This window comes from Miniopterus natalensis, chromosome 1 (genome assembly GCF_054644295.1).
Source record: "Miniopterus natalensis isolate mMinNat1 chromosome 1, mMinNat1.hap1, whole genome shotgun sequence".
Lineage (NCBI taxonomy): Eukaryota > Metazoa > Chordata > Mammalia > Chiroptera > Miniopteridae > Miniopterus > Miniopterus natalensis.
In genome coordinates, this window is record NC_142081.1 from 138374423 (window position 1) to 138446511 (window position 72089).

A 72089-nucleotide genomic window follows, 5' to 3' on the forward strand; every position below is an offset into this window, starting at 1 on the left:
TCTGACAGCATCAAATCAGATCAAGTCCATCCATTTTGCACCACCTGAAAGAACTTTATAAACAACGAGCCCCCTTTATAGATTAGTGTAACTGCCTAACACCCTGATTCCAACAGTAGGTTATAGTGCAGCACCGTGGTGTAATTTCAGGGTCAAAGTAAAACGACTCCATTGCGGTATGTCTCCTTAGTCCTTCCTATAAACACTCCTTTTATAAGAAGCTGAGCCTCTTGCAAAAAGGCAAGGATGCAATAAGCTTTTAGACTTCATCTTGGTTTTTCCATAATGCAAGAATGTAACTGGAAATGGGTTTTCAGTAAAATGTGACCAACGGTATTTCTGAGTTCCAATGAGCAGCTCTGAAACAGACCTCACCCAGGGCGAGACCTGGGACAGGAACGCAGGCTTGTTCCCCGCGTGGCAAGTGGCACGAGCATCAGTTCACGGGAGTTTCCAGCCCGTGCTCAGCAGCTGGTGCCCTGGGGCTGCCAGGTGCAAATGTCCTAGGCAGATAGCAGGCAAGTGTGCAAACAAGGACCACTGTGAGCGGAAACAGCCCCACGTTTCCTGTGCATCTGTCATGGAGATCTTAAAATCAAATATTTACACACAAGTAAAATCTGTGGGGTGTGTCAAATATTTCCATATTTACTTAGATCACGTTTCTTTAATGTTTTAAATAAAATTATCAGTTTAAAAAAATAAAGTCAAAGTGACACACAGTACATTGGGTGGTAGCAGCAGTACATATTCGCAGACCTACCCCCGACCTTCCCCTTGATAGGGTAGAAATAAGTTCACCCCAAGTTTACTCACAACCCCTGGATCTCCCCCTCACTCATAGGCCTAATGCTCAAATCCACTCTCAACATTAGGTTATTCTATTTACACAGCAGTTGTTATCTGTCCAGATAGTTTATTTAAAACACTGACAAAATTCTTCTGACCTTGGAGGGGAAAAAAGTCCTGAAAAAATTCTTTAGTGGGGAAAGACTAAGGAAAGGAGGAATGCGTCCTTTGGCACCTCTTTAACAAGCTCATCTGTAAAGTCCCAGGTGGAGGGCTTGTCACCGTGTATGAAGAGCCAGGAGAAGGTAACTTTCTCAGGATGAGTAAAAAACCAGGCAAAGGGCAACACTTTCTTCACCTTTCTAATCATTTACACAAAATTTGGTCCACTTCTTCATTCACCAGTCAGTTCTCCTAAAATAAACAAAACAAAACTATACCTTTGGTTACAGCGCCACCTCTTTTGGTCTAAGAGCCGATGCCTTTGTCTCGCTCCTCAGGTAGACTTCTCGTTGTCCTCCCCGGTCTTCTGGACCCGGGAATACTTCTTGCAGGATGACTTAAAGCAGCCGGGCGGCCAGGACAGTGGCCAGGAGAAGCAGCAAGGGACGGAGCCTTGTACGTTTTTCTCAAAAAAATAAAAGATGGGGAACCACCAGGCACGAGACAAGAAATTAGTCTGTGAAGAGACCTTCAGGTTCTGTAAAAGGCGGGGGAAAGTAAAATGAGACATATTTTTCATGACTTGCATCCTGATTTTTCCCCCCCATTAATTAAACTGTCACTTGCTTTGTAACTCAGCAGGGAGGCGGCAAATTCCGGATCACAGGCCTCTTCCCTGACTCTGATGCAACCTGGTCCCACTGCCTCCCGGTCCCCTCCTTCCCTCTGTGGCTTATGCCAGCCTGCCTGGCTGCCTGCACTTCTAGTGACAGTGGAGACTTGGGAATGCATGTGGCAGTCACCCAAGAGAAGCCACTTTCAGGAAGTAGGAGCGGTCAGATCTGTGGGTCAGGGAAGAGGAAGGGTGGAAGGAGAGCTCACGAGGTTGAGCATAAGAGGAAAGTTGAAAATTTTGTTTCCGTGGTGTCAGCAGACAACTAAATGGAAGATGGACATAGGAGACTACAAAACAGGAAACTGAGCTACGGGACAAATCCACAGAAAGGGCATTTATTAGTGGACACTATGGAACGAGAACTGGACTTAGATCCTTTGGGAAGGACACGTTCCAATCTCTCCCAAATTTTTCAAACACTATATGCATCAGACAATACGGCGGGACTACCCCAAGATAAGTAACTCGTGGCACACAGACTATGTCACCCAGGACACACCAAGGCTAGGAAAGCACAGGGAAGCGGGGTGGGGGGGATGCCATCTCGGGACCGGAGGCAGGGAGTAGTTTGGGAAGGCTTCCCAGAAGAGGTGGCATTTGAGCCAGCTCTTTCAGGATGGGTGGGAGAAGAAGAAAAGTTCACCTGGAAACAGGATGAAATAAGAATAAGGGAAGCCAGAGAGCACAGCATCACCAAAACATGTGCTAAATCCAGTTATTCATAAGGGACTTAGTTTGCCTTTCAAAAATAGTTGCCATCTTGTTCTCAAAACTAGGCCCTCTGAAGGCAGGGAGTCTCTCAACTAGCTGCACCACAGTACTCTACAGCGAAGGCCTTTACATTTTAATTTAGTATATGCACTGCTTTAATTCTCGTATAAACTAGTCAGATTAGTACAGCACCTGCTCTATAATCACACACCATTTTTATCCTTAAATGTCACATTTGTGACATTATTTTAAGAAGCAATAATGGATATAAGTTTAAGAAGTGAACTGACCTAACCACATACTTGGGCAGCAACAGCAGTTATTCCCGTTAAGCTACCAGAACCCGCACTGTATGAAAAGGGCCCCACTGCATTTAAAGACATTATCCAAGGATAATTTCGTTGCACTCACCTTTTCGTTGGCCATAGAGTGGTACCACCAAAACAGCCGCGTGGTGATGTAATAGGCCACGATGACGTCGACAGTGTAGTGCTCGTGAGCTACGAGGATGCAGATGATCCCAGCGGCGCTCAGCAGCCAGCAGACTAAGTGATACCACCAGAAGTGACGGGGTGAATCTGCACAGGAGAAAAGCTGGGGAGTTAATAAGATTCCCAGGGAGGGACTTAATGATTGGTCTATGCTAATGGCCTTAATTAGAATAATCTAAGGTCAACAAGTCTCCAGAAGGAGAAAATAACCCAAAATGAGCAGCTGTTAATAGGCTAGGAATTGCTCAGGTAGGAAGAAGGGGGTACCACTGGTAGCAGGTCTACCAGTCATTCCCTGGGGAAGCTGGTAATACTGGAAACTCCAGGCCTTGCCCAACTGCTAAGCTGTTTAATAAGGAAGCAAACAGAATTGTATCTTACTAGGTTGGCTGGATTGACTCACATAAGGGATCCCACTGGAAAGAAACAGTAGGGGGGCCAAAGGAAAAGGTAGCTGTCAATGAACATGGGGGTAAATATGAGAAAGCAGGAGTAATAATTTCAGGTCTTATAGAAGCTTAAATTTCTCCACAGGGAGGAAAATGCATGTGGCTAGCAATCTTATACTGTGACTGCCAACAGCAGCTATAAAGCACGCCCTAGGCAAAGCTCAGGAGTCTTGCCCATTCACTGCTGGATTTCAGCCTTCTTATGAGGCCCCTAGAAGTTCTCTCCACCGTGGTGAGTCAGAGGAGAGCAGTCCCCAGGTTAGACAATGACCGCACCCCACTGCCTTCCCACTGTGCTAATGACACATACATGGAGCACAGCCCATTTCTATTAACTTCTCTTTTTTTCTTTAATAACTTTATCTATTTTAAAACTTTGTTAGCTCACAAAGTTAATAATCTAATAAACTGAAATTTATTTGATATTTCTGTTTACACTTATAGTGACATTTACTTTCAAGTGTGGAAGACTGGTTGAAATGCCGAAGGCTCCGTTTCCACAACTTCAGACAAAATACCAAATCAGGTATCATTCAAATAAAAATATTTTTTTTTTTTGGTAAAATGGCTGTTGCTCTTTTGGTCTTAAGTATTTGCATGTGAAAGTATGATTTTCTAATTCTGAATGTGCAACTCAGTACTTCTCATTTGGTCTATCCTGCCTCTAAGTCCTGGCAGATAACTCACATGGTCTGAGAGTTTTAAAGCTGGGAGAGGCCTTGCTCTTATAGCGGGGAGGCAGGCAGGGGGCAGAGCCAGTCCCCATAACTCTTCTGGTTTGTTTAATCTTTAACATTCTGAGCCCAACACTGAGAAATCTGGAGATGTCGCTAAACACACACTCCCCAGAACCACAGCCCTCAGCCCTCCCTAGAATCTCACACCTGCTTCCTTTGCTTATTACGTCCTGGCACTCACCTTGAAAGTTCAAAATGGCTGAGTCAACCAGAACTACTTTGTAGCCGTTTATCCAAAAGAGGCAAAGCCAAAGTGGTCAACGAGTAAGGAGGTGGCCCGGTGGTCATTTCACTTCCCATGGAAGTGACAATGAGGTTTTAAGGTAGCTGGGAACCCCGGCCCTGCTCTTCCCTAAAACACAGTCTCGGTCACGCTGCCACCGTCAGACCAACTGCTTACTAAATGAGAACGCTGGCTGACCCAAAGAACGGATTTAATGTAAACTACCGTGAAACAGAAACGGCTAGATGGCGATCCCCTCTGCTCTCCACGGTACCCAGAGAGGTAACATCAAACTAAAAGCTGATGACACAAATATTAATAACTCCACTGTCTGTGTGGGATCCCAGTCCAGTTGTCACTAGGAATAGAGACAATGGACTTTGTGTGGTAGCAAGGGGGAAAAACAAATGTTTTCTTGACTGGCAGGACATATGGTACTAGGAGCTAGGCTGATTTTTCCAGGCTGATTTTATAGGGAACCTGGGCCCCAATGATAATATCTGCACAGCTATGTGAAGCCCTCTGCTGTTTACCTCAAAATGGTCCCGGTCCCAAGTTTTCATCTGCTTTCATGACTAAACTCAAATCCACTCATGACAACGGGGCAAACAAGGAGAGAGTCCAAACTGATCAAAAGGCAGGAAAGCAAAAATATATATAAACGACTCGTCTAATTCTAGGAGCAGACTCTTCAAGGAAACCACTGGAACCACCGCTTGCTCAGAAGAGTAACAATGGTGTAATTTGGAAAGTGATTGTTTCCTAATTGCATAGGAAATGGGCATAAACGTGGAGCAGCCTGTTTATGTGGAGAACTGGCTTAAAGGTTGAGTTGTATTAAGGTAACAGATTTGCCATTTTACTTCCCATCAAAGACTGGAAAAAGCAGAATGTAATTCTTTCTTTGCTGTATGTAAACTTACACAATTTTAAAAACCTCAAGCCAGCCCTGGCTGCGTAGCTCAGCTGGTTAGAGCGTCGTCCCCATATGCCAAAGTTGCAGGTTTGATTCCCAGTCAAGGCACATACAAGAATCAACCAATGAATGCAACAATAAGTGGAACAACAGCCCTAGCAAGGTCTGCTCAGTGGTTAGACCATCAGCCTACAGACTAAAGGGTCCCAGGTTCGATTCTGGTCAAGGGTAGGTACCTTGGTTTCAGGCTCCATGCCCGGCCCTGTTCAGGGCACATGCAGGAGGCAACCAATCGATGTCTCTCTCTCTCTCTCTCTCTCTCTCCTCCTTCCACTCTCTCTCAAAAGCAATGGAAAAAATATCCTCAGGTGAGGATTAAAAAAAAATAAAATAAAAATAAGTGGAACAATAAATCAATGTTTCTCTCCCCCCCCCCCCCCCCCCCCCCTCAAAAACAAACGAACAGAAACCTCAAGCCAAAATCAGATCTTGGGAAGAAAATGTCTCCACATACTGCACAGCCTTCATTAAGGTATAAAAATTATCATAAGTTGCCCTGCTATTGTTCTGAGGTAAAAGAAAAACCAATAATGAACAATATACCCAGACTATTCCTTAGTAATTCTATAAAATCAGACAACTTGGGCTCCCAAAAATTCTAAACAGAGCTAAGAAATTAACAGTGTAGTCTCTGGAGTCAGCCTGCTCGAGTTTGAATGCATCCCCCATCCTCCAATCACTAACTGCAGACCACAGGTACGTCACTCACTTTATGCTTAAGTTTCCTCTTAGAAAAATGAGGAAAAACAGTGCTTCCTTATGGGGTGTTTGCAGGATTGAGTTAATCTACAGCAAGATGTGAGAAGAGTGACTGGCACAGAGAACTGTTATGTCTACCTGCTGCTGTTAACATCTTGCGCTCTTCAGTTATTTCATAAAACTTGCTCTTGGTTCCTGGGAGTGTTTTCTCTTCATTTCTTTATGGTTTTCAATCCACAGTGGCTTCACTCTTAACATGCAACTCCTCCCTACCCTCATCCTCATGTTCCAGAAGCTTTTTCTGATCCTCAGATTAGAGAGAAGATCTTTTAATTCAAATGCCCCTCTCGCCTGAAAAATGATTGATCTTACATACAGACAGATGGACGTTTTCCCGGCAAAAGCTAGGGGCACATACAACACAAGGCACTCCACCTGCCTCCCAGAACCAATAGCTAAGTATTAGAAATGTAGTGACTAAAATGTAAGGAAGAGACTATCTTCTGCTATTGGTGTGGGGGCAGCCCTGGGCGCCTCCCACCCAGGGAACACAGTGACAGGTGCAGAAGGCCATCCACCTTACAGTCAAGTGTGACGAAGGCCACACACTTAACCCGCTACTCTCCCTGCTCTGAGTTCACATGTAGCATTTACAAAGGAAAGAATTCAGAAGCTACACAATTAACAACAACAACAAAGCCATCTACTGCAGAGAATCTCAACAGTGTCATATTGCCCATAACGCAGAACTTAAACCTAACACTCTAGGCAACCTATGGGGCAAGAGTTCACTTCTGATTGGAAGATAAACCCTGATGTCCACGCTGCCGTTAAATGAAGCCACACCTGTCTGGATTAACGACAGGCCAAGACCTGGGGGAACAGGAAGGAGGGCAGAGGCGTAGGCTGCCCTCTGCTGGTCTCTGCAGAGGACCTCCTCCTCTACAATATGGTAAGTGAAGAGAACTGAGAGAAACTTCTGAAAAACACGGGCATGGGGTGTCTTGGAAGTAGAGATGAAGGTGTCACTGACCAGAGCTTTGTAAAAATGAAGGGAAGCATCACGATTTCACAAGGATTTTGAGATAATGGGCCTGAATATACAATGCCTCAGAAATCTACAAGAATGGGATCACTAGGCAGGGAAAACCAAATACAGCCCACAGTAAACAAGACACCATTCCAGCCAGTGAAGCTGCTGAGATGCACAAGCATTTGTACAACGGGGGTTAAGTGTTTAAATTAGGAAAGACACTTCATTCTGGCCTCCACATTGCTTCTTACAAAGAAAAAGACCGGGATTGGCAAAATTTTCCATGAAGATGCCTATTAAACCACAGAAGTCAGCTGGAAGTGATGAAGTTAGAGTAAGGCAGGACAAGGAAATGTTTTAAAAAGGGAAAAACAGTAAATTATTTGGAATGATGAAAGTTTCATACACAATGGAAGTTTCCCTCAAAAGTAATTTACGTTTGGCCTTAGCACTGGTTCTTTTTGCAATAAACAATTATTCTCCTTGGTTCCATCATTAAAAAGTTTTTCTTACCTTGAGAAGTACTAACCAAGGAGGGAGACCTTTTGGAGGCATGCTAAATGTTAGAGAGAGGCCAGGGCCACGTTTTAATAAGCCTTCCGTGTTTAAATCACATATGACGCTGAAGTGATTGAAAACTATCTCTATCTATCTATCTATCTATCTATCTATCTATCTATCTATCTATCTATCTATCAATTTCTCTTTCTCTCTCTCTCTCTCACCCACACACACAGAGCTATCAATTCCCATAGAATAAGGGCTCCCATTGGTTTAAGGGCCTGGGGATCCCTCCACTAATCAGTCCGTCAAGCGGACGAGTTACTTACATTCTTTGATGAACAAGTAAGTAAGCGTCAGCACAACCGTGTGGCCGCTGAAGAGGAAGTCTCCGCACAAGATGTGCGATCCAGTTATGGACAATCCTCCACCGGAAATCAACCGCAGGATCCGCTTCACTTTTGCCTGAGAGTCTCCGTTGAGCTGAATGACACAAGAAGATCAGGGAAAAGATTTACAAGCTGATAAAATCGTGTTTCAGCCTAATTTGTGTGATACTTAGAAAGGTCACCAGGTTGTGATTTTTAACTTAAAAAGTCAAAAAGAATCCCAGGAGGAAGCTCCCCAAACTGGGTTTTATTCATGGTATTGGCCAGTTTTAGTGACACGTTTTAAATTATTCAATGCATTACTAAAAATATGTTTTGGTGATACTGTGTCCTTGGGCAAAGCTTTTAAAAATATTCATAACCAATGACCTCACCACAACTACGTACTACAAAAGATCAAAGCTACTTTCCTCCTTGTGGGGGGGAGTCAGGGTTTCGATGGCTAATATCTGATTCTGCACAGCACCTTACTAACATGGCACAGTGTACTCGTACCTGGTGTTAAGCACTCGGCCTGAGCATGCACACAGCTCTGTTAACATTCGGTCAAACACAGATTAAAAAGGGAAGCTGCGACACGTTAAAGACTTTAAATAGGTTTGAAAAGAATGAGTAGCTCTGATCAGGAAACACACTGCCCAAAGACATAACCTGTGTTCAATGGCAGGGGGTCAGGGAAAAGCTCCCTTAGACAAGGCTGCAGGAGCCACTAGAAGCCACCATGATGACATGGGAAACAACGATGGGCTGGGCAGGAGACTGAGGCAATAGTCAGGTTCATATCCCATTAAAATGAAGCCTCCAAGAAGGAGGAGTGGGCTGAGTTGGTCAATGTGGTGGGTGCGGAAAACTGGAATACTGACATGTTGGGAGGCCGGATGGAGCATTTAAGACTCATCTCAAATAAACTGATTATGCTGAGAAAATTAAAGGCTGAGACTCAGACTGAGTAACAGAACACATGAGAAGAGAATTCTAGATAGAGCATTAATGACTCTTACTGGGGGCCAGGGGACAGCTGAATGACATGTGGCCCTTCATACTCAACACTGACCCTCTGGGCAGCTGCCCGCATAGCACGGCCAGCTCACCATGACAGGGGTTCCGCTGTTTACCGGTAAAGACAGGGATGCACGGTGCTGAAGGAGGGTCAGACAAGCTTAGGCGGACGGAGAGAAATTAAGGCAGCCTCCAAAGCACGTGGAAATCCATCCAGTCCAGTACAATAAGGAACTGGGGCAGGAGTCCTTGCCTAAAACATCCACAACGGGGTACCTAAACCTTCCTGATTAATACCAGTCTTATGGATCTGGAAAGCTTTCTGGGGTTCAGGTGACCCTTGTGAAAAGCAAACATACCACCACTGATTAGCAGCTGAGAACAGGCTCTCCAACAGAAAAAGACGTAAACCAGGATTACAGGGCAGGCTGAGAAACGGGAGGTTTTGAAGAAACTTAACCTTTTTCAAAAGCTTGCTTAGGGCAAGCCCAGATAACAAAAACCAAGAGAACTTGTGTATTTTTTAATCAAGAGTTGACAGTCCTTCAAGCAAACAGGCCAAATCATAGGTGGCCTGCCCTGAAGAGACAGGCTCTAGGAGGCAGTAGAGGGTCTGCACCCGAGGAAGGTCAGGACGGCTGACAGCTGCAGGACTGTTTCAGGTGCCGCTCGGGGAAGACGCGCTGCCAACCACATGCAGCGAGGGGCTGTGCCCCGTGTGAGGACGGGATCCAGCCAAGTGCTCCACCAGATGAACCACAGCCCTTCAGGAATCCGCCACGCGGTTGGTACAAACAACTGTCAACACTGAGATCAAATAGGAAGGTACATGCGCTCTGACCAACCACTGTGTTCCCAGTTTAAAAGGACTCCTTATTCTTTATTTCCAAACCATAATATTTTTTTTTACCCACTCACTCATCCCAACTCAATACTCTCATTTTCTAAGGGCAGAAACACATAGGGCCACCAGTCCCTTTCCTTGGAGCTAGAGGGATCCAAAGGCATCACACAAACTAGGAGCTAAAATAAGCCAGACACTTTCTCTTCTCCCCTCTTTCTTTTAGCCGTGCTGGTGAATGGGGTCTCTGAGAGCATCTGCTTCAATATACAGAACAGAGAAAGGATTCTCTCTTTTTGCTCGGTCTTCTCTCAATTCTTAATCCCTCTATCTTGTCACTGCTGCCCTAAGATGTCAGATCATGCCCAGTGTAAATGCTAAATAGAAGTTCAAAAAAAAAAAAGAAGGAGGGAGGATGGGTACAAAGAATACAGGGAAATAGCCATGAGGGCATAGAGTTGGGAATAATGGATTGTTTTCTAGTTCTATTCTAGTTCACTGGAACCCCCTATCACACACCACTTAAGACCCCAGTTCGTATTTATTTCCTCATTTTCAAACACCATTCTATGCCATTACTGGATACAGAACTGAAGATGCAGAGAGCTAAGAGGAGATGCTAAGAGAAGCACCAGTCATAATAGCCAAAGCAGACAGGGCTCAGTGTTCTTAAGGGCTCCTCAAACTGACCATCACACACCAATCTCCACAAAAATAAATAAGGCTCAAGAAAGCCCAACCTGACTCCTGCCAAACCAGAAACCTTACTGCCCACACTGTCCCTTCAATTAAGAGGAGGAGTCTTGGGATCTATGGCCAGGGGGTCAGGGAAACTTTCTCAGGGACTGTATCTATGCCAGCCCGACATTCTTGTATATGGCCAAGTGGGTTTAAAAAGCTATATAATTTCATGTGCAATTTATTTAAACATACCTTTCAGAACACAGATTTGGTGACTGCAAACAAAAGCTTGGGTTGATGGGGCCCTGGCAGGGTAGCTTGGTTGGTTAAAGCATTGTCCCCATATGCCAAGGTTGCGGGTTCAATCCCTGGTCAGGGCACATACAAGAATCAACCAATGAATTTGTATAAGCAAGTGGAACAACAAATGGATGTTTTTCTCTCTCTTCCTCTCTCTCTAAAATCAATAAAAAAAATGAAAAAGAAAAGCTTGCGTTAGTGGTCTCAAGCAAATCCAAAGCAGAGGACTTAAGGGAAGCCAGTGGGTAGATAAGGGACACAGAAGCTAGAAGACTGTGAAAGCCACGGATTTCACCAGGGACCTACGGCATTTATGGCTCCTGTGGGGACCACATCCAGTGAGGAGCAAGCTGTGCTGGGCATCCGTGACTAGATCTGACATCCTCCTATAGCGAGTGGTTTCAGTATACACGGTTCTGTCTGCTTATAGCCACGAAGGGTGTTCTATAGAGGCAGCAACAAAGGGGACAGCCAGATGATCTAACAGCCTCATAACCACAAAATGTAAGGAGCACACGAAGCCAGCAGCCGAACCACATTCGGAATGCAATCCTGACTCCTAACACACTGATCACTTCCCTCGAACAAAGTGACTGTGTTTGCTTCACTGAGTCACGAGTCGGGGACCGAGAGCCTGCTCTGACTTTAGGAAGAGGTCCTGACAGCGGAATGTGGGAGCTGATTAGCAAGGATGCCACCAGAGCTCCCAATGTATTCGTAGCTGGGTTATCCAGGGCTATGTTTACTAATGTGGCTTCTGAAAATTGCAGCTCCTCCGCGGAGGATGCTTTCTTTCTGTAATCATAGCATTTCATCCCTGCAAACCTCATCCATTACTAGGATGGGCTTGCCTTTTTTTCTGTGGCCATTTCTTCATTTAACACGTTGCAATAACCCCTCAGAAAGTGTTTATTATGTTTCTGAACTTCTCCCATGCCTTAATTTAGCTTCACTAGAAAATCAGCCAATGTTTAAATTCAGTATGTACACTGTTTTCATCACAGACACTTTCTGCTTTGATGGCTTTGGAAAATTACAGCTTCTCCAAACCACACCTATATTTGGGGAGGGAGACTGCTGACTTCTTCACAACAACTCTATTTTCCTTCCACCTGGGACATCTGCTTAGTGTTCAGTGAAATATGATGTTAGACTTCATTCCTTTGTCCAGACAGCACAGGATTTGTAAGTTTCCTTTGTTATAAACCAGGGTACACTAGGGTCTGGGATGATCAACAGCTCTCTTGAGAAATGACTCTCCCTGGAGAAGCTGTAAATCCTGCTGAAGACACTTTCAGTATCTCACACTGTCTCAGCAAAAAGCCACTCTCTTTCCAACTGCTAAAAACCAGGGTCATCCTTGACTTCTTTCTCTTAAACCCGTATCCAATTTATTAGCACATCCTGTTGGCCCTACCTTCAAAATGTGTCCAGAATCGAACCACCCCTCGCTTCTTTCTCACTCGCCACCACCACCGGTCAAGTTCCTACAATGCCCACAAGGCCCCATGGGATCTGTGGCTGCACCTAGACCTACACAATTCTACCAGCCGCACTGGCCTCCTGCTCTCTCTTGAACTCACTGTGACTGAGCTATTTCCTTGGCCAGCTATTCCCCATCCACAGGGCTCACTCCCTCATCTTGATTTCTGTTCAAATGCCTTCTCATTAAGCAGCCTTTCTGGCCTCTCTATAAAATAGTACCTACCCCCATAGTCCTCACTCTTCCTCAGCTTTACCGTTCATCTGACAGCTGCCGGGATTATCACCATGTGACAAGTTAAACATTTCCTTACCAGTCGTCATCCCTTACACAGTGCACGCTCTTGGAGAAGAACTGTTTTGGTCACTGCTCTGACCACAGTGCCTGGTACACAACAGGGGCGGGGCACTTGTAGAATGAATGCATACGTGAGTACGTAAAGGTAAAACAGCAGAGTCAAATTCCCAATAATAACGTTAAGTCAGCAGAAAATGAATTTTTTTTATGCACAAAGATATGCATTTTATGAACACATTTTCTTTCCCCCAAATCCAAAGAAAAACAGAGAATACGCTAGATTTCAGTTGACACGTGGAAGCGTACTGAAGACCGTGAGAGAGCAGCTGTTCGACACAGTTTCCCGGGTTCCCCTGAGCGGCAGCCGAGCGCTTACCTTCGGGGCGCACTGGAAGTGCATCCCGGGCACGGGCAGGGTGGTGACGTACATGGTGATGCAGCGGTACAGGTACAACGTTCCGATGATGAAGAAGAACCTGCGCCCCACTATTGACCTGAGGGCACAACGGAGATGGGGAAAGACAAGGTCACTGGTGGTTTCTGTTCCCAGTGCTGTATAAAGAGCGTTTAGCAGGATAAAACCAACACGGAGTGGCACCGGCAGACCAGGGTTCCCGGCGCACGTCTGAGCCGCCCGTCCCTGCGGCCTGCACATGCTGTCATCAGTCCAGGGGGGCTGGGCCCCCAGCAGTGAGTCTGTGGGGACGAGGGTTCTAGACAACCGCCTCTCCTAAAAAAGCCACACTCTGCGAGACAATTCAATGAGCCTCTCTGTTTTCAGTCAACTCGGTGCATTAATAAACCCTTCTCCTGAGAACACGTCGAAGGTATAAGCAACCCACAGTCACTGAGGAATTAACTAATCAGCTCAGGTGATGCCACCTAATTGGACACAAAGGGAAATGGGACAACTCATTTAACCTGTTATATAAGAAGCAAGGTTTATTTGGGGACCATCCAAAAGTATTTTGACAACCTGGGCATGGACTATTTTGTCTATGACTACACTACAGATTTTCAGAGAATTGTTCAGAGGGTCTTCACGCATTTTAGAATATTTAACAGTGGAGTTTCAAACTGATCAGTTTACCCTTAATTTATTCAATCTTGAACAAAAAAGGCAAAAAAACCACCCACCCCACAAGCCCTTTTTCACTTTATATTTGGTGGAGATAGCTGTCTTGACTAACGTTAGTCCCTGACCGATACCACCGATGTCCTCAGTCTAAGGCAGTGGTTCCCAGCAGCTGACCCTGAGCACACGGTCTGCACCGCTGCTTCAAGGGTACTGAATGGGCATCGAGGGTTCTGAGCACCCTCACTTCCAGCTGAAGATGACAGCTCCTCTTCCGAGGTGTGGTTAGGGGCTGGGTCTACAAACTCTGGGCTCTGGGGATTAAGAGATGGACAGGTGGGATCCATAAAGACCCTAGAATTACCAGTTGTAACTTCCCTAGCACAAACTGTATTATTCCAGGTGTCCCACTTACGGAGCTCTCAAACTTTCAAAACTGGTGGTCAAAGACTGGACAAACAGGCAGTTTTAGGCACATGGCATATTTTTATTATTTATTTAATAATGTATGTATTTATGTTTTAATCCTCACACAAGTACATTGATTTTAGATGTTTACTGATTTTCGAGAGAGGGGAAGGGAGAGAGAGAAACATTGATGAGAGAGAGAGACATTGATCAGTTGCCTCCCACACGTGCCCCAACTGGGGATGGAACCTGCAACCTAGGTATGTGCCCTGACCAGGAACTGAACCAGCAACCTTTTGGTGTACAGGACGGCACTCCAGCAAACATAGTGACACAGGCCAGGGCGCATATTTTAAATTTTCTGTAAGACTGTGGTCTGAAATGTATCAGGTAACTGCTGCGACTTCTCATTTAAAGAATCATGTACAAATATAATTTTAGATGCCTATTTCCAGTAGCTATTTTAAGAATATTCCAGGGTTTCTGGGGTCAAAATAGAAACACTACCTTGATGAGCTGATGAAAGTATGGATTTACTGCAAGGCTCTGCTTTCAAAGGCTTGCCATTCAGGCTCTGCCTTTTCTAGCACTGAAAAGGGACAAGTGATAGTGCTGAGTCTCTCCATTTGGTTAAGTGAAAAACAATTCACTTTTTGATTCAACCCCAGGCTCCTAAAGAGTTCTGAACTGTGCTCCATGTGTTAGACAAGGGGAAATGATAAGCAGGAATTATTATGAGGCAGTTATGTTCATTCCAGTGTTCTGAGTCCAGCTGTAGAGAAAACTAAGAAGATGAAACATACACTCTGCAGCCTTGTTTAGGAAGAGCCACCACCGATGACTTCTCCCCATAGCTGGGAAGGAGGTTTGGAGACAGAGACAGACGGGGGTGGGGAGATTTCTCATTCAGCTGGGATGTTCAAACAGGTTATAAAAATTACTCCACTAGTTCCTAAAATAAAAGCTCCAATTCTACCTCAAAAATAAAAAGGAAAATTAGTGTGATTTCCCCAGCAAGTTTTTGGTGATGGGTTGTGATGGAAGCGGTAGATATGACTAAAATATGTGGCCAGCTGTATGACCACACGTTTTGACATGGCAAAATCTCAGGTAATAATGGAGAGGCAGTCAGCAACTCTCAGGTGAAGATTCAGGCAAACTGAGATTGTACTTTAGGTTGGAAGCTGGAAGACTTCTTTTCACACATATGTGAATAAAACTTGGCTATCAACATCTTTGGCCCAAGCAGTCTCTCTTATATTCAGTGTCAATTCCAGGCACGGTGAAGGCCTGGGTGAGAGTGGGCTGGAGGGTGGAGGGTGGAGGGTGGAGGGTGGAGGGTGGGGGGTGAGGGGTGGGGGATGGGGATGCTGGAGTGGGGTAGAGGGGGTCAATGGGGGGGGAAGTATTGTTTAATACTTCAACAATAAAGATAAAGAAAAAGAAAAGTGCTAAAGTTCAACAAACACAGTTTACCTTTAGCATAAGCATTCCATAACTGACAACTTTAGCAGCAAAAAGTTCTACTAAGTAAAAGAAAATTTACTTACACGTATTAAGGAAACATTGAGAGAGACACTTAGGAACGACTTGTTTGTGGACTAAGTTTTCAGAACTGCAAACTTGCATGTAGGGGGCCATCTGGCAAAGAGAGATTGAATTCTTCTAATCGCAAAGCAACAACCAACTGAAAGTGATCTTGTGGCATCAGTATTAAAATCCTACTGAACTCTGGATTGTTGAATTGCACTGGAGAAATCGGCGCACATTGCATTTTCCACAGTCTCAGTTTATGGCCAATGTCTTGATCAAACCCATATTTTAGTTATTTATTTACTAGAATCTTAGTAAAGAACAAATATCTAAATGATGAATAAGATGAGAAGGGAAGTAGAGGGGCTTTATTTTTTATGGAATTAACAGGAAGGCAAAAACAACCACTTCAGAGCTATGTCCTATTTTTAAGTGTCTTCAAAGCAAAAGTACCTGGCTTAGTACCTCCTGATTCCTGCTGCTCCCAAACAGGGAGACTGAAACCAGCGAACTAAGAGCTCCTTTGTGGTGCTGTGGAAGCCAGATGGTAGGGTACGTTTACTTTAGAAATCTAAAACCGAAACCGCGTGGACCCACTTCTCAATTCAGTTTCTGAAACGGATTCGTATTGACTTGACTGCCAATAAGGCCAAAGGAAAAGAAATGGAAAACTTGAGAACTCCTGAACAGAAGCAAAGCTCTATGCAGGCTAAGGTCTACAGACTAATATAGTCATCGCATTGTGAGTAATGGAGAAAAAAGCTCCCAGCCCACCCCTTGCCCCACCTGTCAAGAGCCTGCAATAACAAGCATGATGCAGTGAATTATTTCCTCTCCAGGACTCGATTTATCATGCAAATACCATAGCACCAAGTTGCTGGAAGTCGGAATTGCACCTTAAATTCACAAACTCTGAGTCACCCACCACAGCACTTCTGCTCTTTCCTATATCGCTGTCACTTTCCCGCACAGCTGCTTCATAAATGCTTAACTGAACAGCGACTGGCTTTATCCAACGTGGCAGACCTTTCTATAGCTTCCTTTCATCAAATGCCTGGATAAGACTGAATTTATGAGATGAAACCAAAAAAGACAGTTCCAAGTACACATCGACTCACTTAAATACAAACTAGCGGCAACCCCATTCTCCGCCTCCCCCCCAGAAAACCGTGTTAGATCTACTTACTTGTATCTCAGAAACAGCCACTGCGTGATCCATAATCCAACTAATATAATCCCATTTATTTCTGATACAGAAAATGCCCATTTCACCCGATCAATATAATCAAAAAACTTGTCTGGGAGTGGAGGGCTGAGCTCCTTGGGAGGGACCCTCTCGTGTACCACGGTGATCATGACGGTGGTCAAGACGAGGTTGAAAAGCGCGTACACAAACGCGACGCCCGTTTTCCACCACTCCAGGGGGAACTTGCTCCTCGAGTCGGTGGGCATAGCGATCTGGATGTAGTCGGGGTACTTCTTGGTGCCCTTCCGCAGCCCGTTGGATAAGCTCTTGGGTTTACCGTTGCCATTTTTTCCTTCCTCTTCGGCAGGTTCGGCAGGCCTGGTGTACGTGTTTGCCGGATCGGTGGTCTGATTTTCCATGTGTTCTTCAAGTTTTGCTGTCTCTATGATATCCATGGTCCCCCAATCTTCAGATCAAAAAGGAGATGATAAAGTTCTTTGTAGAAATGTTTTTAAATCCTTCTATTTCCAAGATCAACATGGACTCTTCAACTGGCTCTGCTTCCTGCTGTAAAACGTAGAAAGTAGCCACCGGATGACTGGTCCTCCCATGCAGCTCTCCCCTGCACATCTACCACTCTCAGGGAAGCAGGCCAATTCTCTTTTCCCCAAAGATTTTACTATGACACCTGTGAAAACAAAACAAAACCACGTTCAGAAATCATGCCGGTCCAACTGTCAACCATCCAAAACAGACATTATCAAAATACGGAAACAAATACCAAAGCCATTTGCTTTATAAATATATCGTCAGAACATAGCCATAGCTGCTGAGACGAGTTTATTTAGAAAATATTGAATTGTTTTATCTTGGAATTCTTCTCTTTTTGAGCTGATGTCAGTATAAATAGGAACATTTTAATAATCAATTCCTTTTAAATTTCTTTAAATAGAAATCAGGCACTGTTACCTGTTGCTAACCATGAAGTCACAATCAGCTAGAACCTCCCCAGACCACATCACTCCTTCCTAAGGCTGCATCTTTTCCACGAGCCTTACAGAAATTGTTGCCCTCTGTGTGTCAAAAAGTCAACTTTCTATTTTCTGGAATCTTGCCCTGGCCGGGTGGCCCAGTTGGTTCAAGCGTTGTCCCATGCACCAAAAGGTTGTGGATTCGATATTCCCGATCAGGGCACATACCTAGGTTGTGGGTTCGATCCCCCGTCAGCGTGAGTACAAGAGGCAACCAATTGATGTTTCTCTCTCACATTGTTGTTCCTCTCTCTCTCTTTCCCCCTTCCCCTCGCTCTCAAATCAGTAAAAATACCCTCAAGTGAGGATTAAATAAATAATTAAAAAACCTGGAATCTTTTTAAGTGACCACTCTTCAGAATGTATTCAAGAACTAAATGACACTGCCTCAGTTTACCCTTTTACATAGAGAGGCACACCATCCACCAGGAAAGCTGATAGCCTTCAAAATAACACAAAGCTTAGGCACACAAAGCCTTAGCTATGTCTTATCGAGGTAACAAACTCTACTTGTTTCTTGAAGGATAATGTAATTTACTACAACTGACATGGTAAATTAGTAACATTTTGATGCAGCCCCACAATTTCTGGCAAATAACAGAAACTGGCACTGAGAGGACCAGCTCGGGGCACTTACCCACCACGAACCCGGTGAGAAAAGGGTGCCTTTAGCCGAAGCTCCAGAGGCTCCAAAGAGCAAAGGCTTCTTCACAGCCCAGAGCACCAGCACCGACTCTTTATACTTGCGGGCAACACGGCCCCAGCTGTTCTCAATTTAGGAAAGCAGTATTTTAGTCCGACTACAGATCCCAGCCACCTGAAGAGGTTTCCAAACCTTCTAATTAGTCCCCAGCTTGAGTACACTGCACAATTTAAGCATAATCCTTTGCATTTTAAAGGCCTCTCTTTCAGGGTAACTTCAGGGAAAAAATTAGGAGGAGGAAAACTCCGAGTGGCGACAGCTAAGCCTTTATTTACTGAAAGGAAAAAAAAAAAGTTGACACAGTTAATAAGTACACGCAATGTCTGTTGGCAGCTGTGGGTGGCAAACGGAGCAGCCACAGTGTTGATTGTGCACCTAGTGATGAGGGTTATTGGGGGCAATTAAAAGGAGATATTAAAAAAAAAAAAAATGACACCAACCTGAATATTCACCCAAAGGGCTCACAGTCTAAAGGAAGAGACAGAACTAAAACGGCCACACTATTTGAGAAGACTGAAGGGCGTGTTGTAAAAGGAAGGAGAAGGTGATTCTGATCACTAAAGACAGCTTTGCTTGTATCGCTCCCTGCTCCCGACAACTTGCGTCCACAGGGAGGCGCTGTCCAGTTCTGACCAAGCAAAGCAAGAGCAAAGCGAGCCTGGCAGACAAAGATAGGATTACGGATGGATGGAGACCCCGCTAGGGCATGTTACTGAGAGTCCCGGGCATCTTAGACCCCAGCTGCTAACACATTAGAGTTGAATGAGAAAGAAGCGGTGTCCCTCTCTGTAAAGCGGGGTTCACAGATATTCTCTGTGACCCAGCACAATGTTGTGGGAGGAGTAGGCAAGACAGTGTCAAAAGCAAGACTTCAACACCATGGATGATATTCCTAATGGAGGCACCAAAGCACTAGCCCAACCATTACCTGTCTCTTTTTATCAACTCTAGGCTAGACCACTCATAGCATCTTGCCAAACGATCACCCAGATTTCCTCCCACTTTATTATTCCACATCAGCTCTGAGCCTGGCATTTGTATGTGAAAGAAGCTTGTGACTGTAAAACCCAGGTCCACCAAAGGACATATAGACGGTCTTTAGAAGGTGGCCACTCAGTTCTAGAACATAGAACGTGGGACAGAAGACAGTCCAATTAGTTACCTTTTTTTTTTTTTTAAAGAGGAAGTGTTCCGCCACCTTCCTCATGGGACAACTGTGAGGATGAGTGAAATAATTAATCGTGAAGAGCGCTGTGCTCCTGGGAGCAAGAGCACTCTGTGAGTGCAAAGCCCATTTATCATCATTAGCAGCTGGATTGATATTTTCCTTGGGATTTCATTAAGAAGATTCAATATACAAACCACATTCAGCATGTGTCAACCAGTCTTGGGCTGCAATGTTTGCCACTGAGATGATGATTACGACATACTCATTCCTGTGGTGACCCTTCCCTACCAGTAAAATATCTGGGGAAGTGACAAAGGCCACAGCAGTTCCTCTGGATGGCAATCCCATTAGCTCATTTGTTTAGGGCGCTACGCGGAGCACAAAGCAGGTGGAGAGCTTTCCAAGTCCTCCTATGTTGCAAAAGACTAGAGGTTAACTTCGGTAATATTTAAAGAAAGAAAGATCTCTATACATTAATCCTCCTTTGGAAGGCAAATGCAAAACTCTGAAACTCTTAGTACACCCTTTTTGTTTGGTTAGGTTTTTTTGTTTTTTTTAGAACTAGGAAGGTTTCCAATTAGTAAATGACTGTAATAAAATACAAATATATGCAAAAAGAAAAGATACGGATCTCGAGTGAAGTCAGAAAAGCATTTCATAAAATTCAACATCCACATGACTTTTGGGAAAGTTTTCAATAGTTGAAACAGAAGTGTATATATATATAGCTACACTCTTTCGAGGCCAGTATCACCATTTTAACTATGTAACACGTGTTCAAACTGCTGGTGACGAAAGACTTCCACTGCTGCTCTGCTTTTCATTCCTAAGAGAACTCTAGAAGCTTCTCTGTGAAATTACAAGAAAACACATCATTTCACTTCTATGTTTCACCATAAAGGGCTTGATGTTACCATATTACCATATTTATCAAATATTACGACATTAGTCATTTTCTCTTAATAATCTCAATAGGATGGTTCCTTAACTTGACACACTGCTGCTCAGCTTCCCCAGGAAGCCGACAGGAGCACCAGTGGAAAGGTCTGCACCGGGGGATACGAGGCCACGGTACCTAAGCTAACACTGGGGTCGTGGCACCCAGTTGTTCTATTTTGCGAGTCATCCAAAGGAAATACGGATGTTCAAAAAGTATTTCTACAAGTATGCTTGAAAACTGGAGAGAGCGTAATAGCCGAAGACTGGGTATTAGTGAAATAAATTATGGTTATCTTATTATAAAATACTGTGTTTTGAAATAATACCTCTGAAACTGTGAAACAAGTATATAAGCAGTATATAAGAAGAGTGCAGTATCGAATTAAGTAGACAGATCTGAAGAGATGTAGACTCTCAATAATTCATATCAGAGGTTATGGTTTAGATCAAGGGAACTGGCATGTGATGTACACTCAAGGCTTTCCGAACAGGGACAAGCGTGAAACTCACCGCCCGTCTCCCAAGGTAGCTCTGACCTGGGCTCTCTGACAGCATGGGCACGAGTGCTGGTCGAAGGGCTTAGAAATTCCTTGCTGCTAGATTTGTATGTCTGCCTGGTTGTACTTTTATCCTCACCTGAGGATATTTTTTCTATTTCTTTTCAGAGAGAATGCAAGGGAGAGAGAAATAGGGAAACATCAATGTGAGAGAGACACATCGATGGGCTGCCTCCCGCACATGTCCCGACCAGGGCCGGGGATCAAGTCTGCGACCAAGGTACGTGTACCCTTGGCTGGAATCGAACCCCGGACCCTTCAGTCCACAGGCCGACGCTCTGATCACTAAGCCAAAACCAGGTAGGGCCTGGTTGTACATTTAAAGTGGTTAAGATAATGTATTAAATGTGTATAGTTTAAAAATTAAGGAAACATCTCAGCTTCTATATGGGTTTTAATGTAATCTGTTACTTTTGTGTAATCTGAAGATGGAAGTTAAATACTGATCCAAGAAAATGTGTTTCTAACATTTACAAATCAGAAAATAAATAAGAGATTTATACATTGAGCTTAAAGTTTTTAAAAAAATACCAGGTCTTGAAATAGCATTTATTTAATTGAATATCAATGAAAACAAATAGCTGATGAGTTTATTAACAGGCACAAAAGCTTTCTCAGACCATGAAAAACTCAGTTGTCACTATAAAGGCATTAAAAAATCAAGTTATAGCCCCACCAGTGTGGCTCAGTTGGTTGAGCATAGTCCTTCAACCCCCCATCGGGGCACCTGCCCAGGTTGCAGGCTTGATCTCCAGTAGTGGGCGTGCAAGAGACAGCCGATCAATGTTTCTATCTCTCACTCCCTCTCCCTTCCTCTCTCTGAAATCAATAAAAACATATTTTTTTAAAAGTCAAGTTACAGAATAAAAGCCATAACTGTTACTCATGTGCCATTAGTAAATGTTACTTATGTGTACTTACTGTGCTTTGTGTTATCTGATTAACCCTCATACCAACCCTACAAAATATTTTAAAGAAAAGAAACTGAGATAAAGTGAGATGCCCAAGGTCAGACAGGCAGGAAGTGGCAGAGCCCAGACTTGAAACAGAAATTTGACCTCAGGGGGGTTACTGGCACACCGCCCCCCCAGTGCCACTCATTACATGTTAGAGGGCAACAATATAGTCAGTGAAAAAGATTGAGACAATTATAAGATTTTTTTCTTTTCCCCAAAGAGATATGTAAATACACAGCAAAGTCCTCTGGATAACATCACAAGCATTTTTTAATCTGGAATTTTGTAAAAATTAATATATAACAAGAAAAAAATTAATATATAATTCAACGCTCTGGTGGGAGGGAGGGGAAAAGAAGTCTGGTATTTCCCTGTTATGCATTTGTGTAACTGTTACTAATAAGCCACTATATTAAATTTATAATACAGCTATATCACTTGTTAATAGGATCCAGGTTAGCTAGGAAATTTTATGTCCATGAAGTTTTTTCTGAGACCAAAACATCTTCGCTTTTCCTTATTAACATTCTTACAGCTTAACTTGTTTATAAAAATCTTCCCCCCTAAAATCTTTAAGTACTAACAAGCTTATGGATATAAGGGCACCTGCCTTAGGTGTCATGGATTCTACTGCAGAAGCACCCACAAAATTTGTTCAATATTTTCACTAGAAAGTTTTTGAAAACTGAAAAGATCCACTGCTCACTAAAAAACTACCATGTATATTTGTGAAATACTTGCCCAACAAAAGTAACATGGAAAAGAGTCCTTGAAAGCCCATTATAAGTTTTTATACTGCCACTAGATCCCACATTTGTATAGATATGATAAATTTAAATTAGGGGAATGAGCAGGCTTATCAGGTAGCTTGGTGAAACTGTGCTGAAAATAGGCTTAAGGAAAACATTTTTTAATATAAAAGATAGAAGTGGAAAGTCAGTAACCAATGACTGCCCTTCTGAACTCTGGGAGAGATATGCTTGAGTAGAGGCCAGACCTCTTGATTTCTGGTACTTACTATCCCATACGAAGGTAGGTTGGACAATATTAGTTCTGTATACGGTTGTAGAAGAGAAAGATACACCTATCCATGGTGGTTGCCTGGAACGGCCAGTGGGTATGAACAGCAAGTAGGCCGGAAGTTTCGTTTTGGGGCGATGGAAATGTTCTAAAATTAGACAGTGACGATGGTCGCAAAATTCTAACTAAATCATTTAATTGTACACTTTAAAACAAATGAATTTTACAGTAAGTTATAATTCATTTAGGCTGTTAGAAAGAAGATAGAGCCCATCGAGGTAAGTTGCTCCTGAAGAATAAGAAAATCAAGGACCATCCCATCCTCTACTATAATCCAGGCTCACTTACCCCTTCAAGTATTGTACTCACCACTTCTTCAGCAGTAATTCTGATATAACACACATTACTAAGTTTTCCACGGATAAGACCAAGATCCAGCCAATGAAAATCAGGCTGCTTAACAAAATTTGTATAAACTATGCTCCAAAAATAAACTTGGAACTAAATAGTATGAAGTGACACAAACAAGAAGACACAGATGGGATTCTTAACAGAACTTATCAAAATTTACTATGAGTTGAATTAAAAGGGAAAAAGATGGTCTGTCTTCTTTCTCACTACAAAAAATTTGTCACTGTAACAGGCGAGGTAGACAATTTTATAGTTGTTGAAATGAATGCTTGTTTACACAGAGCAAACATTAGCTGTGCAAATTTGAAAACAAACTGACTTGTGGGACTGGGAGTATCTCCCAAGAAGGGCTATTTGTAGGAGAGTGCAGCATGCACTGAGAGGGTGGACCAGGCCTCAGCCAGTATCAACTGTTTGTGGTTTAACTAAGTTTGGTACAATAAAGGACCATCACTAAAATCTGACTTGAAAAATGTTCCATAGGATGTTTTAAAACTTGGCTTCTATTTTCTAGCTGTTACTCTTTTTATTGGTGGTTGAATTCCGATGATCAGATCTGATCACACTGTATTTTGTTAAGACAAAACTGCAGCCACGGGCTTGAAGTAGGAGGAGAGGAATCTTAAAGAGGTAGAGCCACGTGGAAATGTTATATTGGTAGTTAGGCAGACCTGAGCAGAGCAAGGATGATGGATGGGCCAGGTACAGAAACTCACCAGGGTAAAAAGCCCCAGATGCCTAGCAAGGGGCAATACTGGAAAAACAAGAACCTCGCCACCAGCGTAACTTATCCTTCCCTAGCATATCACTGGTCACGCAGTTTGGACACCCTGAGCGTTTCCTCCCTAAAGATAACATCTAGACCTCAATTGTATTTCAGCTCCAGGCTGCAAAACCAAACAAGTGACACTGCAGCTGCCTCAGGACCAGCTACATTGACTAATGACCCCTGGCCCTGACCAATCAGTGGAGACCAAGGCCCTGAAAGAGCACACCAGGAAAGCTGATGAATATTCTATTGAGACACTCTCCAGAGACCGCCCCTAAGATTTCCACTGGTAAGAGAAATACGATCAGGATAAAGGACCCCCAGGACAAAGGACTCAGGGTGAGCTCTACCCAGGGGAGCACGCCTGCGCCATTCCCTTCTGCCTTCTTCCCTCAGAAGGGACCCCACGAGACTTGCAACCAGGGGAGCAATGGGCAGTGGCAGCTCGTCCCAGGCTTACCCCCTGAACCTGTCTCCAAGGCCCCCTTCTCTCTCTGACTTCCCAGCGAGCCAAAGCAGCCCAGCGTAGGCTCTCCCGTTGCTTCTTCCATGCCCTTCCTTGTTTTACTGTCCTAAGTATATTTTTGCTGCAGTCAGTAAATTCTTGCTTGCTTTTCTATACTTTGTCTCGATTGAAATCTTTCCCCCTCAAGAAGACTAGAACCAAGGTCCTGTCTCCCGGTCTTCCCAGTAACAGAAAGACAATTTAACAATTGTGGACAAAAAGGGGGCACATGCTAAACCTGACAAGCTCAGGGAAGGCCTGCATGGTGGCCTTGCAAACTCTGAGACCTAAAGTTACCACAAGGATGGTCTGAAATTAAAATTTCTTTAAAACTAAAAGCACCTTATGGTGGGTAGTCATGTCCTAAGGTAGTATTTTCCCCTAACAAAGGTTAATTTTCACCTTAACTAAGCTTGTTGCTAGTCTTTTTTGCATCTGAGATAACAAACCTGATTAACATACCTTTGCAAAACAAAGTAATTCCCCCTGGATGCACCAGGGCAGAGACCACGAAACCTCTCATTGTTATAATCTTGTTAACTGTTGACTGTTAATTATCTAGTACCCACCCACACAAAGAACTATGTGTCTATCATTTTCCTTTTTATCCAATCCCAGAAGTTTCCCTGCTTTGCTTTCTCCCACCTCCCTAATCTATTGCCTCCGTTGATTGTAATCTATAAAGCAAGGTGCAAAACTTGAGATTTTGCTTCTTGGCAATTGCAGACGGTTTGGCTCAAATAAACTCACAAAAATTCTTCACAGGTTTGAATGTTTCTTACATTAACACAATAAACAAATGAATAAATGAGTGACTAGGGTAGACAGGACAAACAGATTAGAGTGACAGAGTAGGTAGATAGATAGGCAGACAGACAGGCAGACATACTGGGACCCTGAAAAAAGAAGAGGGCTGTAGAAGGAGGTGAAAGGTTAGGGAATATTTAAAATAATCCTTTACATTTCCTTTGGGAGATACTGTAAATCAGAGGTTCTCAGAGTTAAGTGGTAGAGTGGGGATACATCCCACTCTTTTTCCTAAACGCTGGCTTATGCTGGCCCCTACCCTTTCCCACCCCATTCCTGGTTGGGTGTGGGAGATACCAAGTGGTTTCTCACTCCTTTAGCAGAGTTGTCAGTGTTTAGTAAAAAGAACTAGGCTGGAACTTTCTCCTTCCAACGGTTTCTGAATATTGCCAGTGATGTGTGATATACCCATGACCTCAGAGAATGAGCTGGGTTGAAGGTTTACCTTTGTGTTTAAATGCCTACCCGCTTTAACAGGCGAGCAAAAGACATCCTCTATCATTTAAACAGATGTTTGTACTTTGAAATGTCTGCAGGGTAGGTGTCACTAGGCTCCTTCCACACAACTGGCCTGACCGACTCCGTGTTTACTGGTCAAACAAAGGCAGCCAGTGCTCGTTGGGCATAAACACTCTGGAGGCTTTATCAGAAGGGCTAAATCTAACTGCCTAACTGAACAACAGTGATAATTATCTGCTTCTACATTCCTCGCCTTCCTTATATGCCCCAAAGACTTATATACCTAGAAACTGATTCCCGTAGGTTTTCATACTTATTACTCTGGGATAGGTGCCTGTGCAGATTACCTATTAAAGGGAGAGGCTGCTGATAACCATAAAAACATTCCATTTAATTTTTTTTGAAGATATTTAAGTCTGACATTGGAGCGTATGTTTTCTCCTAAGAACAGTGGCTGATCCAAGAAAGAGACAGAGCAGAAGCTGGGTCTAACAGTTTAACATTATAGTGCCCAAACCACGTTTTCTAAATGATGTTCGAGATCTCGTTCTAAGCAAATAAAGAGATCACCATCAGAGTCAACAGTACATTTCCTTGTCAGAAACAACAAAAACGTTTTTAGATTTGGAAGCACAGTATCTTATTACAGAAAACCATGCTAAGAAATGAGAAGGGAAAAAAATAGTTCCTTAAAAATAATTTCATAATTCTCTACTTTTACAAATAAAAGCTCCTCTATTCCATGCCCTTCAGATTATTTAGAAACATGCCTATTGATTTCTCCGTCTACCACGTGGGTACCAAACTGCTTGTATATGTTACATGATTTCAAAAAGAGTTTGCATAGAATAATATAAACAGGCTACTTAAATGGGTATTTTTAAAACAGCCTCTTGAAACTTTGCTTGCTGTTTACTAGAGCATTAGAGTGAGGTTTAAGTAAAAGTACCTTTAAGCAAGAATCTATAGAAAGTTCAATAATCCTGCTCTAGTGTGGAGGCAAAAGCAGAGACTTGAGAAACATTTAACCAGGTGCCTGCAGCTAATACACCTCTTGGTCACAGCAGAGGGCAGGTGTCTCAGAACAGGACCCTCACTCAATCCCAGGGCTGCTGTGGAAATGACGCGGAGCTACACAGTTTCCTTGCAAAGGTCTACAGTCTAGAATCAGACATCGATGGGTTATTGGATCTTTTATTTCTGCTTAGTGCTCCATGCCAGCATCGTAAATTCAAGAAATAACTTCATAAAGCCTGGGAGATTTATGGGAGCTCTTCCTGACAGCCAGAATTAACCCTGAGAATTTGCACCATCTGCACATTGCGATTTCAGGGTGCTGTTACGCGGAGGGCAAAGGCGAGGAGGGGGCACAAAGAAGCCTAGGCAGCTCTGTGTATCTGAAAGTCCTGTGCTTTACCCACCTGGCTCCTCTAAGGAAAGGAAAAAGCACAAAAGGAAAGGGATCATGAAGACCCAGAAAGTTCTGTAAAAGCCTACATTTCTCATTCAGTTATGCCAACCACAAAAATGTTCTACAAATAAAGTAATAAAGAATGTATTCTACTCATACATGGGATATGCTATTTTCAGCTTCCATCAAAAAACACAGGGCTGTGTATTTTCTAGAGTTGCTTTCACATGACTGGCAGAATGAGCCATTGCTCTCAAATGGTATGAGATTATTAAAAAGCAACTCCAAAGCCATTAAAGCCAGAGTATTTGTCTCTAGTTTCTCCCAGAATTTAAACTGCTATGTTGTATTTAAATAATTTCTCTCAAAAGCACTAATTTGACCAATGCTTCCAATCTAGGCTTTGGTTCCTGCAAATATCCTAACAGTGGTGATTTATGTTTCCTAACTTTGGGTCTATGAAGGGGGACCCAGATTCCCCTACCCAATCCAACAGGAGGAAGGCTACCCATGGGGAAGAGGTAGCAAAAGTACCTTAAAAGATTAAACTCCTGAGTCTAACAGAATGCGATTTTAACAGAGTACCTGGATTTTCAGAATGATTGCTAACAGACATAGGGCCTGTTAGGGGAATATGAAATTTTTTAGATGTCTTTAGCGAGAACAAATGATCCAGGAACCTTCAGCTATGTAAAAGGTTTTGATGCGTTTGTCTCAAAACAGAGAGGACAGCTCACCGAAGACTTTTTCCATCTGTGACCAATGGTGCTGGCTCACAAAGTCACAAAGCAAAGTTTTAATAAACGAGTGTGTCCCCTGTCTGGGACTTGAACACTCCACCCCAAAGCGCAGGCAGCTGTTGGTATAATAAAGACCACAGAAAAAATGTTTGCATACCATTGATTATATAGTGATCCTTAGCCAACTGCCCAATTCCCTTCAGCAGAAAATCTAGAGCAGGATACACAGTTCTTGTTTTGTATTTCTTTTAGGAATACCATAACATGAGAAATTTAGTTCCAATATACCCAAGCTGTCCCTCTAGGAGATAATTAGAAAAAAGAGGAAAAGGAGTTTAGAAAAAATAAGTTTTTACAGTGAAGCCTTGAAAGAGAAACAATATAAAGTAAAAACAGACAGGATTGCTGCACTCAAATGGCCTTAGGGGCCCAAAGTAAGACAAGGCCAGCTCACGGAGTGGGGAGCACAGAGGCAATGGAGCTGAGCATTAGTCTCTGTCATCAAAACCAGGACAGCATGAATATGTGGATGGAAAACCAAACTGGGGTAGGGGTTAGAGGCAGGTGCTGTTGCACAGCAACACAGTACTGAAAACCTGGGAAAACCTACACTGCCTTTTCTACCCTCACAATAGTACACACAACTATAACTGAAATTAAGTTTGCATGTCAAAAGAGTCAGTCTACTTAGCAGAAACTGTTAATATTGTAAATAAATAAACATAACTAAAACATGAATATAAATAAATTCTACATAAATAATATATAAAAATATTTTAATTATTTATTCAAGACTTTCACGTGGGTCCTTGGCTCTCATCTCTCTTTGCACATTAAGTCAGCTTTTCACTCTCATACTGTCTGCAGTAAGGGCCAGTGTTTCGGGAACCTACCTCTTGAAGCCACCCTCACGTGCCATTGGGAGAACATGAAAAGAGACGGAGGCACAGAGAGTAACTTCTGCTGAGATATCCACGCAGTGAGCGGAGAAGGGGCGGGCAAGGAGACAGAAGGAGGGGACAAAATAGCCCTGGTCTAGTTCTCTGAGCCAGAACTCACTCATTTCCTTGCTTTCTACTTGGAGTTGATTTCCCCTAATCCTCTGCTGACAAATCCTAGGCAACAGAGCTCCTATGACTAAATATCTCCCAATATTTTGAACAAAAACTTCCTCCAGAATGTCTTATTGACAAATTAACACACAAGCTTCTACCCCATTATAATCCATAGATAGGAACACTGGAAGGTGACCTTGAAACAAAACCCATTAAAATGCAATTTAAGCTGTAATTGCAAAGCAGCAGGAAAACGGCAATGAATTGCTGGTGGGATCATAAATTGGTACAATTCTTTTGAAGATCTGTCTCTCTTTTTTAGACATACAATGAGTTTTTAAAAATGCGTATACTTCTTGACATAATAACTTTACAACTGTGAATTTTGGGACATGTCTTAAATACAGAAAAAAACATAATCCAAAAATATACTCGGTGAAATATTAAAACAATCTAAATGTCTCCATGTAGGAGACTAAAATATCCATGAAATACATTAAATTTATTGTTTAAAAAATAGCACTATATTTTTATTTTTATGAAAATGTAAATGTATGCACTAAAAAAACCAAGTTAATAAATATACCAAAAGAATATCAGATATTAATGCTGGTGGTAGGGTTTACCAATTATTTTCATTTCCCTTTGTACTTTCCTGTTTTCTCTGAATTTTGTGTGATAAAAGTATTCACCCTTGTATCCGCTTACAAAAGCACTTTCAAACAGTTTCTAAAAATTATGTTTAAGACTTTAATAACAAGAATACTGCAATTATAATTTCAGCAATGCAAAGATGTATATTACATATATAGAAAAGAGTTTGAAGAAAATATACCAAATATTATCATAATTGATGAATTTATGGGGGGGATTTTTTCTAATTTTCCACATTAATCATTTTTTAAAATTTATTTTTCTTAATCCTCACCGGAAAATATGTTTACATGTTGTTGTTTTTAAAAAGAGAGGGAGAAACACTAATAGGTTGCCTCTCGTACGCGTCCTGAATGGGGATTGAACCTGCAAGCTAGGTATGTGCCCACACCAGGAATGGAACCGCCCATCTTTTGGCATATGGGGTGATGCTCCAACCAACTGAGCCATACCAGCCAGAGAATTTTTCTTTATGTATTGATTTATTTTATTTTATTATTTTTTTAGAGAGAGAGAAGGGAAAAGGAGAGAGAGGGAGAGAGAGATTTGCTGCTCCACCCATCCATGCATTCACTGCTTGACCCCTGCACGTGCCCTGACCAGGGATAGACCCTGAAACCCCCGCACATCAGGATGATGCTCCAACCAATGAACCACCTAGGCAGGGCCACACGTTAATCATTCTTAGAGTCAGGAAAATACTAATACAATCACTGACAACCTTAACAGGGAGAATGTGCTTTTGTTTCAAAAAGGTATTGTGGCCCGGCCGGGCGTGGCTCAGCGGTTGCGTGTCGACCTAGGATCCAGGCGATCGGGGTTCGATTCCCGGTCAGGGCACATGCCCGTGTTGTGGGCTCGATCAATGACTCTCATCATTGATGTTTCTATCTCTCTCTCTCTCCTTTCCTCTCTCTGAAATCAATAAAGATATATTTTTTTAAAAAAAAAGGTATTGTGTTTTGTACAATTTGAAGTATGTAAAAAAATGCATGAGGACCTAGCTGGTTTGGCTGAGTGGTTAGAGCGTCGGCCCGCAGACTGATGGGTCCCAGGTTTGATTCCGGCCAAGGGCACGTACCTCGGTTGCAGGCTCAGTGCCAGGCCCCAGTCGGCTTGTGAGCGGGAGGCAGCCAATCGATGTCTCTCTCTAGAATCAATATTTCTATCTATCTCTCTCCCAGCCTTCCACTGTCTTTGAAAAGCAATGGAAAAACTGTCCTCAGGTGAAGATTACAAAATAGCGCAAGTGCAGAAAAGTCAGAGGACAAGTATGTGAAAATATTAAGAATGGCTGTCCAAGTGGTAGGAGAATAGGAATTTTTCCTTCCTACATTTGTGTACAGTCCATATTTTTAAACTTTTCATTATAAATGTGTTATTTTACAGCTAAAAGTATCAAAAACCAGGTATAGGTGTCACTGTTGCTTTTATAGAAACATTTATTCACTGAAATCTCTATTTCATGTTTTCAACTCAGCCTCAATTAACTGCAATAAAAAAATGTATGTTTAGAATGTTGCATTTTGGAAAAATCTGCATTATTGCTGGTGCTTGATAAGCTAATATTACCCTTAATCTGAAGTACATGTATTCAATTAAATTAGTCTTTATTTAGTGCCAACTTTCAAGACAAGACTTAATTGTGATAAAGGGTGATACAGGGTTTATGAGCAAGAAAGGAGTGAGGGCTGCTTTGTAAATAAGTGGCTTCCATATAATGGATGTCACTCAATACTTCACAGAACAAAACTAGTCACTTACGTGGTAGTGTTCCCCAGAAAAAAACAAACAAACAAAACCAACCCCCCCCCCAAAAAAAAAAACCCCAGCTGCCAAATAGCAAAGAATCAGGCCAAACTGGATTTGAAGAAGACAAGTCAGTCAAAATCGCAAATCCCTAAGCCCTTTTGCAAATATTGGTAATTTTGTGCACCAAGAATGTTTTAGTAAGCTTGTGTATGTAAGCATTTTTGAAAACTTTTTTTCTTGATACTTAGTGGATTCTTGCCTTATTGTACCCATTACCAGCTAACAGTTTCTGTACTGTGCTCTCTGTAACAAAACTTCGAATATAAACTAAAATTGCCAAGCGATTAAAGTATGAGGGCTTTCAAATGAGTACTTGCCCTATATATAAAAATAATTTTAACTAATTGAAAGAATGATGGAAATATTAATTTAATCCAGTTTGCAAAAATCCATTAAAATATTACTGAATAACAATCCCAAGTGTTCCAAACTTCTAATTCTGCATCTTTTTAAAAAATTAGCATTCCCCCTCCTAATTTCAAAAGCTATATATTACCTACTTTGAATCACTTCTAGGAATTCATCTTAAAGATACTGCATAAGCATGAACAGACTGTTTTCCAAATTCTCTAATCGGAATTTTTTTGGAAAAGATGCATTTAAAAATACACAACTTTGGATTTCAGAAAGATCACAGGTAAACGTACCACGTTAGGTCGCATAGCTCACCCACACCACTTTGCTGAATTTGGGAAACACCACGCAATCAAACATTAATATATCTGAATGAGACATGGATATTTTCACACCAAGATGGATGAAAAAAGACTATAAAGAAATTTTGGTCAGTTCAAAAAGGGTGTTGACACCAAAGGTTATCAGGGGAAGGAGGGAGGAAGGGTAGAAAGGAAGGAGGAGCCTTTTGTTTTTAGAATTTAGATTTTGAAATTACAGATAAGTGATTCTGGACCTATTAAGACTAAAACCACACTGTCCATCACAATGGGACTAGTAATGTTATAAATATGTCTTATTTGTACAGTAAAATGCTATCATACAATGTTAGGTGAGGGAATGAACTTGCAAAATTGTGGGGGAAAGTTGTGTCATGTATAAATAAATCACATGCTTACTGGAAAGGGGATGTTACATGGAACATTTACTTTATTTACCTTTTGTGTATTGAAAAAAATAAGCAGCATGCTTTGATTTTACTGCCTAAAAAGTCAAAGACAATTATTCATTCAACAATGTTTAGTGAGTACCTACTAAATAAAGTACAAGGGTTTTTAAACGAGTACGGATCCTATATATAAAAATAATTTTAACAACAGTGCAGACTGGGCACTGTTGTAGGGATACAACAGTTTTTAAAAAGTCATTTCCCTCATGCTTACATTCTGCTAGCATATAACAGGAACCATAATAAGAAAGATTACAAGTGCTATGAAAAAGGAGCACAGTTTACAATAGCTAAGATCTGGAAACAACCCAAGTGCCCATGAGTAGATGAGTGGATAAAAAAGCTGTGGGACATTTACACCATGGAATACTACGCAGCTGTAAAGAAGAAGGATCTCATACCCTTTAGGACAGTATGGACGGACCTGGAGAAAATTATGCTAAGTGAAATAAGCCAGGCAGAGAAAGACAAACATCACATGATCTCGCTTATACGTGGAATCTAAAGAACTTAATAAACTGATGAACAGAACAGGCTCAATGACATGGAAGCATAGATGAGACTGACGAATGTCAGGGGGATGGAGAAGGGAGGGTGGGTGGAGGGGGAGAGAGTAACCAAAGAATTTATATTCATATATGCACAACCCAAGGACAGGGACAATGGCGGGGAGAGGGACTGGGGAGGGGGATGGGACGGGGTGGAATGGGTCATTGGGGAGAAAAAGGGACATCTGTAATATTTTAAACAAAAATAAAATTTAAAAAATAAATAAATAAATAAATAAATAAATAAATAAAGTGCTACGAAGAAAAATAAAGCAGAATGGGGCAACAGAATAACAGGAGGGCCATTCTAAGTGGGACCACGGGTTTATGAGGTAATACTCAAACATGTCAAATAAATAATAATTATCAGGAGGAAAAATCAAAGTACCATCAAGTCAAAAGAATATCAAGAACATCTATGTTCCAACCTGCTGAGACCCAAGTACAGTAAACAGCTTCTAGAAACCTGTATAAATATATTTTCTAAATCTAAAAAGGGATTCCACTGGAAATGCTCCCATACTTACTCAGTTACAGACTTTTGCCCTTGAGTTCTCCACTTCTAATAGATCAAAATAATGCACATCTGAGTATAATAGTCTAATTATATTAATCATCATGGATTTTTATTTAATTGATCACCCCAGTGCTGTCGTCTAAGGAATGTTTAACCCACATGAGGCTTTTAAGAAAAGGTTAAAGATGTAATATTATCAACACTGAGAGAATAAAAACAAAGGCATTACGTAGGGACAGAAAAGCTGAAGCTATCAAATATCTAATGAGGCTTCGGGATTCAATTTGACCTTCAATGCAGAAATTTTATATTTTTATCTTAAATAGGTGGCATAGAAACTACCAATATAGAAAACTTTTAAAACCATACTGAGTTTAATGAAACAATGCCCAAACTCAAGATAAGCAGTCCCTGAGGGTTAAATATGTAGCAACTGCTCAGTGACCACCAAAAGCCTGGCGGGAAGGCAGACGCATGCACAGCCAACATGGACACAGAACCTTCTGGCCTCCTGTTCCGTGCAGGCTGGGCCTGAACGCTGACCAAGGGAGGCAGCGGAAGGGGCGGCTGGCTCCTAGCCTCAAGGGATCTTTGACTCACTTTCTCCCTTTTCCAACCAAAAGTCCCTTAAAAACAACGAGCAATGAAAACAAATTTTATAAATCAGAGAAGAGACTGAAAAAAATTCGAAGTTTAGTAAAACCATTTACCAGATAGAAGTAAAAGTAAAAAGGAAATTCAAATCATGAACATAAAATGGGGGGGAAAGGCCGATTATATATCACTTAGGAATTTTTAAGCCTAGGGTATATAGATGAAAATGAAAACAAAATGTATGTTTGTTTTAAAGAGAGAGGAAGGGAGAGAGAGAGAGAGAAACATCAATGTGAGAGAGAAACATGGACTAGGTTGCCTCCCGTATATGACCCAACTGGGGATGGAACGGGAAACCTAGGTATGTGCCCTGACTGGGAACCGAACCTGCTACCTTCTGGTGTACGGGGTGACGCTTCAACCGAGCCACACGGCCAGGGCTGAAAACAAAATTTTTAAAACTAAGAGTAGTCTTCATTCTTTAAAGAGCCTTTAAAAACACCAAGCTCCGAGAATCAGTAGTGAATAGAAAAACAGTGAAGTAGCTATCCTGTTCCGATCAGCACTGGTCTATCCTTGGGAGTCAACCACAGTCAGAACTGTTCTCTAGGGGGTGAAGCAGATTTAGAACAACACAGGATGATTAAAAGCACTGTCTCTAAACCTGAACATCATGCCAAGAGGTAGTCAGGAAACACTTGAAACTCAATGTCCAATTAGTATCAGGAAGCTAAAAGATATAATTCCATATTTAATCTTACTTCCATAAAATCTAATTTTCATTGATGGTCCTACACAAATAAAAGTATTTGACTATAAATAATCACTTGAAATTGGTTTTTTTAAACATACGTATGCTATAAAAAAACAAACAAAAACCCTGTAGTTTAAAAAAGTGAAACAAAGTAAAGCCTAGAAAATAAGTTATTTGTTTTCTGTGGGTTTTTTTTGGGGGGGGGGGGGGCTTTTTTTAGATTCTACAATATCTGTATTAGGAGATCGGGGGCCCAAAGTTTTTACTGAACAAGATCAAAAGTGACATTCTGATAACACCTACACTTTGGGTACACATCTTAACAAGGTCAAAAAGGATATGGACTGATGGGGGAGGGAGGTATTTTTAAAGAAAAAGAGTAAATTCCATCTAAGGGTTTATGGCCCTAAGAACAGAAAAAACAGATGCTTACAACTCACTCCCAAATTGCAACTGTCCTTTCTGTCCACCAGATGAGTGCCTTTATCTCTGTAAACTATCCCACCATCCACCCAGCTACTCAGGGTAAGTAAAATCCTAGCTACCATCTCAGCTTCACACTACCCTCTCTGCTCCACAATCACCCCAGGTTACTTACCTCTGCTCTCCTGAGCTTAGTTCAGTTCACAAACACCTCCTACTTGCAGAGGGCAGGAACTAGTCCAAACACAGATCAACAGCCATAACAAATGGAATCCATCCACCAGAAGATACATTAACATCATTTATTTCACAAAAAGAAAGTCAATATAGTCCTAGGAATATCAGGCACTCCTAGTATTTGGCCCTACTAGAGTACAAAGTGTTAAGAGAAAATGGTTAATAGCAAACAGCTTCCTAAGAAGACAGTCAGAAACATTCTTGCACAAGGAGAAACTGAAGTGCCACAGTCACTGTGGGCAAAGGACTGACTGAGCAGGTATTTAATGCAGCGCTTCCTCCCTCCCTCCCTGGTTTTGTTCCCAGTCCATTTCCTGTTTTATTGGCTTATTTAAAGCCCTTAAATGGCTCCCTATGGTCAAAAGTCCATTGCTTATTTTGACATAAAAAAACTTATAAAAGAAAATTTCAAACACGTTATACTGAAAGTAGAGAGGATAGTGTAGTGAACAGCCTTATCAGGTACACCGATGATGATGGAAGATCTTGTTTTCCTGGATTTTTTTTAAGCAATCCTGGAGAACATATTTCATCTGTAAATATTTCAGTATGCCTATTTAAAATAAAGCATCTCTTTTAAAAAAAACCTTAATGCCATTGTTACATCTAAACAAAATTAACGTAATTCCTGAAATAACCAATATCCAGTCAGCTCACCTTTCCTGAATGATCTTATTTTTTCCCCAGACTGCTTCTTGATGGTGCTATGTCCTTCTGGAATTGCTTACAAGGACCTTCATAGTCTTGCCTCTATCTGCCTTCCTTTCAGGCTGTTTTTGAAACTCGTTTTTTTTTTTTCCTTTCCCTAAATCCTACACTTCCAGCTATATTTACTTAATTTCTGTTCCCTTTTATTAGACCTTTAATTTTTTTAGCAGCCTAAACCTCTTCTGAGCCCTACTCTCTTGCTTCAGGTCTCAGCTTAGATGTCACTTTACCCAGGAAACCTTTCCTGCTACAACTGCTGGACCAAGAAATGAACTGTCAAATCCAGTGAGGCTACAAAACCTAACATCCCCTCTTCCCCAAGTTCCCATTTAAAGACAAATGCCAATGTATAACTTCTGGCTTCTTAGAAAGTAACCTTCCTCTCTGGGGTGCTTTGTGTCCAACATTTTCAGGGTACAGTCACTATTTTCTGTGTTTGTCTTTTGACCTATATATTCATGCACAATTATTATACAAACCTCTTATAAGCAGTGTTGTATAGGTGCAAATCAGACTTTAGTTCAAAGGTTGTCAATAGTATGAAAATCCACAGAATTACTTAAACATTACATGTAATAATCATAAAGTCTTTCAAATTAAAAAAAAAATTTTTAACATTTTTATTCATTTTAGAGAGGAAGGGTGCGAAATAGAAACATCGATGAAAGAGAAACATGGATCAGCTGCCTCCTGCATGCCCCCTACTGGGGATTGAGCATGCAAACCAGGCATGTTCCCTGACAGGGAATCGAACTGGTGACCTCTTGGCTCACAGGTCAATGCTCAACCACTGAGCAACACCAGCTGGGCAAACTTTTCAAATCTGAATTCGATATCTGGCTAATACGTGGGTGTGATACAGACAGGGACAAAAGACCTAGTGGAAAAAGACCCTAACTCTAAAGCAGGGCTCTGGAATCCTGTTGTCACAGGAGCAGAAAACTGCTACATCTTATTTTGAAAGTGGCACCAACTCCTAAAAACAAAAATGCACCCATCAAGGATATTATTGTTCTTCAACAGATAACTGCCTAACTAAATAGATTTTCTCTACAAGAGATTTTCACCCAAGTATAATCAGACACTTGTATTTGAAGACCAGCGATCACACAATTTTTAAGGAAATGTTGGTTGACCACTTTGTGTAACTTGCCTTATCTACAACATAAGATCATGAATAATAACCAGGTAGAAGTGAAAATTTCTCTGGGGCCTTAAGTTGAATTTCTATTGTGAAGCTAAAAGATTATTATATTTTTGGCTTTGTAGTTATTTGTAAGAAAGCTTCTTTTTGAAAAAGTACTTATAAACATACTTTAAATACTACATTGGAATATTTAAGTGTTCAAAAAATGTTGATTTTGTATCCCATTAATGATTTATATTTATATGGCCTAGGCTTAAGAATGAGAGCTATAGCTAACACCGACATAGTACTTATTATTGCCCAAACAATCCTAAATACTTTATCTTATTTAATCTTCACCACAACTCTATCAATACCCACATTTTACAGATGAGCACAGTGTGTGTTAGATGCTCCACGTACAGAAACCCAGGTACGGAGACTCACCAGGGCAGGAAGCCCCAGATGCCTAGCAAGGGGCAAAACTGGGAAAACAAGAACTTTGCCCCCAGGGTAACCTATCCTCCCCCAGCATATTGCTGCTCATGTGGTTTAGACCCTCTGAGCATTTCCTCTCTAATGATAACATCTAGGCCTCAGTTGTATTTCAGCTCCAGGCCCAGAAAAGCATCAAAACCAGACAAGTGGCACCCTCGCTGCCTCAGGACTAGATACATTGACTAATGGCCCCCTGCTCTGGCACCGAACAATCAGTGGAGACCATGACCCTGAAAGAGCCCACCTGGAAAGCTGATGAATATTCTATTGAGACACTCCCCTGAGACCTCCCCTAAGATTCCCACCTGCGAGAGAGGGCAAAGGACCCAGCATGGAGCCCCACCAGGGGAACATGCCAGCACCACCTCCATTTCTCTGAGGGGACCCCATGAGACTTGCAACCAGGGAACAATGGGCAGCGGCAACTCATCCTGAACTTACCCCCTGAACCTGTCACCAAGCCCTCCCTTTCTCTGGCTTCTCGGTGAGCCAGAGCAGCCCAGCCTAGTTTCTCCTGCTGCTGCTTCTATGCTCTTCTTTGTTTCACTGTCCCAAATATATTTTGCTGCCATCATGGACCCAATACCCTTTGGCTCAGTGCCGTGTAGCACTTCCCTTTAGATATTCCCATCCCTGTTTAATAAATTTAATTTTCTTTATTCACCCTTCTGAGATGCCTATTTAGCCTGCCCACGTACCCACCGAATCTAAACCTTTCAGAGTGGTTAAGTGAATTGCCCAAGGTCACCAGCTAGTAAGCAGTAGGGCCAGCATTCGGTACTTCACTTTGGTCGTTCCTCACTCAGTATGTCACTGTATTACTCTTTGGGAAAAGCAACTGCAAATGAGCACACCGCTTCAGGACAAATTCTTATAGCAAAGACAAGGAAATGGGGCAGGGTGCCCCTGCTAAGTCAGACGAGCCAACCTTGGAGTTCGGTAGATTCGCATAGTCAGACTGCCCCTGCTGCTTCCTCTTGACACACGGTAAAAACATTCCGAGTCACCCGGGAAGACCTCACATTTCCTTTAGAGCTGTGACTCCCAGTCTGCGTCAACTCACCTCCCCCGACTTTTCCATTTATGTTCACTTTCAGATATGGGGGACAGAATGTTCAAGAGACGGAGAACATGACCAGGTTCAGCGTGACGTAAGGGGTAGGAGAAGGGCCACACGCTTTACCTGTGTTGCAACCTACGCTGAGAAAAAGTCCATTACAGTGCGGTGTCTCAGGAAGACCATGTGGACATGTGGACATGTCTCCACGGCCCCATCTTGCTTCAACTAGAAGAGTCCTGCTTTGCTTTCTATTTTTGGGGGGTTACCAAAAATCTTAGCTGAAATCTGGGTTCCATGGCCAAAAAGTTTAAAAACTAATGGTGTCAATGCAAGGCCCTGGATCAGAAGTTAACAGGCCAGCACCCTTATCTATATTTGTCCACAAAAAAGGCATGACTAATCCTGGGTAGGTAATTTAGCAACCTTAGGTTTCAGTTTCCTCACTGATACAACCCTGTTATTTTATGGCTTTCTAATACAGTTTGCCATATTAAAATATATACAAGGTGAGGCAAAAGTAGGTTTACAGTTGTGAGCACATGAAAGTTTATTCTTGTATTTATTAATTATGTTATTTTCCATATGAACCACTGTAAACCTACTTTTGCCCCACCCTGTACATACATAGTGTCCTATAAAAAGAAAGCAAAGATATGCTAGTGAAAGACAGTTAAAGAAGGCAAACAAAAATTCCATTTCTCACAGAAAGAAAAGCAGTAGGGAGAGGTAACTGATTCATGAAAAGTATACTACAACCATCAGATGTTCTAGGTATTTCCTTGTAGTGCTCAGAATACCACCAGGAGATTGGTCCCAGGATGTGAGAATCAATTCCCTCAAAGATTTTTAAATTTGGGGTATTTTCATTTAGCTTGATGTAGATAACTGATGGGCAACAGCTCCATATGGGTTTATTAAGACCCAGATTCTAACTCCGACTCTATCAGTTGATGAAAATTAAAGCAATCTCCAACATACCGTCTGGTCAAATCCTCCTCCATCACCATATATTTATCACAGAATTGCACACCTGAAATCTACATAATCTTATTAATCATTATCACCCCAATAAATTTAATTTTTTAAAAAAGGAAGAAAAAAAAGCAATCTCCTTTGACCTCAGTTTCTTCTGCCTTACCTTTCTCACAATTCTCAAGTAAGGGATTAAGTTAAATGACTGTTCGTTTGTACGCTACAACAAGAAAACATGGTTTATCTTATATCTTCATTACTCATGGTCAGAAATCACATCATCAGAATTGGCCCCATGAAAAGGAAAATAAATTCATGGAAAAATCATTCATTAGATTCCACTCACTATTTAGGCTTCTGAATGGAGTAGACTATTATATGGGATCTGATGCAGAACCCCCTTTCCCACCAGGACTAAGCCAATTAAATAACATCTTAATGAAGAGCTTCTAATCTCAGGCTTATTAGAGAAAAAATAAGACATTAAAAAGAAAAAGTAATAAGGTTGAAGGTATAAGATTGTATCTGCTAGAACAAGAGATAGCTAATTAGATGCAAGGTAAACAACAGAAAGTTACTGGATGAACTCAGAGGCCAACAGCAAGGGATATAAAAAAAATAAAGCTTTATGCTTTATTATACCAATTGACCATTATATGAAAGCAGATTCAAAATTAGGAAATAATATAAATAGACATTAGTATAAGCTATGTTTAAAATACTTGGTGCTTAAAAAGGTCTTTTCTAAAATATTTAAAATTGAGAAATAAAAATTTCCCAAATAATCTGAAATTGTACATCTTGATTTAAAGAGTTAATCTGTTCTGCTAGCATTAATGTTTAAAGGCAGGCAATTTACTCTATCAAACAAGACTAGACATCTCTGGTAATAGATTCAATCCTACATTTGATTTTTTTTTTCTGGGTAACAGGCATTCCAGGTTTAAACCCAGACATGACACATATGCCTGAGCCAAATAACATTTTCTGAAGCATTATTTATGGCTTCTTCCATTTTTTTAATACAAGTTGTTTGGTCATTATGATTAATGATTAATACAGTTTTCCATCAAGTATAATAAAGATTTCTGATGAAAGACAGAATTTAAATTAACGGGAAAACTCTAGGTTCTTTATAAAACAAACCAAACTTTAAAGCATTTCTCCTACAGTGACATTCTAAGCTCACAGAAAGTTATTTAAGGTGTAAGATTGCATATAAAACATGGATTCTACCTTCAATGCCAAATTCAGTGAAGCACTGTGTATTGCGGCTTCAAGGAATGTTGAAAATTTTTAAACAGGTTTTTCTCTTACTTTTTAGAGAGATCCAAAAGTTAACCTTAAGTCATTAGGCTATTATTTTGGCAATAAAGAAATCACTATAGGAATTAAATAAAATGGTGTCATGTACTTATTTTATACCACCTCCCAGAGCTTTTAATAATTTTGAAATTAACTATAGTCCATAATGCTGAAAACCTTTGGAGAGGTTTCTTAAATGATGCTATAATTTCCATAATTACAGTTCTCAACGTCATAAAAGAAGATAAATCATTAAAAAGTTCTTAACTATCACTGGGTTTTCCTTCATTCCTTCCCAATTCCGCCCCCTCCACTTAGGGAGTTGCCTGGAGGGTAAAGGGCATGATGCCACTTCCCCAGAGCTTATGATACCAGAGACTGGTGCTTCCCAAATATTAACATGTTAATAGGCACAACCACTCTATGGGGTAGGCACCATTATCACCACCACCCGAGGCAAAAGGAAGTGAAAGTTAGAAATGCAGGGCCAGAGTTCAGTTCTTAGCCACTACGCAATGTCATGATTTTTCCAAGATCTTGGACTATTTTTACAATCAGAAATGTACTATTATTTTTTTCTACTAAGAGCAACGAATTTCCCTTCCCCGTAAGTCCTCTGGGGAGAGGTTCCACCCATCCCCCCTCCGCCTTTCCTCCCCACAGTTACCATACAGGTTACAGTCTGTTTGCCCTTCCTTCCAAATATTAGCCAACCCCACCTTGTAACACATGGTTACCAGTCCTGGCTCATCTGATGCCTTCAGAGCCTGCATGAATGTTTATCGCACTCCCCAGCGACTTATCAGAGAGACATTTCCTGGAAATACTGCAGGTGGACATTTCACTGTAGTGAGGTGTTTAGTGTCTGAATCAGTCCTGTTGCCTAGAAACCTGTTGGTGTTTGGCAGGAAGAAGATCACTCAGGCACAAGTACAGTCAGACATAAGGCAGATATTTATTAAGCTCGACCTCCTCCTAGCACTGGCCTGTTGATTTCATGCTTAATCTTGACACTGTTCTTTCCCATGTCACTGTTAGCAGAGGCTCCTTCAATTCTTTTCAAGTCAGGATATTTGAAAGGCACTATGATGTGCACAGAATGGACAGATCCCTTAGAGCTGAAATACATGTTACATTATTTTACTTACTGAATTTTGAAGAAAAGCTTTAAGACAAAAGGTAATTAAAGGGAACTGAAATTATTTGGTGTCATAGAAGTAACCTGCAATCCCTATAAGAATTAGTTCTCTCTCATAAATTCAGTTACTATAACATATTCTTAAACTGCACTGAGTCACCACTTCTGACCTCATAGTCAAAGAACTTTTTCAGGCAACTAGAGGGCTGACTCATTTGGCAGGCCACATTCAGGCCAGAAAAACTGTTATATACTACCCCCCTTCTATTTGAGGGGTATGGACCAGGGGGATTACAAGAAATAATTGATGACCACATATAAGTAGCTTTAGAATTGAGGGGCTCGCCCTTAAATACCATAATACATAAACATATTGCAGTGGCCCTAAGGTCATTTCACCGACTTGCATCTTCAAACTTAAGTTAGTATGCATACCTAAGTCACTCTTGAAGCCAAAAAAATCTATAATAAAACGCCTTAGAATAAAATAAATGGCTTTCATTCCACATAAATTCTCCACCAGTTATTGCTATTCCCCTAATATTTTGGGATTCCACCATTTTCCTTAGTCATTTCTATGCATTAAATATTCAGAGGAGGAAAAGTGGTTTAAACAAAAGCAAACACATACACATATACGAGATACCGGTGTTCTCTCTGTGTCTTTTTCACCCACGCCTGCTAAAGCCACAGAAAGTAAGGCCTAAATGTTACCTTATCTTGGTGGGAAAGTTCTGAGTCCTAAATTTATGCTCATAGATTGAAGGATTCAAAGTAATACAGAAATTTTTTTCTTCCCCTCACCAAATAATATTCAAATATTCACCCTATAACGGGGTTCCAGTATGCCTGACATCTATTAAGTAATAGAAACTTCCAGTCAAGATGGCAGGAGGTAAACGCTGTACTCACCTCCTCCCACGACCGTGTCAAAATTACAACTAGACTACAGAACCACCACCATTGACAACTACCTGAAGTCTAACCAAACAGAAGTCTTATAACTAAAGATATACAGAAGAAGCCACATCGAGACTGGTAGGAAGGGCAGAGGCACAGAACAGGCTAGTCCTACACCCGCACGTGGCGATCAAAAACTGGCAAGCAATATGGGTGTCAACTGCTCTCCAAAATATTTTACACTCCTCAACCATGTCTAACGACGGTTCTGCCAATCTGGAGTTCATAGCTGCTAAGAGGATCTGCTTCAGCCCTATGAAATGTTTGGGCACATAACTGGGGATAGGAAACTTGGTTCTTCAGATTTTCAAAATGGAGTTGAGTCTTGGGAAATGAAACTGCCAGCAGAAAGCCTGGGATTTAAGTCCATGGATCTGTTGCTGACTACCTGTTTAACACAAGTGTCAGTAACTACACTAAAGCGTGCTGATGATTATATGGGAATAAAGCTTCATCTAGGATAGCCAGCACAGTTTTCTGTGTTTGTGTACTCCATAAGAGCTAAATTACCACTAACTCCATCTCATCTTTTGAAACCTGATTAACCTCCATTTAGATGTCTGAACGTCTGCTATGGCCAGGTGAACCAGACAGACCTTCACAGAGCTTGAAGTCTAGTTAAGGAAACAGCTCTAACACAAGAGCAAGTTGGGGTGGGGTTATTTAAGGCAGAAGGAACAGGATGTGCAGAGGCCCTAAGAAGAACAGGAGAATGTGGTTAGTATGTATGGGAACAGAAGGAAAGTCAGCTTGGCTGAATGAGAAAAGGCTGGCTCTTGAAGATCCTGGGAAGGCCTTGTTATATTTGGATTTTGCCCCCAGGATAATGGGATCAGGGAATGACATGATCAGTTTGTGATTTGTAAGGCTCCCACTTATAATTCCTGATACTTAGGAACCGAGGAGATAAGGATTTCCTATACTCTGTGGAAAAATTATCAGCTCATCTCTATACCCAAGAGTAAATGTATAAGGTTCTTCATTTAATCAACTTTCTGTCACACCAGACACCATATGACTCCAGAAAGCAGAGTGGGTAAAAACTCAACCTCTGAAGAAAGGTGAGCTGAATTCAAATTCCAGTTCTACCTCGTTCCAGCAAATTACTTAACTTTGGGAAAGTTGCTTAAACCCTCTGTGTCTCAAAGTGGAGTTAACAGTAGCTACCACATAGAATTGCTATGAAAATTAAATAAGGTAATACATGCAATGAACAGTGGCTGCCACAATGTCAGTCAATCTTAGTTACTATCGTAAAAAATGTACCAGTCAACTGTGAGCATGAAGAGCCAGTGCTCTGGGCTACATTTAACATTTTAAACCATGTAAATATAAACCCTTTTCCTTAGATGTCATCTAATTTCTTTAGGAAAAGTAGCTTAAATGAATAAATCCGTATGTTTAACACATACGTCAGCTTTCTATTTGAGTATTTAAAAATTTCAAATGAGATGTTAATACACAATTATACAAAATAAAACTTTGTTTCAAAATCTTTGGGCCTTATGTCCTATTTAGACAAAGATCTGCTGTCCTGAGTGGAGTTTCTTGGGATTATTTATTTGCAGATAAGCTTTAGAATCAGAGCATAGTTAGAAATCAGACTGCCTAACTAAAATTCAGTGGCTATGAATCCAAAGGAATTTGAGTAAATCCATTTACCTAATAATCAAATAATAGAAATTAAAGCAAGAAAATATTAAGCCGAAATATGGGCACTGGGAGGACCAAAGGACCGGTTGTGGGTTCTGCACTAAACATAAAATCATTCAATAACCCACAGCCTTCTTCTTCTGTTGCCTCCATATGTAGATGTAAATGCTAAATCACTGCTCAGGAACCTGAGGGGCTACACATTTTACACTAGAACACAGACTGCAAGTCAAGATGTAACGCCCAAGTCAATTAATTGCACGCTAAAAATACTAATACTGCAGGTAGAATATTAAAACCTTTGCAAAGCTGATTGCGTCAGGGTTCCCGAGATCACTTCCAGTTCAAAGATTCACTAGCAAGACTCACAGGAGCAGCATGTAGTTGTATTCATGGCTATTTGTTACAGCAAAAGGATATAAAGCAAATCAGCAAAGGAAAAAGGTGCAGGAGCAAAGTCTGGAGGAGACCAGCAGTGAGCTTCCAGGGGTACTTTCCCAGTGGAGTCACACACGTTGGACTCAATTTCCCAACAGTGAGTTATGACAACGCCTGTGAACTGTTGTTTGCCAGGGAAGCTCATTAGTGACTCAGAGCCTGGGGTTTTTACCGGGGCTAGTCACACAGGCACCTGCTGCCAGGCATGTACCCAATCCTCCCAGAATGCAAGCAGGTATTCAACATAAACCACGATTGTCTACACAAACAGTTCAGGCACAAAGGCATTAGAGTGGAAACTGTCCTCAAATCTAAATTCCCAGATGCCAGCCAAGGGCCAACCTCACAAGCAGGCCTTCTAAGCACACCAGGCCTTGCTCTTAGCAGGTCACCTACATACATCATGAGCCTGAGAAGCATTTTTATCCTGAGTGTTTTCAGAATTTAAAATGTAGTATTTTTAACATGAGCAAGCATAATTTTAAATTACATAATAGAAGATTTAAGATGGGCTTTAGTAGTCCAATTGTACAATAAAAACAGCTGAATTCTAGACCTGTTTAGTTTTCTGAGCATTTTTTCTCTTTAAAAAAATACCACTGAAAATTCTGAACAAACAGTATTCCTGTACTGAAACTCCTCTGAGACACCATTTAACCTACCAGATTGGCAAAAATCCAGACCCTGGACAGTTCCTCTCACAAATTTGTGGCAGTCCTGAGAATAAGAAAAACCCCCTCTGGTGGTATACAGAAGGCAGTTAATTGATGTTTCTCTCACCGATTTCTCTCTCTCTCTCTTCCTCTTTCTGAAATAAAAAATTATTTTTTAAAAAAAGAAAGAAAAACCTCCTCTGGGAGGCAATTTGACAATATCTATCAAAATTACACACAAATTATGACCTGTAATTCTACTTTGCACATTTATACAGATATCGTTGCATACATGCAGCATAACCTATGTGCAAAGTTATTTACTGCAGCATTGTTTAAGAGCAAAGGATTGGCCACAACCCAAATGTTTATCAATAGGTCACTATTTAAATTGTGGTACATCCATACAATGGACTCCTCTGTAACTGTTGGAAAAAACAAAAAAAGAATGAGGACTCTCTCTTAGTACTAATGTGTTAAACCTTCCTACAGACACTAGGACAAAAACGTATATTGCAGAGAGGTCTAGTCTGTTATCTTTTACTTTATGAAGGGGGAAATATGAATTTATCCTCTATGTCTGTGCATAGAGAAACTGGAAGGATGCATGAGACACTGACAATGGAGGCTGGGAAGGGATGGTAGAGGCAGAATTTGGGCAGAATCTGCGAATCTGAAAAAAATGTATTAAAATGGTGTACCGGGAAAGTAAGTCTTTCTTTTCTAAGCCCAAGTTATATCAACCTGGCATCTTTTTGTTTGTTGTTTTATTAAGCTCCTATATTTCTGCAGTGATTAAACTAGAGCATAAGGTTGCATTTATCATATTTTCCAAATGAGGTTCCAATAATCTTTCCATCTTGTGTCTGGCTGCCATCTTGAAGGTGGTTTCCCAGGACACCTGAGAGTGAGTCAACTTCTCTGCACCTGCCTTCTCCCACCTGTTTGCTGAGGATATCTGGGAGCTTTTTAAAGCCTCCATGAAAGCAGGGATTTTGTTCTGTTCACCGCCTTGTTCTCAACACTGAAAAACATGCCTGGCACAGAAACTCAGTTAAGTATCTGTTGAATAAATGAATTCCTTTCTTTGCCCAGCTTCAATGGGACAGACACTACCAGACAAAGGGAGAGATATATCATTGGGGTCAAACATTTAGAAATGGTTGTCATTCCTAGTATCAGCCCAATATAGGCATCTGAGTCCCAGCAACATTCCTAGAATTATTTTGAATTTTAAGGACGACAAATAAGCCTACAGAATGCTATGCTTAACAGTGACTCTTAAATATTCATTAAAATTTATTTTGAATTAACTTGGGATTACATGGCCCTGGGGTCCATCTTAGGGCTGACGTCTTTTTAGGCAAACACCATATGAATTAGTAATGATGAAAAAGAATGGTTATCATAAGACTCAAATGAGCCCCAGTTGTAAGGGGCTCATATATGTAGAGAAGAGAAAATACCTCGTATTAAAAATGCAACTGCTATTTTTATTTTCAAGAATAAACTCGCCATTGAAATGAAATTCAAACTGGTATGGACAGTGACTTGACTTGCACAATGTCAATCACAAAAGAGAAAACCTCCTTCCTCCTCATCGGGCATACAGTGGGTGTAAGGACCACATGCTTTAACCTTGGTTTGAATTAACTATAAAGCACAATAAGTAACAACTGCAGGAACATTGCTGAATAGATGCAGAGCTGACTGACGTTCCTTTGAAGATTTTTAGTGCGACAAACTTTTCTTCATGTGCGGCTGAGGCAGTTTGTGTACTGTCTCTTGGCAGTAACGGAAACAGGTTAGGACATTTTGGTGTTACCTTTATTTCTCTTGCTGGCATTTGAGACAGCAATCCAATGAGTGAGGAAGCAGCCACTCACCTGCAACAGCCGGAGATCTAACCCTCCCCTCAGAATAAAATAGAAATCCTCATTGTTAAGGCATTTATGAAAATATCTTAACTAGAAAAGAGAAGTTAGCACAGAAGTTGCAGGACAACTGGGAGGCAGCCAACCTTCTGATGATGCAAATACTTACGATATAGCGCTAGGAGGCACCAAACCTACAGTTTGCAGGTGGTGCACAGCGAATCCCGCCCTGGTCCCCGCAGCAGTCCACACTCCCAGGCTCGCAGCAGATCTCTTCTGAGAATGGCGGTGTTGGGCAGAGGATGATAGCTCTAAAAGGGGGAAAAGGGGGGAGGTTAAATGAGAATGATGCTTTATTATTATGTCTTGTTGGTTTCCTGGGAGTGGAGGTGAAATCAAGGGCTATCTGACATTGTCGCCAGGAAGACACTGGCTCTAACAGGTACCAGGATCCCAAGAGGAGAGAAGCAACTGGGCCATTCATTCCATGGACATTTCCTTAATACATGACAGACCTTCTTCAAAGGTGGAGCAGTACAGGTAGACAGATTCCCTTCCCTCATGATGCTCACATTCTCACACAGGCACAAATTAGTAGGTAAGCAAGAAGACTGAGATAAATGTCACCTAGAGAAGTCAAGTCAAAATCGGAGCAAGGCTGATATGGCTGATTAAGACAATAATAACAGGGGGCAGGTAACTGATGGAAGAACAGCAGCCCAGGCTAAGGGAGAAGCTGGTTCAAAGGCCCTGAGGCAAGAATGAGCTGGTAAGTTTAATGAATGGAAAGGCAACTGTGATCAAGGAGTAGAGAAGTGCAGAGGGTAGAGGCCAGGCCACCAAGGGCTTTGCAGAGGGACATCTACATACAGGGCAAACGGGAAACTGCCTGTTGTGCAGTATACACTGTAACCTTCAAATCAAACAGTGGAAGATTCCCTTTGAAATACATAGAGCTGCTATGATCTTTTAATGGATTTTTAAAATAGACTTTTTTAGAGCTGTTTCAGATTCAGAGCAAAATTGAGCAGAAAGTACAGAGATTTCCCATATTTCCCCTGCCCCACACATGCACAGCCTCCTCCATCAACATCTCATCTGCTATAATCGAGGAACCTAGATGGACACAGCATTATGACCCAGTATCACACAGCTGACAGCTGACATCAGGGCTCACTCTTGATGTGTACTTCCTATGGGGTTGGACGTATTTAGAATAATGTGTACCTATCATTTGGTATCACACAGAGTAGTTTCACTGTTCTAGAAGTCCTGTGCGCTATCTATTCATCCCTCCCTCTTCTCTTTTAATGGATTTTAAGTAACTGAGGTGTGGCTTGTGAGTGGAAGTAAATATATGCTGCCACAGTCGAGGCCTATAGTTCTTAGAACGACAATATGAATATCCTAAGAGAACAGCCTGAAATCAACTCTCTCTCTCTCTCTGTCACACACACACACACACACACACACACACACACACACACACACACGGTAGCTGATCTATGTATCTTTTAACTGCCTCCCAAATTTCATTAAAATCTGTGTTTAACAATCCCAGGATATATACCTATCTGCAACCAGAAACTGATTTTCAATTGAGATGCCACTTTCAGCACAAATATTCAACTGCTGGAAGACGCTCAAGAATGAATGTGTCACTCCTAGGAATATACCCAAGAAAAATGAAAACAGTAGCCCACACAGAAACTTGCACGAAATGTTCACTGCAGCACTATTCATAATAGCCAAAGAGTGGAAACACTCCAAACGTGCATCAACTGATTAACGGATAAACAAAATGTGGTGCATCTATAAATAAAAAATATTTGGCAATAAGAAGGAATGAAGTGGTGACACATGCTTCAATGTAAATAAACCCTGACAACATTATGCTAAATGAAAAAAGCCAGTTTCAAAACACTGCATGTATGTGAAATGTGCAGAATAGGGAAATCCAGAGACAGAAAGTAGATTAGTGGTTGCCAGGGGCGGGGGTAGCAGGAAATAGGGAGTGTACGCTAATGAGTTTCTTTTTGGGGGTGACATGTATGTTCTAAAATTAGGTGGTGGTGATGGTTACACATCTCTATAAATACACTAAAAACCACTGAGTTGCCCTGCCGGGCGTGGCTCAGCGGTTGAGTGTCGACCTGGGATCCAGGCGATCGGGGTTCGATTCCCGGTCAGGGCACACGCCCGGGTTGCGGGCTCGATCAATGACTCTCTCATCATTGATGTTTCTATTTCTCTCTCTCCCTCTCCCTTCCTCTCTCTGAAATCAATAAAGATATATATTTTTTAAAAAAACACACAAAAAAACCCCACTGAGTTACCCTCTTTAAAAGGGTGAATTTTATGGTATGTGATTATATCTCAATAAAGCTGTTACAAAAATAAAAGACCAAAAGTGCATGTGAAATGCAGTGTGGAGATGAAACAAACTTCTACTGGTCAAAAATGCCATGTTCCAGTAAGGACCATAATAAGAGGTAATTAAGCAGCTTAGTTTTATATCTCACATACCGTGGGATACCTCGGCACTCTCAGTGGGACACCTATAACCCTCTGGGAAGACCACCAACCCTTGGAGGATGTTTTTCTCATTTCACTTGGAACGTTACTCCAGCTATTACCCTCTCCCTTGACTTCACGCACATTCCCGCTAACCTGACCCTGCTTCCAGCCCCTGTCATGTTTCCCCTGGATGACAGCAATCTCTTCTTTATCCACCCCCCAAATTTCCATACTAATCTTTCTAAAATTCTACTCTCCTACTTTAAACCCTTCAGAGGTTCCCCATATTTAAGACGCTTCTATAGCACTGAGGTTGCAGGTTCAATCCCTGCCCTGGTTGGGGCGCGTGCGGGAGGCAACCAACCGATGTGTCTCTCATATTGATGTTTCTCTTCCTTCCCTCCCTCCCTTTCACTCTCTCTAAAAATCAGTGGGAAAAAAATCCTCAGGTGAAGATTAACAACAAAATGACCATGAGAAGAACAATGGAGAGTCAGCCAGCCAGGTAAATAGGGACCAGGGTTCTTGATCGCAGGCGGAGTGGGAGAGGGAAGAGGGTTGGGTATTTCCGTGACGGAAGCTGTTCCCCCACTCCTGGGAGGGAATCACTGCCGAGGCAGCAAAGCTGGGGGGGTGAGGGGAGCAAGGATTCTGAAAGCCAACCTCACAATTAGCACCTGTGTGACTCCCGGTGCAATACCCTGTGCCTCAGTTTCCTCATCTATAACCAGGGATAACAACAGTGCTAACTTCAGAGGGCCCTTGAGAGGACTGAAGGAGTTAATACTTAAAAAGAACTTAGAAACAACACCTGGCATATAGTATGCATTACCCATATGTGTTAAATAACTAAAATAGAGACGAGACCAGGGGCAACAGATTATACTAGTTAAGTCTTAGAAACTGACTCTCTGGCTCTCATCTCCTTTGTAGCTAGAGCCAGAGAGAGAAGAAACCCATTTTCCAGACTCAGAGAAAGAGTGTGTGTATCTCCATGCCTGCGTGTGTTGGGAGGGAGCAGGGGCAACAAGCTTTTCTTCACACCTGGCTCCAATATGGTCCCTTCAGGTCTCCCCAAGGGGCAGTGAGCAACAGCACAGTGTTTCATTGTGTCCCTCAATAAGTTTCAAAGCATAACTTTCTGGAGTTTCTCTGGGAAGAAGGCAAGGCAATGGGATACACATAAGCAGCTCTGACGGATGGCATGGCTCACTACAGGGAAACTGCTGCTCCAGAAATCCAGCCCACTTCCATTCCCCCAAGCCCCGTTTCTGATAAGAGCTGAGGAGAGACAGTTCCAAATTTATGGAACAAATCTCTAACATCAGGAAGTGACAAACACACAGCCACACAGGAACACCAAGTAAGCCTGATACATGAAAAGCAATTTCCCCAGAAGTATGTGTTTAAGTCTAACGGACATGAGAGTCACAGCCACAATCATCTCAAGGGACAAAACAACTCGGAAAAATATTCCTATTTGTCAGTCATCTCAGGCTCTACCTAATAGTTAAATGTGGGGCTTCCAAGTTACAAAACTATTGCAGTTAAGGCACATTTTATTGTAAGTGGAAAAGAGGTGATTTTTTTATTTTTAAAGACAGTTAGTAAAGAGTAAATCTTAGCTAAAAAGGGACCTTTGTTCCTTCGGATATTTCCATACGGTACATGGGAGGCAAAGTGCAGCTGAACTTCCGTCACTAGTCTACACATCTGCGAATAGGCTGATGTCCCAGCGATTTGTCAACCTCTTTCATTCCATCAGCCGATGTAGGCTGTCCTTAAGGCTAATACTTTAAAGAATTTTTCTTCAGATGAAATAGTATTCATCTTAAAGTTGTTAATCAACTGTGGCAATGTGTATTTTCATTTTAATACTTGTGGGGTATTGCCAAAGCCACCAAAGAAAAAAGAAATAGATATGTTAACTTGCTGGCACTTAAAGGTAGCTTTCTGCAAGGAAGCCGAGCACGGGGCAGCATGTATGTATGATTAACCCCTACGCACCCTGGACAAACATCACCTCCTTAGGAAGCCTCTCGACTCTCCCAGCCTGGATTAGAGCCCTTCACCGGATCCACACTGTTCCTCACTTTTTCTCCCTCGTACCAATTTGCTACTTGTAACTACTTCATCAGCTATGGGTAGGGTTCACTTGTCTCGTTTCTGTCATACTGTGAACTCGGCGAGGGAAGGGCCGGCACCTGTCAGTTTCTCTGCTGTCTCCCTGGCACACTAGCTACCTGTTCACCAGCGCCCCCTTTACCAGCTGTGTCCTGAGCAGGCCCAGCTAAGCTCCGTGCAAGCAAGAGAAAGTCACTGGACTGATCTTACAAAGGAGGGAAAAAGGAAAGCGCTTTAACATTGCAGAACCCAAAAACGCGATGCCTGGAAGGTTCTCAGAAGTAGATCTGAACGAGAGGAGAAAAGGAGTGGAGAGGAATGACCCACTCATTTAGATGGGTGCTTTCAGGGTAAAATGGTATCATGAGAACTCAAACAGTGCTTGCTAATTATAGACTCTTAAAGTTAAAATATCTTGAAAGGTCATGCTGTACTTTCCTCTGCCTAATATAGGCTGCATTCAAAACATCCCAGAAATAGGATTTTTTTTTTTTTTTTTAAAGCCCAGAGAGGAAGGCTGGACAACAGATTTGAAAGCTCTATGTCTGGCAACCTCTGCTTTCTACAGTTTTTCTGTTGGGCCTTCCATGAAGAAACAACTGCCAATCTAGTTCTTTCCTTCGTGACACAAAGTTGTTATTGTTACATCTGAACTCCTAAAACTCCTCAGAGTGAAAATCATAAGAAAGGACATGAAGGTCATGTACTATCACGACAGTGAAACTTAAATATTTAATTTAATGAAATGCTTTCAAGACCTTCTGCAACAAAAGGGAATAGCCCCTTTATTCTTTTACACTGAAAGTGAGAAAGTGTTTAATCTTATTGGTGAACAAGAAATTCAAATAAAAAAGGGAGATACTAAGTTTTACATATTAAATTGGCTAAAAAACAAAAAAACAAAAACAACCCTACAAAATCATTAAGCTGCTCTTCAGGACTATTGCAAAATACATTTCTAATATTTTACAAGTACCCTAAGAATGTGAACAAAGAGTGAGCTCTGAGCCTCTGACACTGTTAGTGAAAAACAGGAAACGACTGAGTGTCCAACAATAGCGGACAGCTTGAATCAGTGGTGGATGGATACAACAGAATACTGAACTACTTCTTCACCATGTTTAGCTGAGAGTGACAAGTTCATGATATAGTCATGGGTACAAAACAAAACGTGTATGACCCTATTTATTCTGTTTTTTAAAAAGCTGCATGTGTAAGCATAAACATGCTGGAAAGACAATGCAAAATGGTAACAGGTGATAGATATACAGATGACTTAAATTTTCCCTTTGCTTATCCAGGTTTAAAATTCTCTAAAAATAAATATGAGTTATTATCATTACTAAAAAGTTAAAGAGAAAAGATGAGTTGAAAACTCCCAACACAAATTTCCAAATATCACCTACCATATTAACAGTCTCTAAAAAAAGTTTATTGAGATAAGTACACAGTCTGTTTAATATCATTATATTCTAAGGATAAACATAGTAAACCTCATTTTTCATTTTGGTCACTAAGTGTGGGGGAAGCAAATAAAAATACTCTGTCCTGAAAACTTAGAAGTTTTCTTTTTAGCAAGATGCCATTTGTGGTGATGTAGCACCAGGTAGCTAGACGGTTACCCTCTCCAGGTAAATATAGCATAATTATATGCTATATTCAGAAAATTAAAGTAAAATGTACATATTTACTATGATTATTACTCTTGCTCAAATAAAATTCTCTTTGAAAATAAAAATGAAAGAAAAATAAAACTACACATGGATAAATATGAATTAAGATAGAAACAAATTTGGGAGGGGGGTATTATTAGAAATAGGGCTTCCAGAGAGAGTTCACCTCCGGTCAGGGACAGAGGATATTTGTTGGGAGACAGAATAACTCCTCAGGATATAAATAAGTACTATAAAACCTCAAGGATCCTGTAGTGCATATACGTGAGTAGGCTAACTGAATGAGCAGACTAGTTTATACCTGAGTAATTTAGCTAGAGCGAAACTTGTGCTAACTCTTCAGCTCTTGCTTAGAAAGTCTTTAGATTCCCTGCCATTGGTTCTGTCATCCATTTCCTCAATTTTTTATTTTTTTCTCTCCTAATCTTTTGTTGTCTTAAGATTTCTAAGAGGTGGCTTACTTGAGCCTCCTCACTAGTTATCAGCAGTTTGCTTCTCTTATAGGAAACTTGTTTTAGAAAATCAATAATCTGTACTTACTTAACTCTCTTATGAAGAGTTAATTTGGTTTACCACATCCGTTATTACCCATATCAGACATTCTGGCCCAACAGGTTTCCAACACTCCTAAGCTATCTCAAAGCAAACTGCATATTGGCATATTTACATAACCCTCTATTTCACAAAGCAGCATATTTCAAGGTCTTCTTTTAAGTCTTGGAGGAAGGATGATGTTTAAAGAACAAAATGAGAGTCAAGAAAGTAAACTTCCCGGACTCCAAAGAGCTATTTGGTGTCCAAATAAAGGAACATTAAAGTACTAAGAATAACTAGAAAAGAGGAAGAAGAAAGAAGGAAGTGAAATGACGGGCACATTAGAAGTTTGTGCAACTGAACCTTGAGCAAAATGAAGGAAGATGAAGCAAAGCACCCAAACACCTAAAGTGATGAATACATTTCAGGGGTAGGAGGGGTCAGAGGTGAGGAGCAAGATTTAAACCAGAGGTCCTCCTGGTGGAACGTGAGCTATCACTCAGGTTCTAATTGGCTGACACAAGATGGTTGGTGACGCTGACCAAGTGATTAAGTCAGCCACGTGCTTATACTTTGAGCTTTTGTCATGTGTGGTCAGAGGCTACACTTCAGGATAGAAAGTACAGTTTAAGGAGTAAGCATTATGAATGCCATTATTAATAACCATACTACTCTTTTGCTTTCAGAGTACAATCCACAGGCCTTGGACACCTAAGATACCACCATAATCTCAGAACATGGCACCTTTTATGAGAAGGGTAAGCTTTAGCAGCACATGGAAAAAGAACCCGTGAGGTCCTCCCCCCAGCTCCCTAAAGTGTCTAAAGCTTGCTACAGGGAAAATTAAAGAATAATTCTTATTCATCCTTGCAGAAAGGTTTACAGATAGTAAATAATCCCAGTTTTCCATCACACTTCTAAACAAAAAAAATGTGTAAAGGAAATGCAAACATGTGTACTCTCTCCAGTGAGGTTACACACATGCAATTTTCACTTTTCATGGTACTTTATTGATTTTTTAGAGAGAGAGAGGAAGGGAAAAGGAGAGAGAGGAAGGGGGAGCGGGAGGGGGAAGGGAGGGGGAAAAGAGAGAGAAAGAGAGAGACAGAGATTTGTTGTTCCACTTATTAATGCATTCATTGGCTGATTCTTATATGTGCTCTGACCGGGGATCAAACCTGCAACCTTGGAGTATCAGGACCACACTCTAACGAACTGAGCTACTTGGCCCGGGATAAAAAGTCATTTTAATAGATCCAACAAGTGAAAAATCAGTAAGGACACAGAAAAACTCAACAACACAATCAACTGGATTTAACTGACATCTACAGACTACTTCATCCAAACACAGCAGATTATACATTCTTCTCAAGCTCACAAGAAAATTCACCATGAAAGACCACATTCCAGACCATAAAACACACCTTAATAAATTTAAAAGAATGGAAATCACAGTATCTCCTCTTAGACCACAATGGGATCAAACTAGAAATCAGTAACAAACAGAAAGATAGCTGGAAAATTCCAAAATATTTGGAGATTACACACTCCTAATTAACACATGGGTGAATGAAGAAATTGCAAGAGAAATTTAAAAATAACTTGAACTACATAAAAATGAAAACACAACTTATCAAAATTTATGGATGTAGCAAATGCAGTGCTTAAGAACAATTTATAGCAGTGAATGCATACATTAAAAAAGAAAATCTAAAAATCAATAATCTAAGTGTATACCTCAGGAAACTAAAAAAAACAACAAATTGCAAAGTAAATAGAAGAAAAGAATACAAAATTAGAGCACAATTCAATGACGTTGAAAACAGGAAATCAATGAAAACAAATGATGGTTCTTTGAAAAGATCAATAAAATCAAAGGCCTCTAGGCAACCTAACTAAGAAAAAAAGAGAGAGAACACAAACTACTAATATCAGAAATAAGAAGACATCACTACAGATCCCATGGACAATAAAAGGATAATAAAGGAATACTATGAACTCTATGCCCACAAATTTGAAAATATAGATGAAATGTACCAATCCCTTCAAAGACACAATCTGCCAAAACTCACACAAGAAACAAACCATTTGAATAGGCCTGCAGCTATTAAAGAAATTGAATCAATAATAAGTTTCCAAAAGAGTACCAGGCCCAGATGGATTCACTGGTGAATTCTACCAAATATTTAAGGAAGAAATGATACCAATTCTCTACAATCTTTTCCAGAAATAGAAGCAAGGAAAGTACTTCCTAATTCGTTCCATGAGGCCAGCATTACCCTAACACCAAACCAGACAAAAACATTACAAAAAAACTACAGACCAGTATTTCTCATGAATGCAGATGCAAAAATCCTCAACAAAGTATCAAAAAACTGAATCCAACAATGAATAAAAAGAATTATACACCATGACTAAATTAGATTTATACCAGATATGCAAGGGCAATTAAACATTTGAAAACCAATTATTGCAATCTATCACATCAACAGGCTAAGGAAGAAAAATCACATGATCATATCAATAAATACAGAAAAAGCATTTGACAAAATTCAGCATCCACTCATAATAAAAATTTAAGTCAACTAGAAAGGCTGTGGGTGGGGGGACTTCCTCAACTTGATAAAAAAATCTACAAAAAACCTACAGCTATTATCATACATAACCTTGAGAAGCTCAAAGCTGGTATTACCACTAAGATTAGGAACAAGGCAAGGATGTTATATGATAAGAAAATCCAAGTTAATAAGATAAGAAAAGGAAATAAAAGATATAGATTGGAAGAAAGAAATAAAACTGTCTTTGTTCACAGATGACATGATCATCTATAGAGGAAATCTGAAATAACTGACACACACACAAAAGGACTCTTGGAACTAATTAGCAAGTATGGTAAGGTTGCAGGATACAAGGTAAATATACAAAAGTCAATCACTTTTTAATAAACCAGGAATGAGCAAGTAGAATTTGAAATTTAAAACACACTATTTAGCCCGGCAGGGCGTGGCTCAGCAGTTGAGCGTCAACCTAGGATCCAGGGGATCGGGGTTCGATTCCCGGTCAGTACACATGCCCGGGTTGTGGGCTCGATCAATGACTCTCTCATCATTGATGTTTCTCTCTCTCTCTCTCTCTCTCCCCCTCTCCTTTCCTCTCTCTGAAATCAATAAAGATATATTTTAAAAAATAAATAAATAAATAAAATAAAACAAACTATTTACATTAGCAGTCCCCCCAAAATGAAACACTTTGGTATAAATCTAACAAAATATGTATAAGACCTATATGAGGAAAACTATAAAACTCTGATAAAAAATATCTAAAAGAACATGGAGAGATACCCCATGTTCATGAATAGGAAGACTCAATATTGTCAAGATGTCAGTTCTTCTCAACTTGAACTACAGGGTCAATGCAATCCTCCCTCAACAAAATCCCAGCTAGTCATTTTGTGAATATTGACAAAATGATTCTAAAGTTTACAGGAAGAGGCAAAAGACCTAGAATAGTCAACTCGATTTTGAAGAACAAAGTCAGAACGCTGACACCAACTGGCTTTAAGACTTACTCTAAAGCTACAGTAATTGAGACAGTCTAGTATTTGTGAAAAAATAGACAGACAAGTCAATGGAACAAAACAGAGAGCTCATAAATAGACCCCCTTAAATAAAGTCAACTGATCTTTGACAATGGAGCAAAGAAAATACTTTGGAGCAAAGCGATAGTCTTCTCAGTAGGTGGCACTGGAACAACTGGTCATCCACATGCAGAAAATAAATCAATCTAGACACAGACCTTACACCCTTCACAAAAATTAACTCAATGGATCATAGGCCTAAATGTAAAAAGAAAAACTATAAAACTCCTAGAACATAACATAGGATAAAACTAACTGATCTTGGGTATGGAGGTGACTTTTAGATATAACACCAAAAGTATGATCCATGAAAGAAATAATTGATATGCTGGACTTCACTAAAATTAACCTGTGCTCTGTGAAAGGCAGTGTTGAGAGAATAAGAGAAAAAACAGACTAGGAGAAAATATTTGCAAAAGACACATCTAATAAAGGACTATGATCCAAAATATACAAAGAACTCTTAAAACTCAACAATACAAAAACAAACACCCAATAAAAAAATGGGCCCTAGCCAGTGTGGCTCAATTGATTGGAGTGTCATGCACCAAAGGGTTGTGGGTTCAATTCCTGGTCAGGGAACATACCCAGGATGCAGGGTTGGGGCATGCACGGGAGGCAGCCGACAGATGTTTCTCTCTCACATCGATGTTTCTTTCTCTCTCCATCACCCTTCCTCTCTTTCTAAAATCAATAGAAAACATATCCTTGAGTGAGGATTAAAATAATAAATAAATAAATTAAATGAGATAAAGACCTGAACAGACCTTACCAAAGAAGATAAACAGATGGCAAATAAGCTTATGAAAACACACTTCACATCATATGTCACAAGAAAATGCAGCAAATTAAAACAATGAGATGCCAGTACACCTATTAGAATGGCCAAAACCTGGAACACTGACAGCACCAAATGTTGGTGAGGAAGTAGAACAACAGGAAATCTTATTCATTGCTGGTAGAAATGCAAAATGATACAGCCAATAACATAGAAAACCTCTCTATACTTTCTGCTCGATTTTTCTGTAAACCTAAAACTGCTCCAAAAAATAAGGCCTATTAATTTACAAAAAAGTACTTCTCATAATTACCTATCAATGCATTCATATTGAAGACTGCAATAATTCTTTCAAAAATAAAAATCTGAAATACTCCAAATATTGTGATTTAAGCTGTAAAACAACACTCGAACGTTAATAGCAGAACAGTACTCAGTATGTCCTTTCAGAACAATGAAAATTTGCTCAAGCACAACCACTCATCTAAATTCACCTTATAATTCAAAAGTACTTAAGGCTTCTAAATGTTGAGGACATTCTAAACACTGCTTCATGTTAATGCAACATCTGTGGTGAAGGCAGCACTCCTATTTGTGCTGTAACACGTTTAGATCTGTAATCCCATCATTGCCCCCACAGGTTTTCATATTCTATGTACATATTCATTCCAGCATACATGACGGTGATGTTCTGTATTCCAGATGGCAGGGCACATCTTATGCCTGCTGAAATTAAAGGCTTTATTTAGCATGCAACATAAGCCATACAGGGAGGGGACTCAGCACAAATCTGTAATGTGCCACTTGCAAAATTATTCCCTAATGAAACTACACCTAAGACCTGCTTTGCTTCCAAAATGACATCTTTATGACATCCCTTAAGAATATTCTTATAGCCAAAGACCCACTTTCACATAGCCTCTTAAGTGATGGGTTCCCAAGCAGTGTGCCTCAAGGAACCCTGTTACCAAGAGCCTTGCTATCAGCTAAGATGCTGAAGCTAACATGAAAAATATCTGCCAGTAAGACAGAAATCTGACTACAGAAACAATGGCCAGGTCCCAAAAGATATTTTTCTGCCGTTTGCAAAATTCCATGTAAGTTTTATACTGTGATTTTAAATGAGAAGATCTCAATTTCAAACAGCCTTCTTAAGTCTTGTGTGAATTACATCTACAGTTCGTAATTCCAAATGGAACCTGGCTGATCACCCTGGACACCTTGTGTAAAGTAGCACTCCACTGCACAATAATTCTACTCTTCAGTCCATACCCAAAGGGTATGGGATCTTCAAGCCTTTTCCTGTGAAAGCAGCCTTAAACAATGTTGACCAAGAACTCTGGACCTCAGAGCTCCACCTCCAATTTCTCCTTGAAGTCAAGCTTTATTCTGCTTCTCATTGACAACTGTGTCCATGGCAATTCACAGCTGACACTACACCACTTCCACAACTTCCATGTTCAGACATAATATTTAGAAACTATTAGTAACACTTGCGGTTTATAAACAAATAGTTAACAACACAGCTGGCTCATCAGACAGCTATATTTATTAAATTCTGGTTATGTTAAAGAGTCAACCCAAATTCTCTTTAGAAAATAATCCAGTATCATTTAAACAAATAAAAATGTTTTTGAGGACAAGTAATTTTTAAAAAAGCAATTTGTCATTATTTCCTTCTTTTTCAGTTTCATGTTGGAAAGGATCAAAGGAGTCTTAAAATTCAAAAATGGCTGATTACTTTTATAAAAAATAAGTATGTATGCAACCCTAAGGCTGTTTTACAAATAGCATTTTAGAAGTAAGGTACATAATTTAAAACAAAAAAAATCCAGCCTCATTTTCCTTAATGATGATGGCAGAGTAGAGGAGAGGCTCAAATACTTGTGCCAATGGGGCAGGAAAAAAAAAAAAAAAAAAGAACAGAAATGAGCCCTGGCCGGTGTGGCTCAGTTGGCTGGAGTGTCATCCCATGCACCAAAAGGTCACAGGCTAGGGCAGATACCTAGGTTGCAAGTTCGATCCCTGGTTGGGGCATGTACAAGAGGCAATGTCTCTCTCTCTCCCCTTTCCCCCTTCTCTAAAATAAAAAAAAGAACAGAAATAAAATTTAGGGACTTGTAGGGAGTGCTCACACCATATATCACCTTTATTTTGTCTTTTCTATTAAACCATTTAAAAAGGACTTTTATAAATTTCATCCTTCTGCCTGCTGTTTCATAATTTTCCTGCTCCATGCGCACCTACTAAAGGCAACTGACTGTTAAGAAGGAAAACAAGACAAAAAAGATTAAAAGAGGGGGGAATGTGGGGCTTACATTATACTGCTGGATAAAGAATCTTGAAAAAAAATCAAGGTCTACAGTATATGTGATTAGTGGTCGATGAAGAAACAATAAAAGGAAGCAATCACTGCAAAATTTGTAAGTCTGTTTGATAGACTGAACCTACCTCTAAAATTCATTGAGGCAAACAATGAAAATTAAAAGAGTTCATTAAGATAGACACACTTTAGTTGTTTCCACCACTGTTTGCCAAATAACCAGAACTAGCTTCATCTAAATTTCTCTCCCCCACACATATTAACATACAGAGACAGATACATAGAAAGAGATCCAGAATATAGCTTTTCGATTATATTCCTGCTTTCCTCCCAACCTAAAATATATTAACATGAATTATTCTTAATAAACCCATGTACATTAGACATGTATGATCTCCACCTTAATGACAGAAGAATCTCAGTGATAAAGAACAGTTATATCACCCCTTACTCTCCTTCTCTTAAAAGTTACTAGTATTTTATATCTTTAGTTTACTTTCCTTCTTGGTTCCTAAAGTTATCTTTGCAGACAAATGTGTTGCTTTTGAAACACAGAAGCAATTATTAATCAGATTTTTCCTTTTTATCCCTTGTCAGAACTATAATCATGCTTCAGGAAAGTATGGGAAGAGTCTGAAAATTAAACTTCCTAAGATTTCGACTTTGTATATCCACATCTTTCAAGACATCCAATAATCCCTTAAATTCTTCCTCCTGATGATTGCGTCTTCCTGGATCTGGTCCTTTCTGAGTGTCCTGGAAATGGCACCAAATTGGATTAAAGAGACTGATTAATCCCAACTTTCCAGTAATCTTAGTTTATTCATCTAAATATAAAATTAGAATAACTAGACGATTTAAGGACTTTTCATACTCTATTTCCAACATTTTGATTATACCCTTCCAACCTCATGAAGATTAAAAAAAAAGTGTCATGTAAGTGGTGCCTACTATCACAATTATTTCTGTTGTTCCTACTAGAGATAGTCTAAGCCTCAAGGAATTTAAAATCCAGTTGAAGATCCAAGAACACTAGATTAAACCCAGTAAGAGTCTATTTCTGACTATCCCAAAAATGAGCCCCACAGACAATAACTGATAAAGTGTCCATTCTCAATGGCAAAAACTGGTGCTCTAAAGGTGAAAAAAAGAATGGTATGTGGTCCTCCAAAGGGCATTAACATTTCACAGGGGGGTTGGTTAGGAAACCCTGTCTAAGAAGACAACAATGAAAAAAAAAGGTTGAGAAACACTGACAGAGAAATCCACAGTGAGCTTTATTTGTTACTAATTGGCTAAATTACCCTGAACAAATTACTTAACCTAGTCTCACCCTGACACACCACCAACAGCATGGGTTTTTTACTTGGATTTCCAGCTACAACTTCTCATCCTTCACTTCTCAACTTTAATGTTCTTTCTTCAAAGGGGTACTTTCCTGACCACTGTCTAACATAGGCCTCCCCTCTTTTTCTCTCTCAGATCTGATCTACTCTCACAGGTTGCAGTCATGTGCTTGTTTCCTTGTTTTAATGGCATGTCTTCCACACGAGGTGCTGGGATCCATGAAGGGGAGGACTATGTCTGTTTGTTTACAAGAGTACACCCAGCCTGGCACAAAACAGGTGCTTGCTGGTTCTTGCCAAGCCCTTCCTCTTCGCCCATGTTTATTCTCCTGGCATGCTGATGGGTGTGCTAGGACCCTTTTCTAGAGATTAACCCCAAGAGGTGGTCTGCAATACTAGCAATTCACTAACTCTTTATATATATATATCTTTCTTGGTTTCAGAGTCAGGAAGAGAGAGAGACAGAGGGAGAGAGAGAGAGAGAGAGAAATATCAATGATGAGAGAGTCATTGACCGGCTGCCTCCTGCACACCCTCTACTGGGGATCGAGCCCACAGCCCAGGCATGTGCCCTGACCAGGAATCGAACAGGGATCTCCTGGACCATAGGCTGATGCTCAATCGCCGAGCAACGCCAGCAGGGCCAATTAACTAATTCTTACTTTCATTTTAAACCACTTCAAATGGTCCCAGAGCATAACCTACCAGAATTTTCTCCAAAATCTTTGATCAACGATAAACATTTTAGTATGATTTTTAAAGTTTTTACAATAATAAACTTGATATTAAAGGGAATGGGTTGGGGAAGGAACGTGCATATTTTTTACATGCATGACTGAATATCAAAATGGCATTTTTTACTCTTCAAGATGTCTAAGAATTTAAATGACCTTCTCTTTCTCATTTCAGTGGCTGTTGTTCCTATTTTCAGGTGCATCAATAACTTAGCTGCTAACAGAGAGATGAGGCCATGGAACAGTCTTGGATATATACCCCTTCCACATGCAGGGGGAAATCTAACATGAATGAGAGGTGAGCAAGTACACTGAGCACAGGGAAATCAAACTAGAGATACAGGAAGTTATTTCAAACCAGAAGAGCCACCATTTGCACCTTACTGCCGCCCGGAAAATAGCTTCTGCCCATTTAGGAGGAGTCAGGTCAGGCATCATAGTGAAATGTATCTTAGTGAAAATATAACATGAGGAGACCAGGAAGACAACTCTTCTGACTTGCTTACAACAACAACAAGATATATATATATCTTTCTACAGTATCAAGACATTTGCCAAGTTCTAAACTATAATTTTAGCTGGAAAAAGAAAAAGAAAAAAATATATACATATGTGTATATATGTATGCATGTATATATATAATTTACTTATATCCATATATCTATATATAAAAGTTATGTTGATTAATACAAAAAATACTTTATTCCCTCAGTATTCTAGTAAATGTGGTCTTTTTAAAAAAATAAATTAGATCTTTTTCTAAAAATTTTAATTCATATTAGAGAAAGAAAGGGGGAGGAGGAGAGAGAAACATCGATTTGTTGTTCCACTTATTTATGCATTCATTGGTTAATTCTTGTATGTGCCCTGACCAGGGATCAAACATGCAACCTTCACTTATCCGGACAATGCTCTAACCAACTGATCTACCCAGCCAGGGCCTAAAGGTGATCTTTAATTAGGGTGACCATACAGTTTAACATCCTAACCAGGTCAGTTTTGAGAGTGAAAGAGAGCCTTACTAATAATTATACCAGAACAACAGATGGGCAAATCAAGACACATAATCACCTTAATTAAAATAAAGTCTATGAAAAAATGCAGGATTTCAGGAAATAAAAATCAGATGAACAATATTAAAATGTGTCTCCTTTAGTAAAGTTTTTTTTAAGGTTTTAAGAAATGAATTTTAAAAAATGAAGTCCACCAAACATTTTGCCCCCACGAGGCAACATCCTATGAAATGAAGGATATAAAAAAATAAATAGTAAACTATTAAAATATGGAATTAATCTCTCATAGGACCATAAGCTTAAGTTAATAGTTTCTTTAATGAAGAAAAGCAATCCTTTCTAAAAACATAAGCCAACCCCATACAGACATTTCTGCACCACAGCCTCTAGTACCACTTAGGTATTTTTGTTACTAGGAAACATTTGCACAAAAACAAGATTAACATCTTCCTCTGGCTTCTATTCTTCCACCTAAAGGAATAACCTCCATTATTAGCAAGACACAGTATCTCCACAGCAACTGGTATAATTGGGGTGTTGCAACAGGAGAACAACAAAGTGGAAAGCAAAGTGATATTAGGGTAGAAGAAGAAAACACTTCCACACGGTCTTGGTAGGAAACTAACTACCAAGGGGGGGAAAGGAGAACTTGCTAAAAAGAACCTTTCTGAGGTTGCTAAGGTCAGTTGCTATGAGGCCTTTTAAGATATTTAAGTATGCAATGGGGCAAATAAAGTTGCGAAAACAGTGAAACGTATGAAGTAACTGCAGTGGCTTCACCAAAAGAAGGCAGAGGTGGGACAAGATGAGGTTTCAGAAGCACATAAGTGATTTCCTTAGGTTTTCGCATGTGTCTCCCAAGAAGGTACAGGGTCTAAAAAGACAGGAGTAGAGCTAAGACTAGAGCCAAGACTAGAGTCTTCCACATTAACCAGTGGCAACTGGTGAGGTGTGGGGGGGGGGGGAAGCAGGAAAGGGGAGGAGGGAAAGGACACAATCCTGGGCCAAAGATATCCTCAGCCCAGACTACAGAAGGCAGAGGGCAGCAGAGCAAGAATCAGGAAAACCACTCTTCATTGGCCTCTGCCTGACACAACACAGGTATAAATAATGCAAACCAAAAAGTAGTATTTGAGAACACTCCACTCATTAATTTGGAAACACACACTGAGTGTCTGCATCACGCTAGGAAATACCAAAAAAAGTATAGATCTTGCTCTCAAGAAGCTCAGTCTAGAAGGAATGTAATTTCAATGGAAAAATCACATCCCAATATGGTAGTCCAGTAACAGAGAAAGACCTAAGTATTCTGGAACAAAGAGGGAACACCTACCCAGGTGGGTGAAGTAGAGAAGGGAGAGAGTGAGGACAGCTCCCTACAGGGGATGCTGGAGGTCAATTCATTTGTGCTTTCAATCAGTCCTCTAAATACCGCTTGTCCAGATCACCACCTAAAAGAATCCTCCACATTGCAAAACCCAACGAACACTGTGTTCTCATCTTACTCAACTCAAGCACTTACAACAGAGCTGATTACACCACCCTGCTTGAAACAGGCGCTTCTGCTGGCATCTGGAACACAGCTCTTCTGGTCTTCCTCCTACCTCATGGTTACTCCATGGTCTCCCACTTGATCTATTAACTGTTATTCCTCGGGGTCTGATCTCAATCTCTCTGCTCTGCCTACAAAATCTCCCTAGGTGATTCGAGATTTCCCATAACCTTACGTACCACCTCTATGCTAGCACAACTCTGGCCCTGATCTTGTCCCCGAATGTAGGTCTCTCAATCGCCGCTGGCCATTTGACATCTACCTCCTTTAAGGTGACTAATAGGCAACCCAAACTAACCAGTGGCCAGAGCAGAGCTCTATTCCCTACAACCCCGCCCTCTACCAAACACTAGGAGTCCTGCTTGATTCCTACTCTTCTCTCATGTGACGCATCCAAACCTATGTCGATAAGTCTTGAGACTCCGTCTCCAGGCCTCTCCAGTCCATCCACTGCTCTCCACCTCCCATACCAGCCCTCTCTGCCAGGCCACACCACTTCTCCTGCAGAATGCTGCCAAGAGCTTCACAACTGATCTCCGTTTCTCCTCTTGTCCCTTTCTACTCCACTCTGCCCAGCAGCGGCCGAGCTAGATAGATGTTACAGATAGAACTCAGATCGTGTCCCTCTCCTCCTTGGATCACGTCACAGTGCCTTCTCATTGCATTTGGAATGAGACTCACACTCCTTACCCAGTCTGCAAGCCCTACCCAACCTGGTCCTGCCTGCCTCGCCACCTCCTCTCTCACCACTCTCTCCTGCCCAGGCACTGCAGCCAGACTGGCCTCCCTCCCTTTCTTTGCGGAACCGAGCGCTTTCCCTGTCCGGGTAGATGCACATGCTATTCCCTCTGCTGGCTCTGCTTATCCTTCACATCTGAGTGCAGGTCTGACCTCTTCCAACACACCTTCCCTGACGGTGCTACTGCAGTCTCCCCACCTCCACTGTGCCGCCAAGCTTCCTTTACGGAACTCCAAATCTGCACTTACCTTGTTTGCTTACTGGTTTTACTCACCGTCTGCTCAACCTCCCTTTCCAACCCCTTTTCCTCTCTCAACACATAAACTTAATCTCCATTAGGGTAGAAACCTTGATCACTGTTCACCCAATCCCTAGAATCAAAAATTAACGTTTAGCACAAAGCAAGTGCTCAAAAAACTGTGCTGACTGCATTAATCAATTTCAGAAGGAATTAAGGAGGGCTTGGACTCTGTTTCAGCCATCTGTGCAGAGCAGGTATTTGAGAGTGTCAATACATTTATGATACCCGAGGCAACCTATATTGAGAACTTTGTAAGAACAGTGGCTTGTCCAGTGGCTGGGGGAATTTTTTTGGTATGAAATCCACTGCTACGAATTCTCAGAGGACGGTTACATCCTGGGAGAAGGTCAGCAACTGGTCCAGGGTCTGGTGTTTGCATGCTCAGAAACTATTTTATCAGCTCACCCAGGAGAGAGAAGCTCTGGAGCTCTGATGTGTACTAACAAAGATGCAACAGAAAACAGGGATCTATTAATTTATCAGTGATGGCTGGGAGATGATTAATGAGGGAAGTTACTTATTTGATCATGTACATAGCCATGACATCCTCATTTTACTATGGAGATATTGGCAGGGAAAAGCAAGCTATTAACCAATAATTGCTTGATGAGCATAAAATGCAAGCAAATGAATCAGTCATGTAGGGCATTAAACTCACAGAGCCATGTCTTAAGAACTTTCTAGACAAGAGAAGTAAGGAGTTAGAAAACTCTCCTGCAAAAGCATTTTAGAGCACAGGTCAGAACTTTCCTTCACTCACATCATTTGAGTTTTTTCTACACCTTCACATTTATAAGAGGAAATTGATTACACACACACACACACACACACACATATCCCCCTAAACTTACAAAGTGATTTCAGATCTAAAAAGGGTATATTTAACGGAGGCAAGAGAGGGTTAAAGGGGGGATAAATGGTGATGAAAAGAGGCATGACTTGAGGTGGTGAACACACAATACAATGTACAGATGATGTGTTGTAGAATTGTACACCTGAAACTTATATAATTTTGTTAACCAATATAATCCCAATAAATTCAATAAAAATAATAAAAAGGGTATATGCAAACATGAAAATAACTTATGATTTTAAGTTTCTAATACTTTTATACTTCTATACAAGACAGTCTGCTCCCCTCTAGAAACTCATATATATATACACACACACACATATGTAAATATATATACATATCTATATATTTACTCCATCCAGCTAATTTTCTAAAATATGTCCTTAAAGTTATAAAAATTCCTACATTATCCCTTATCTCATTTCCCAAGACAGAAAGATTCCCAAGATTTAATTTCTCACTCTGGTGCTCTTTCTACATAGTACCAACGGGAGACCCTCAACTGAAGGAAACTGTCTCCAAATCACAATGTAAAATTGTTATTGGAGGATTTCTTAAGGGAAAAAACACCTAACTCCATCCAGGATGATAATTCTTACAATTTTAATTTCAGTAATTGATACTTCCGTTCCAAGATATTGTCTACTTTGGGAGCCTATAGCCCTCTAGGTACTTACTGCAGATGATCCAGTAAGTGATAACACCTTTTATTTGTTTAATTCATTACAATTTGGGAAACCCTTGTATAGATGTGCCCTTGCTTTCAGAGAATTCATAACAATGTTGGTAGGTAAGCAGAGCAAATAAAAGATTTTAAAAATTTAAAGGGAACCCTGGGTAGCTCAGTTAGAGTGTTGTCCTGATATGCCAAGTTGTGGGCACATCTGAGAGTCAACCAATGAATGCATAAATAAGTAGAAAAACAAATCGATGTTTCTCTCTCTCCCCACTCCCTCCCTCCATCTCTTCCTCTCTCTCTAAAATCAATGAATAAATTTAAAAAAAATAAGTGATTACCTCCACCACCATCACCACCAACACATTTAGGCTATCATCTTACCCCAAACAAATGCAAGGTTATGGTCACCACTATGTGGGATGCATAACCACATTTCTGTTAGGCAACTCAAATGAAAAAGGCCTGACATGCCTCCACTTGTTCTGGAATCAATAAGACTGTTTTTTACTGAAACGCTGGTACTGTCATTTTAAATGTTTGCTAGTTACAAAAATGTACTGAATTATCCAAAGTTAACTCTCCCTGCCTCAAAGAGGTTAATTTTACATGTAAACTAAAATAGCCATCAAAATGTAAACACTTGCTATACCCGATATGTCCATAACAATAAATCATGAGATTAGGTAGGCCTTTCCCAGGGCTGGAACAAATCAAAACATAGACTGTTCTGGTAACTCTCTGTATCAGTTTTCTGTTACTGTTGTATCAACTTACTACAAATTTGGTGGCTTAAAACAAAACAAATTTATTTTTTACAGTTCTGGAAATCAGAAATCTCCCTGGGCTAAAGCAAAATGTCACCAGGGATGCATTTCCTTCTGGAATCCAGAGGAGAATGTTCCTCACTTTTTCCAGCTTCTAGAGACTGTGTGCATTCTCTGGCTCATGGCCCCCTTCCATCTTCAAAGCTAGCAATGGCTGTTTGAGATCTTCTAATGATGCCAGGCCTTTGGTTCTGAATCTTCTGCTTACCTTTTCCGTTTATAAGGACCCTGTGATTACATTGGATCCACCCAGAAAATCCAGAGTAATCTCCGTATCTTAACATCATCTGATTAGCAACCTTAATTCCATCTGCAACCTTAATCCCCCCCTTGCTATATTCTGGAGATTAATATTTGACCATCTTTGGGGGACCATTATTCTGCCGACCAGCCTTTTGTCTTCAATAGTAATTAGAAGACAGCCAAATAAACCTCACATGTACAAGCTACTCTCCTCAAATAAGGATATTTAACTACTTTAATTTACAATAGGTGAAAGCCCTAAAACTAAGAAAAAATAAATGCCACGAGAATAGTAGGTGTAATTTGTAGTTCTTGCTGAGTTAAGAGTGCTGAACAGTGGAATGGGAGAATATATCGCTCCTTTCCCAGACCACCACCATGCCCGATAGAGCACTCAGAAGCTTTTAGAGAAATGTTTGACAATACCATATTGAAAAATTAGCATCAATATCTTTCAATAACAAGAACAAAATATATGACCTAGTTGTAATCCTCCACATGGTAAAGCATAAGGAGTTGACGGCATAAGAAGCTTGACAATCATAAGTAGTTTGAACAGGTGTGATATTCCCTTTGATAAAGCTACAAATTTAAGAACGCAAATGGGACCCCAAACTACGAGATACATGCTAGATTCTACAATCAACAGTGCAATAGTTAGACTCTACAGCCAAATGGTCTGCTTTAGAACCTAATTCTGGTGTGTAACCTTAGACAAGTGACTTAACCTCTCTGTTTCAAATAGGGACCCTAAAATGGGTATAATATCTGCTTCACAGTGATTTTTGAGGAGTATATGACTAACAGTTCTATGTGTTCAAAACAAATCCTGGCACACAGTGAGTGCTGTAAGTATTTAAGTAAAATTTTAAATGTTCCTGCTTGCTGCTCATAACTTGCCAGTCAAGTTATAGTCCAAGGGAATGTACTTCCCAGTACTAACTATCAGAGAGGGTATGATATTATACACACACACATATAATTTAACAAAAGCAACTCCCTTCATTGCTATCAAAGTTCAGTAGCAACTCCTGGGGTAGTAATAACTGGATGGTAAGCAACTCGCTGAACAAATGCAAATTTCAGACAACAGTAGCAGCTGTGTTAAATAAACCATCTCAGGGCCTCCTAAAGAAAGACGCAGAGCACTGGGGAGGACAGTAGGGTCTGTGATTCTTAACGGCCCCGGCATTTTCTGGGACAGTGGCGTTCATGGTACAATACTTCCCAGAAGGCTGAGCTCTGCAAGGATAGTAGCATTTGTCCTATACTAACCAGCATCTGCTGAGAGGCCTGGCACACTGCGATTGTAGCTTTCAGCATTCACAGTGATCCTATAAACTTCTTGTGAAAGTTCTTGAATTCAATGGCAGTGTACAATCGACTTCAATGTTTTTATTTTAGCCTCAAAGGAGAGGAGGAGGGGGGGATGAGGGTTAGGATCCAGACCCTACCAGTATAAGGCAAGAAGTGACAAACAGATATTCTAATCAGAAAATAAATAAGCCACCTTAACGAGAAATAACAATCTCATTTGAGGAAATAGGATTGAACCCTTTGTTTCCAAAGTTAGAGGTGCAGCTTATATGCAAAAAAATAACAATTGCTGAGCCACTTAGTATTTACTATGAATCAGGCATTACTCTCAATGTTTTACCCACAGAAAGTCATATAATTCATACCGTCACCTTATGAAGTAAATACTATTTTATCTCCATGTTACAGCCAGGGAACAGATTCATCTGGGAAAGTTGCTCAAGGTCACCTAGTGGTGAGTGGTGGTAGTGTTGGGATCAAGTCCTCGCTGGCGTAAGCAGGCCAGCAGGTATTCACCTTTGTGGTATTAATTTATGTATGACCTTAAGGCAGCACACCAGAGAAACATTCCAGGAGATGGGGGGGGGGGTAGACATACAATAGCATGTCAAAAATATATCCCAACAAACCTGCCATATCTCGGAACCCAGTGGATATGATGGAGAGCCAGGAGGGGTCTTGGGCA

General features: G+C 40.8%; 1 protein-coding gene across 1 annotated transcript; it reads right to left on the reverse strand.

Annotated features, from left to right (window-relative positions):
- Nucleotides 1-662: 662 nt before the first annotated feature.
- SGMS2 (sphingomyelin synthase 2) lies at nucleotides 663-48470 on the reverse strand. The gene is made up of 6 exons (XM_016214508.2): nucleotides 48387-48470; nucleotides 16640-17327; nucleotides 12814-12931; nucleotides 7777-7930; nucleotides 2750-2916; nucleotides 663-1489 (listed from the first exon to the last, which is right to left on the reverse strand). The coding sequence occupies exons 2-6, from the start codon at nucleotides 17092-17094 to the stop codon at nucleotides 1286-1288; spliced, it is 1098 nt and encodes a 365-aa protein (XP_016069994.2). The 5' UTR covers nucleotides 17095-17327; nucleotides 48387-48470; the 3' UTR covers nucleotides 663-1285.
- Between the last annotated feature and the right edge of the window lie 23619 nt (nucleotides 48471-72089).

Coding starts and splice junctions, on each gene's coding strand:
- SGMS2 (XM_016214508.2), bottom strand. CDS start 17,094: ATGGATATCATAGAGACAGCAAAACTTGAAGAACACATGGAAAATCAG. Junction 2,917..7,776: donor TTACTTGTTCATCAAAGAAT/GTAAGTAACTCG, acceptor TCTCCTGTGCAG/ATTCACCCCGTCACTTCTGG. Junction 1,490..2,749: donor ACTCTATGGCCAACGAAAAG/GTGAGTGCAACG, acceptor CGCCTTTTACAG/AACCTGAAGGTCTCTTCACA.